The 70,634-nt window shown below is 47.2% G+C and overlaps 4 protein-coding genes across 6 annotated transcripts; 1 reads left to right on the top strand and 3 right to left on the bottom strand.

Moving 5' to 3' along the window:
• Positions 1-34,078: 34,078 nt before the first annotated feature.
• Positions 34,079-36,414, top strand: LOC100383094 (Galactose mutarotase-like superfamily protein). Its single transcript, NM_001175765.1, has 5 exons — positions 34,079-34,352; positions 34,453-34,502; positions 35,193-35,316; positions 35,473-35,580; positions 35,676-36,414. Exons 1-5 carry the CDS (start codon positions 34,172-34,174, stop codon positions 36,296-36,298), a joined length of 1,086 nt encoding a protein of 361 aa, NP_001169236.1. The 5' UTR covers positions 34,079-34,171; the 3' UTR covers positions 36,299-36,414.
• On the bottom strand, positions 36,408-38,414 carry LOC107546770 (Pectinesterase 5). The gene is made up of 2 exons (NM_001322852.1): positions 37,416-38,414; positions 36,408-37,338 (listed from the first exon to the last, which is right to left on the bottom strand). Exons 1-2 carry the CDS (start codon positions 38,407-38,409, stop codon positions 36,644-36,646), a joined length of 1,689 nt encoding a protein of 562 aa, NP_001309781.1. The 5' UTR covers positions 38,410-38,414; the 3' UTR covers positions 36,408-36,643.
• Positions 38,415-39,017: 603 nt separating this feature from the next.
• Positions 39,018-44,705, bottom strand: LOC100273682 (uncharacterized). Of its 3 annotated transcripts, XM_035964636.1 has the most exons (3): positions 43,022-44,699; positions 39,771-42,454; positions 39,018-39,393 (listed from the first exon to the last, which is right to left on the bottom strand). In XM_035964636.1, the coding sequence occupies exon 1, from the start codon at positions 44,626-44,628 to the stop codon at positions 43,138-43,140; it is 1,491 nt and encodes a 496-aa protein (XP_035820529.1). In that variant the 5' UTR covers positions 44,629-44,699; the 3' UTR covers positions 39,018-39,393; positions 39,771-42,454; positions 43,022-43,137.
• A 12,565-nt stretch (positions 44,706-57,270) lies between these two features.
• On the bottom strand, positions 57,271-60,973 carry LOC103646364 (uncharacterized). The gene is made up of 9 exons (XM_035965056.1): positions 60,747-60,973; positions 60,519-60,606; positions 60,424-60,437; positions 60,132-60,343; positions 59,722-59,966; positions 59,425-59,637; positions 59,082-59,174; positions 57,939-58,043; positions 57,271-57,861 (listed from the first exon to the last, which is right to left on the bottom strand). The coding sequence occupies exons 1-9, from the start codon at positions 60,971-60,973 to the stop codon at positions 57,481-57,483; spliced, it is 1,578 nt and encodes a 525-aa protein (XP_035820949.1). The 3' UTR covers positions 57,271-57,480.
• Between the last annotated feature and the right edge of the window lie 9,661 nt (positions 60,974-70,634).

The following is a 70,634-nucleotide window of genomic DNA, read 5'->3' as shown; positions in this document are numbered from 1 at the left end:
ATGGTCCTTGCCATGTCCAAAAGAGTTCGATTCTTCCTCTCCACTACACCATTTTGTTGTGGCGTGTAGGGAGAGGAGAACTCATGCTTGATGCCCTCCTCCTCAAGGACGCCTTCGATTTGAGAGTTCTTGAACTCCGTCCCGTTGTCGCTTCTTATTTTCTTGATCCTTAAGCCAAACTCATTTTGAGCCCGTCTCAAGAATCCTTTTAAGGTCTCTTGGGTTTGAGATTTTTCCTGTAAAAAGAACACCCAAGTGAAGCGAGAATAATCATCCACTATTACAAGACAATACTTACTCCCGCCGATGCTTATGTAAGCAATCGGGCCGAATAGATCCATGTGGAGTAGCTCAAGCGGCCTGTCGGTCGTCATGATGTTCTTGTGTGGATGATGGGTGCCAACTTGCTTCCCGGCTTGGCATGCGCTACAAATCCTGTCTTTCTCAAAATGAACATTTGTTAGTCCTAAAATGTGCTCTCCCTTTAGAAGCTTATGAAGATTCTTCATCCCAACATGGGCTAGTCGGCGGTGCCAGAGCCAACCCATGTTAGTCTTAGCAATCAAGCAAGTGTCGAGTTCAGCTCTATCAAAATCCACCAAGTATAGCTGACCATCTAACACTCCCTTGAATGCTATTGAATCATCACTTCTTCTAAAGACAGTAACACCTACATCAGTAAATAGACAGTTGTAGCCCATTTGGCATAATTGAGATACGGAAAGCAAATTGTAATCTAAAGAATCAACAAGAAAAACATTGGAAATAGAATGGTCAGGAGATATAGCAATTTTACCAAGTCCTTTGACCAAACCTTGATTTCCATCCCCGAATGTGATTGCTCTTTGGGGATCTTGGTTTTTTCATATGAGGAGAACATCCTTTTCTCTCCTGTCATGTGGTTTGTGCACCCGCTGTCGAGTATCCAACTTGAGCCCCCGGATGCATAAACCTACAAAACAAGTTTAGTTCTTGACTTTAGGTACCCAAACGGTTTTGGGTCCTTTGGCATTAGACACAAGAACTTTGGGTACCCAAACACAAGTCTTAGAGCCCTTGTGTTTGCCCCCAACAAACTTGGCAACTACCTTGCCGGATTTGTTAGTAAGCACATAAGATGCATCAAAAGTTTTAAATGAAAGACTATGTTCATTTGATGCATTAGGAGTTTTCTTATTAGGCAACTTAGCACGGGTTGGTTGCCTAGAGCTAGATGTCTCACCCTTATACATGAAAGCATGATTAGGGCCAGAGTGAGACTTCCTAGAGTGAATTCTCCTAATTTTGCTCTCGGGATAACCGGTAGGGTACAAAATGTAACCCTCGTTATCCTGAGGCATGGGAGCCTTGCCCTTAACAAAATTTGACAATCTTTTAGGAGGGGCACTAAGTTTGACATTGTCTCCCCTTTGGTAGCCAATGCCATCCTTAATGCTAGGGCGTCTCCCATTATAAAGCATGCTACGAGCAAATTTAAATTTCTCATTTTCTAAGTTGTGCTCGGCAATTTTAGCATCTAGTTTTGCTATATGATCATTTTGTTGTTTAATTAAAGCCATATGATCATGAATATCATCAATATCAACATTTCTACATCTAGTACAAATAGTGACATGCTCAATGGTAGATGTAGATGGTTTGCAAGAATTAAGTTCAACAATCTTAGCACGAAGTATATCATTTTTATCTCTAAGATTGGCAATTGTAACTTTGCAAACATCAAAATCTTTAGCCTTAGCAATCAAATTTTCATTCTCTAATCTAAGGCTAGCAAGAGAAATGTTTAATTCTTCAATCTTAGCAAGCAAATCATCATTATTATCTCTAGGATTGGGAATTAAAACATTACAAACATGAGAATCAACCTTAGCATTTAAACTAGCATTTTCATTTCTAAGGTTGTCAATCATCTCACGGCAAGTGCTTAGCTCACTAGACAATTTTTCACATTTTTCAACTTGTAGAGCGTAAGCATTTTTAACCTTAACATGTTTCTTATTTTCCTTGATTAGGAAGTCCTCTTGGGAGTCCAAGAGATCATCCTTTTCATGGATGGCACTAATTAGCTCATTTAATTTTTCTTTTTGTTCCATGTTAAGATTGGCAAAAAGGATACGTAAATTATCTTCCTCACCACTAGCATTATCATCACTAGACGATTCATATTTGGTGGAGGAATTGGATTTAACCTTCTTCCTTTTGCCGTCCTTTGCCATGAGGCACTTGTGGCCGACGTTGGGGAAGAGGAGTCCCTTGGTGACGGCGATGTTGGCGGCGTCCTCGTCGTCGGAGGAGTCGCTTGAGCTTTCGTCGGAGTCCCACTCCCGACAAACATGGGCATCACCGCCCTTCTTCTTGTAGTACCTCTTCTTCTCCTTTCGCCTCCCCTTCTTGTCGTCACCTCGGTCACTGTCACTAGATATAGGACATTTAGCAATAAAATGACCGAGCTTACCACACTTGTAGCAAACCTTCTTGGAGCGGGACTTGTAATCCTTCCCCCTCCTTTGCTTGAGGATTTGGCGGAAGCTCTTGATGACGAGCGCCATTTCCTCATTGTCGAGCTTGGAGGCGTCTATTGGTTGTCGACTTGGTGTAGATTCCTCCTTCTTCTCCTCCGTTGCCTTGAATGCAACGGGTTGAGCTTCGGATGTGGTGGCATCATCAAGCTCGTTGATCTTCCTCGAGCCTTCGATCATGCACTCAAAACTCACAAAATTCCCGATAACTTCCTCGGGGGTCATTTTAGTATATCTAGGATTACCACGGATCAATTGAACTTGAGTAGGGTTAAGGAAAATAAGAGATCTTAGAATAACCTTAACCATCTCGTGGTCATCCCACTTTATGCTCCCGAGGTTGCGCACTTGATTCACCAAGGTCTTGAGCCGGTTGTACATGTGTTGTGGCTCCTCCCCTTTGCGAAGCCGGAACCGACCGAGCTCCCCCTCGATCGTTTCCCGCTTGGTGATCTTAGTGAGCTCGTCTCCCTCGTGCGCGGTTTTGAGCACATCCCAAATCTCCTTGGCGCTCTTCAACCCTTGTACTTTGTTATACTCCTCTCTACTTAGAGAGGCGAGGAGTATTGTTGTTGCTTGAGAGTTGAAGTGCTCGATTTGGGCCACCTCATCCTCATCATAGTTCTCATCCCCTACCGAAAGTACCTGTGCACCAAACTCAACAACATCCCATATACCTTTGTGGAGCGAGGTTAGATGAAATCGCATTAAATCGCTCCACCTAGCGTAATCTTCACCATCAAAAGTTGGTGGTTTGCCTAATGGGACGGAAAGTAAAGGTGTATGTTTGGAAATGCGAGGGTAGTGTAGGGGGATCTTACTATACTTCTTGCGCTCTTGGCGCTTAGAAGTGACGGAGGGCGCATCGGAGTCGGAGGTCGATGTTGATGAAGTGTCGGTCTCGTAGTAGACCACTTTCCTCATCCTCTTGTGCTTGTCGCTTTTCCGATGCGGCTTGTGGGAAGAAGATTTTTCCTTCTTCTCTTTGTGGTGAGAAGAGGAAGACTTTTTCTCCTTCCGTTTGGAGGAGTCCTTCTTCTTCTCCTTCCTCTTGGTGCGGGACTCTTCCGATGAAGTGCTCCCGTGGCTTGTAGTGGGCTTTTCGCCGGTCTCCATCTCCTTCTTGGCGTGATCTCCCGACATCACTTCGAGCGGTTAGGCTCTAATGAAGCACCGGGCTCGGATACCAATTGAAAGTCGCCTAGAGGGGGGGTGAATAGGGCGAAACTGAAATTTACAAATATAAACACAACTACAAGCCGGGTTAGCGTTAGAAATATAATCGAGTCCGAGAGAGGGCGTGAAAACAAATCGCAAGCAAATAATGAAGTGAGACACGAGGATTTGTTTTACCGAGGTTCGGTTCTCTCAAACCTACTCCCCGTTGAGGAGGCCACAAAGGCCGGGTCTTTTTCAACCCTTTCCCTCTCTCAAACGGTCCCTCCGACCGAGTGAGCTTTCTCTTCTCAAATCAACCGGGAGCAAAACCTCCCCGCAAGGACCACCACACAATTGGTGTCTCTTGCCTTGGTTACAAGTGAGTATTGAACACAAGAAAGAATGAAAGAGAGAAAGCAATCCAAGCGCAAGAGCTCAAATGAACACGGCAAATCACTCTCACTAGTCACTAGGGCTTTGTGTTGAATTGGAGAGGATTTGATCACTTTGGGTGTGTCTAGAATTGAATGCCTAGCTCTTGTAAGTGGTTGTGAAGTGGAAAACTTGGATGCAATGAATGGTGGGGTGGTTGGGGTATTTATAGCCCCAACCACCAAACTTGACCGTTGGCAGGGTTGTCTGTTCGATGGCGCACCGGACAGTCCGGTGCACACCGGACAGTCCGGTGCCCCCTGCCACGTCATCACTGCTGTTGGATTCTGACCGTTGGAGCTTCTGACATGTGGGCCTGCCTGGGTGTCCGGTGCACACCGGACAGGTACTGTTTGCTGTCCGGTGTGCCAGTATGGGCGCGCCTGACTTCTGCGCGCGCAGAGCGCGCATTAAATGCGCGGCAGAGAGCCGTTGGCGCGGAGGTAGCCGTTGCACTGGAGTCGCACCGGACCGTCCGGTGCACACCGGACAGTCCGGTGATTTTTAGCGGACTAGCCGTTGGCGATTCCCGAAGCTGGCGAGTTCCTGAGGCCGCTCCTCCTTGGCGCACCGGACACTGTCCGGTGTACACCGGACAGTCCGGTGAATTATAGCGCGAGTGCCTCTGGAAATTCCCGAAGGTGGCGAGTTTGAGTCTGAGTCCCCCTGGTGCACCGGACAGTCCGGTGCGCCAGACCAGGGGTGCCTCCGGTTGCCCCTTTGCTCCTTTGTTGAATCCAAAACTTGGTCTTTTTATTGGCTGAGTGTGAACCTTTTACACCTGTATAATCTATACACTTGAGCAAACTAGTTAGTCCAATTATTTGTGTTGGTCAATTCAACCACCAAAATTAATTAGGGACTAGGTGTAAGCCTAATTCCCTTTCAACTACCTTCCTCATCTTCTTTTTATTTTCGCCACTCCGATGCGACTTATGTGAAGGGGATTCCTTCTCCTTCCCCTTGTTGCGGGACTCTCCTGATGGAGCCTTCTCGTGGCTTGTAGCGGGCTTGTCGCCGGTCACCATCTCCTTCATGGCGTGATCTCCCGACATCACTTCGAGCGGTTAGGCTCTAATGAAGCACCGGGCTCTGATACCAATTGAAAGTCGCCTAGAGGGGGATGAATAGGGCGAATCTGAAATTTATAAACTTAAGCACAACTACAAGTCGGGTTAGCGTTAGAAATATGAACAAGTCCGAGAGAGAGGGCGAAAAACAAATCGTGAGCAAATAGGAAGTGACACACGATGATTTGTTTTACCGAGGTTCGGTTCTTTCAAACCTACTCCCCATTGAGGTGGTCACAAAGACCGGGTCTCTTTTAACCCTTTCCCTCTCTCAATCGGTCACTTAGACCGAGTGAGCTTCTCTTCTCAATCAAACGGGACACCAAGTCCCCGCAAGGACCACCACACAATTGGTGTCTCTTGCCTCCGTTACAATTGAGTTGATCACAAGAAAGAATGAGAAAAAGCAATCCAAGCGTAAGAGCTCAAATGAACACAAGTCACTCTCTCACTAGCCACTATTTGATTGGGGATGATCTTTGGGCTTGGGAGAGAATTTGATCTCTTTGGTGTGTCTTGTATTGAATGCTATAGCTCTTGTAAGGTGTAAAAAGTCTGAAAACTTGGATGCAATGAATGGTGGGTGGTTGGGGGTATTTATAGCCCCAACCACCAAACTAGCCGTTTGGTGAAGGCTGCTGTCGCATGGCGCACCGGATAGTCCGGTGCGCCACCGGACACTGTCCGGTGCGCCTGCCACGTCACCCAGCCGTTGGATTCTGACCGTTGGAGCTTCTGTCTTCTGGGCCACCGGACAGTCCGGTGGTGCACCGGACAGGTCCTGTAGACTGTCCGGTGCGCCTTCTAGCGCTTGCTCTGACTTCTGCGCGCGCAGGCGCGCACTGTAGCGCATTTAATGCCTTCGCAGATGACCGTTGGCGCGAAGTAGCCATTGCTCCGCTGGCACACCGGACAGTCCGGTGCCCCCACCGGACACTGTCCGGTGCTACACCGGACAGTCCGGTGAATTATAGCGGAGTGGCTCCTAGAATTCCCTAAGGTGAGCAGTTCGGAGTTGGAGTCCCTGGTGCACCGGACACTGTCTGGTGGTGCACCAGACAGTCCGGTGCGCCAGACCAGGGCACACTTCGGCTGACTTTAGCTCTCTATATTTGAATCCTTTCTTGGTCCTTTTATTGGTTTGTTGTGAACCTTTGGCACCTGTAGAACTCATAATCTAGAGCAAACTAGTTAGTCCAATTATTTGTGTTGGGCAATTCAACCACCAAAATCAATTAGGAAAAGGTGTAAGCCTATTTCCCTTTCAAAAACAGATCTCTAGTCATTTTGTGATTCGCTCCAGTCATCGTGAACCCGATGGAATGGCCAATGGGCAATGGCATGCGAAGTTCGGTGCTGTGCGCCCGTGCCCCCAGCAACCCAGTGAATCCCGATATCATAGTGCTAGTGTGCTACGCGTAGTGAGTGAACCAATACCGTCACGGCGTCACTCATCCGTCCATCGCCGCGACCGCACCGCCACCGCCATCGGACCAGAGTACTAGACCACCACCTCCACCTCCCAGCGCACCACCTACTGCCACACTCCACCGATCGCACCCCCACCCCGACCCGGCCACCCCGTCACCCACCGCCGTTGTCCCCACCATAGCACACCCCGGTCCGTCCCCTCCCCGATGTCCACCCAGTCCATACCACCGCCCTGCCCACACCTCGCCGCACACCGCCTGTCCTCACGCTCGCTGCGCTTCCTCCGCCGCTGCCTACGCGTGTGCTCGCTCGGCCGCCCCGAGATCCGGTGGGACCCGCGTGAGCTCCCGCGCTGCTCGCCCTGCGCCGCCGCGTCCCCGTCCCCACCTCCCGCATCTACGCCTGCCTCTCCTGCACCGCCGTCTTCAGCCCCTCCCACGCTGCCACGCACGCCTCCGCCTCCGCGAGGCCCGACCACCAGATCGCCGTCGACCACGCCGAGCTCTTCTGCGCCGCCTGCGGGGACCAGGTCTACGATCCTGACTTCGACAACGCCGTCTTCCTCGCCCAGTCCTCCTCGCTTCTCCCCTCCACCTCCTCTGCCTCCGCCTCCCCGGCCCTCCGCAAGCGCCGGCGCGTCGATTAGCGCGTGTGGTTGCGGACCTCGAGCATCGCGGACGCGGAATGGGGAGGGGACTGGACGACAGCTGTTGGGGGCGTGGCAGGTTTCTCGGCGTGGCGGTTGCAGCTTTCGCGGGGGAAGATGGGGGCATGCGCGCAGAGGGGGAGGCGGGGGCACAGGAGATGGTATACACTATTGCCTTAATAGTTAGTAGAGATAGATATTCTACACGCACTATAGTAAATAAAAAACGAAACATAAATGGATCAGCAAATCGCCCCCGTGCCCCGAGATGGCCAGATGAGACGGTAACGGTATCCCACACAAATAGTGGTAGACGGCATGAGGCCTTGGACAGCTAGCCTCGCGCACAGTTTGTCCAGTTGCTTTTGACGCCTCAGAAATCCAAATCATCGGTCCCAACAAAGTTGCTTGGGCCCGGAGCACGCCAGCTTTGCGCACCACCACCAGCTCGCCCGCCTCGCGTAACAAGACCCCACTGCCGCTGTCACCACAAACCGCAGTTGTACCTGTACGCTGTATCGTACTGCTACTCCACACAGCAGCACAGCGACGTGTCCCAGTCCTGCCGCCATCGACGAGCGTATCTGATGTGGCTCGGGCTCCAGCCCAAACCAGAGCTGATGGCGGAGCGAGCGAGCCAGGCTTGCCAATGCAGAGCCACCACTCGTGCGCCGACTGCAAGCCCCTCCAAAAATCCACCGTCATCATTACCATCGTCTCCTCTCGCTAGCAATAGCAAGTAGCCAGCCGAGCCAGGCACACGGCTCCGCCGCCCCTTCCGCTCCACCCTCCTCTCTCCTCCCCTCGGCTCTCTCCATCCTAGCTAGGCCCACCCGGCATTCCTGCATCAAATCCCCCACCCGCGCGTGCCGTCGCTACGCCCGCCCCGCGTGCCCGAATTTCACCATAATCCGGCTGGTTTTTCCCCGTGCGTAGCAAGCCGTAATGGCGCTGTCCGCGTCGGCGGCGTCGACTGGCCGTGGGTCGCGGGCGGAGAAGGTGAAGAGGATCTTCGAGTGCTTCGACACCAATGGGGACGGCGGGTTGGACCGCAACGAGATGGCCGCCCTTGTCGTCACCGTCAACCCTTGGGTCAAGTTCAGCGAGGACCAGATCTCCGCCATCATTGACGAGGTGTTCCGCACCTACGTCGAGTTCATCCTCCCCGACGGCAGCAGCCTTCCCCTATCGGGGCTGCTCCGCACCTACAACGACGACGACGGGGACGTCGACCGCGACTTCGTCGCGCTCTCCCTTCCCACCGTCCATTCCGATTCCTCATCCCCGAATATCGCCGCGGGGGACGCCGCCGCCCACTCCTCCCCGCCCTCCGTCTCCGCCGCTGCCTGGACGACAGCTGTTGGGGGCGTGGCGGTTGCAGCTTTCGCGGGGAAGATGGGGGCATGCGTGCAGAGGGGGAGGCAGGGGCACAGGAGACGGTCTACACTATTGCCTTAATAGTTATTAGAGATATAGATATGTAGTGTTTTATCTGCATTTCAGTTAACATGTTCTTTGCCTCATCAGCACGAGCTGAAGTCTTATTATTTAGCAGACCGAACCCGGGCCCGCTGTCATCTCTAACCTCACGTAACCCAGAAATTTTATTTTATAGGAACATCATTTTATTTTTGCTATATTTTTTTATTTATATAAATAATATCCTAAACATCAGAATATACGTTAATTAACAGACACAACACCGAGAAATGAACTGTTGGATTAACATTAGCACTGCTATTTCGATTTTGAACCAAGAAAAAGAAAAGTTGCATGCGAATCTCTCGTAAGCTTCGGTATGTAAAAAAAGAAACATCTGTATCATATTAGTTTGTCGAAGTAAAATCAGTTGCCTTCCACTGATGAATTTACAAAAAATGGAAGAACCTGATAGACCTAAATCTGCCGCAGGTCGGGCGGGTAACTGATATTCGGCGGCATGCCTCGTCGCGCCGCCGCGGCGCTGAAGAGGGCGAGCCGCCGCTAGCATTGGTGGCGACGGACGCCACGGCTGGAACTCGGAGAGGGAGAGCGGGAGGAAGGCGCTGTTGCACGAGTGGTCGCTGTAGGAGGTGATTGTCGGTGTTTTGGGTCCGACCGCACACCCGGGGTTGCCCCTCAAGGTGTTTTTAGGAGTAGGACGGTGTCAACGACTGTAGCAAAATGGTTCGTGCCGATCGCACGAGGAACAATGGACAAGATTTGCAGGTTCGGGCCGCTTAGAAGCGCGTAACACCCTACGTCCTGGTGAGTATATGAGCATGGTTACAAGAGGGCTCTCTGGATTGAAGGCACAGAGAGTTTTCGTGGGTGGCAAAGTGAAGCAGGGTCGATCGTTCTGAAGGGGTGCCCCCTAGGCCTTATATACTCGACCGTGGGGCAGTACACGTGGATATGATAGCTACAAGTAGCTGAAAGATAGTAAACCTCTCGAGTTTATCCCTACGTAACCCTTGCCGACTTATCCTCGCATGGCTCTGTTGCATGGGGGCTTCAGCGCGGGAAAGTCGGGTCTCTGTTGCAATTTACTCGCTCAACGTTGTGGGCCGTCCGGGTTTGCTCCAATCTAGTCTTACGTCTTCTCCGCTTCGTTGATTGTCTTTCCCCAGGCCCACGAAAGAACGACCTTACGATTTATCGGGCCTTTGGGCCTTTCGTGAGGTCTTTTATCTCTTTAGTGGACCCGGGGGATATCTATCCCCCACAAGCCCCCGATCTTTGGGTTGATTTAGAGGTAATCAACTCAAAGATCCAAGGTCCGAAAAATGACTTCCTGCTGTCTTCTCTTGCTCCGATCACTCGTTCGACCGAAGTTTAGTTTTGTGCTTGTGCCTTAGAGGTCGGCATTTTGAATTGTAGGATTCTGGACTTCATTGGGTGCACCGGAGGTGCACCCAATGGGTGTAGCCCCCGACCTTTGAGTAGATTTTAGAAGATAATCTACTCGAAGGTCTTCCCCAAAGATTATCTCCATTCGCGCTCCTGCATCTCGGTTGAGAATTGGTCTTTTCAATCTTGTCCCACGCCTTAGAAGTCGGCGCTATATCGGTTTAGAATGATAATCTATGGGGTGCACCGGAGGTGCACCCAATGGGTGTAGCCCCCGACCTTCAAATGGATTTTTTAAGGATAATCCATTCGAAGGTCTTCCTTTCGTGCCTCTTTGCTGAAAATCATCTCTTTCGTTTGTAGAATTTGGCATGAAGTTATTTGCATTATGCTTTGGAGGTCAGCATTATGTCATCAATATTTTGCTGCAGAGGTCAGCATATATTTTGTCTTTAGCAGCCGAGTTTGCAATCCATCCATATCTTGCTGGGTAGTGCAATTTATTTGCTTCTGCGACTGATTGGACGTTTGATGGACGTTCTCTGTCTAGTCCTCACATCGCTTCTGTCGGTCATATCTTGTACTTTGCTGGCTATATTTGGCTTTCCTCTGATCCTTACTGATGTCTCATTTTTGTCTTGTGGTATTTACCACGTGCCCTGTACGGATGTGACCGTTTTGAAAAATATACTGATAATTCCTGGGCGTCCCCTCCCCAATGGGTGTGGGCAAGGGACGGTTTGGTACGCTAAGTGTTTTAGCCGGCTGCTTCTGAGTAGTAATGTGATGGGACGGCTAGTGTAATCATATCCTTTGCGCTGTTGACTGGAGTCCCAATGGGTGTAGTGCTGCATGAAACGGCGTCTGTCGTCTGACGTGTCTTCGGATGGGTGGGAGTGCTTATTGAATGCTTTGCGACTGTTCAGTGACCGCGGTTGGAAGTGAGCGGTTGCCTTTCCTTTCTATAAATAACGCCCTTGCTCCTCTGGTTTTTTCACATCTCTTCGCTGTTCTTTACTGCGTCCTTCTTCTCCCCTCTGTCTGCTTCCACCATGGGCAAGGGTACCAAGCGCAAGCGTGAGCCCACTCCTCCGTCGGATGATTTCGGTGACTCGGAATACTCGGAGGAGGAGTTCTCCTCCGAGTCCGAGGGATCTCCGGCTCCCGTCTCTCCCCCGGCGTCGTCTGATGATTCAGACGACTCCCAGGGGATTGCCGCAGAGGTCTGGACGTACATCCGGGCCATTGAGCGCTCTGGGCTCGAGGGCTCGGATGAGTCGGAGTTCTCCTCGGAAGAGGGGGACTCGGACGGCGACGAGGGGGAGGATGACGACGACGACGACGACGACGGCGGCGATGGCGACGGCAGTGGCGGCGGCGAGGTGAGCAAGGGCGGCACCAAGGGCGGCAGCAGTGTGGGCAGCACCGGAGGCGGCGGCAGCAAAGGCGGCACCAGGGCGGCGGCGGTGGCAGCAGCAGCAAGGCTAGTGGCTAAACGCCACTGGTCTTTAGATATTAGTATAGTGTAGTTAGAATAAAGTAGCAGTAATGTAGAGTAGTATAGTGTAATTTAGTAGTAGTAGTAATGTAGAGTAGAAGTAGGGAAGCACCAACTCGCGAAGAGTTGGTTTGTAATTTCATTAACTTCCCCTTAATGAAGAACTGTCGTTTACCCCCCTTTTCGATGACTCGGTGTTGCTTTTTCTGAATGTTGAACTGTTTCTTTTGATATAGTAGAAACAACGCCGAGCGATGTGAAGGTTGACATCAGCTTTTTTAGAAGTAACACCAAACAATCGAACACAAGACCAGCGTTTTAGAGGCAACGCCGAATGATAGAAGGTCGGCGTCGGCATTTTAGAAGTAATGCCGAGCGATAGAATACGAGTTTGGCGTTTTAGAGGCAACGCCGAGTGTTTAAAGGTCGACATCGGCATTTTAGAAGTAACGCCGAGCGATTGAACACGTGGTCGGTGTCGGCATTTTAGAAGTAATGCCGAGCGATAGAATACGAGTTTGGCGTTTTAGAGGCAACGCCGAGTGTTTAAAGGTCGACATCGGCATTTTAGAAGTAACGCCGAGCGACAGAATTCGAGGTCGGCGTTTTAGAAGCAACGCCGAGTGATTGAAGGTTGATGCCGGCATTTTAGAAGTAATGCCGAGCGATTGAACACGAGGTCAGCGTTTTAGAGGCAACGCCGAGTGATTGAAGGTTGACGCCGGCATTTTAGAAGTAATGCCGAGCGATTGAACACGAGGTCAGCGTTTTAGAGGCAACGCCGAGTGATTGAAGGTTGACAACGGCATTTTAGAAGTAATGCCGAGCGATTGAACACGAGGTCAGCGTTTTAGAGGCAACGCCGAGTGATTGAAGGTTGACGCCGGCATTTTAGAAGTAATGCCGAGCGATTGAACACGAGGTCAGCGTTTTAGAGGCAATGCCGAGTGATTGAAGGTTGACGCCGGCATTTTTAGAAGTAATGCCGAGCGATTGAACACGAGGTCAGCGTTTTAGAGGCAACACCGAGTGACCACCAGCCTCATGAGTTATTTTGAGGATAATAACCGAGTGATGAAGTGGCACGTCGGTTTTCTTGGAAATAACTGTCGGATGTCCACGTGGCATGCTGGGGTTTCGGAAATAACCGCCGGGTGATGACTGGGCACTTTTTGAATGGGTATCTGGCTCAAGAATATCCCATAAGAGTTGCGCTTTTAGCCGCCTTTGCTTTCCGTGCCCTAGTTCTTGCATTCCCGCATCTGAATCTCCTCTGCCACTCGCCTCCTACCTTGCCCGCCAGTGAGAAGCAAGATGGCGCCCAAGAGAAAAACTGCGAACTCGTCTGCTGCGGTGATCCCCGCAATCGACCCCAACAGTCAGTTGCCTTTCGCAGGTAACCACATGTCCGTTATTTCCGAAACTGATCTTCTCCGTCTTGTCTCCATTGGGGTTCTTCCTCCGCGGGAACTCTGTTCTTGGCGGATTTGCCATGGGACTACTGTCCCAACCGAAGATACCCACGAGTCAGTAGTTTATGCTCCTTTTCTTCTCCGCGGCCTCGGCCTTCCAATCTCTCCTTTTTTCCGTGGCCTTCTTGACTTTTATCATATCAACTTGACCCACTTGAACCCTAATTCCATTCTCCAAATCTCCATTTTCGTTCACCTATGCGAAGCCTACCTCGGTGTGCTGCCGCATTTTGGTTTATGGAAGTATCTGTATCACTGCCGCCCTGGAATGGCTGGGGGGCAACATTAGCTGGTCGGAGGTGCTAGTTTGGAGATGCGCCGTGGGCGGAAGACCGAGTATCTTGAGATTCCCCTCAAAGATAGCATTAAAGGGTGGCGTCTGGAGTGGTTTATAGTTGACAATTATGGAAATTCTCTCCCCTCCCGGTCAGGAAGACAGCCAGACGTTCGCACTCCGAGTTGGACTGAGTCTCCCACAGATCAGGAAGTTGCCGAGGCAGGTGTGTTGCTTACCGAAGTCAGATTACTGAAAGAGAGAGGTTTGACTGCCGAAGCTGTGGTCACTGATTTTGTTTTCAAGAACATTCAGCCACTGAAAGACAGGGCCTATCCAGCATATCTGTATCAAGGGCTGGCCGACTCAACTCGGGTTACCAATAAGAGAATTCCTTCTGTTGACTTGGTAAACCGACATGAAACGATCCTCAGGGGTAAAGTTTCGAATGTTGGTGCTCCAGTGGCATACTCGGCTTGGAACCTACCTCCTCCCAAAGCTTTCATCCTTTTTGTGTCAAATCCGCCTGTGACTGACAGCAATTTGGGTCTTAGAGTGCGACCCTCTGCTGAGGAAGTCAGTACTTTGGTTGCTTCGCTCGGGGCAATTCCTGATGATGAACGGCAGGTTTATTTTGAAGTGCCTCTGAACCCCAGTGATGCTGACATAAATGATATGCTTGATCTATTAGCTGAGGATTCGTCCGATGCTGCTCCTGATGGTACCTTGGCAGTGGTGCCCCTTCCAGAGATTGATACAACTTTGGATGTCCCGAAACCTGTCAGCACTTGTCCAAGGCGCCCTAGCCGAGCCAGTCAGCCCGAGCCTTCTGCTGATGAGCAAAAGAAGAAGAGAAGACGCCTCCGGCGAGTATCCAGCTTTGATGAAGACGCCGGTACCTTAGCTCCTGCTGCTGAAGAAGTGACTGCAACTGGCCTTACTGACACTGAACCCAATGGGTGTGCCCAAACTGCTACTGATCCCAATGGGGGTGCTGCTTGTGTTGTCACTGTGGAGGATGAGGAGGAAGAGGATGAAGTTCCTTTGACTCGGAAAAACAGTCAGCAGCTCATCGCCGGCGGTGAGAGTAGTGGAGTCCCTTCTCCTGCATTGTCTGCCCTTATTGGTCTGCAAGAATTGTCCCTGGCCAACTTTGATCAAACTCTAGAGGATATTATCCCAGAGGACTTGTTGTCAGAGCCTGTGGATGATGATGCGACAGGGGCTTGTGCTGTCGTGCCTGATGCTGGGTTGAGGTCATCCCGTGCCTTGTCGACCTTAGAGCGCGATCTCGAGGGTCAGAATGCTGACTTAGATTGTCCTGGTCCCATGGAAGTGGCTGAAAGCCTGTCAACCTTAGAGGTGGTTACTGCAGAAAGCTTGGGCCCCAAGAATGGTGCTGATATATGCCCAGCCCCCGAGGATGTCGCCGGGAATGACTTAGCTCGGGCGAAGAGTATAAGCCACTGCCCAGCCCCCGAGGGTGTTGCCGGGGATGATCCGGCTCAAGTGGGCAGCGCCGACTGTGACCCAGCCCCCGAGGGTGCCCGAGCAAGATCTCCTTCCTGCACTTCCATGGACGTTCATGCGGGTTCACCTTCACACTCTGGCTGTATGGTTGTAGCCCAAACTCCGAGCCAGGGGGTTGCTTTAGAGGGCAGCGCCCCCGCTGATCTGGGGTTTGGCTCTGTTGAAGGCACTGAGCTGATTCCTATTGGTCCTTTGCAAGCTGCTTCGGATGGTGGTCTTGCACCTGGTTATCAGTTGATTTCTCCTAATTTGGGAATTCCTTCGTTCTTTTCCAACCTCCAGGTACTGTTCTGCACTTTTAGCTTGGTCTTTACGTTGCGTGAACTTTTGTTATTATGTTCATCTGTTCTTCTTATCAGGCTTTGGTGGATGGGATGGCCAACCAGCTGAGATCGCAGGGTGCTTCCATCCCCGAGGCCGCTTCGTCTCTTGAGCATTGGAATCCACTGTCGCTTCATCGTCGTGTATCCGAGTTGGAGGCAACTAACGCTGGTTAGTGCCCTTTTTCTTCTTCTCCTTTGTCTTTGTTCGCGGACCGTTTTACCTTCTGACTTCATTTTGTTTGATTACCTCTTGACAGGAATGACTCGGCAGATTGCGGCTCTTGAGGAAAAACATTCCCGAGATCAAGCTGAAATGGCTCAACGGTGTGCTGACTTCGAGGAGAAGTGTTCTCAGAGCCAGACTGAACTAAATCAGGTCTCTGCTGCTTTGGATGACGCCAACGCTCTGAGTTCTTCTCTCCATGCTCGGCTTGACTCTGAAAAGGTAACTTACGAAACCGTGCCTCGCCTTGTTATGCTCTTATTACTTGCTTGGATTCTGAAGGAGTTGATTTTTGTTTGTAGGAAGAAAAACGTATCCTTGCTGCTTCTCGTGATAATCTAGACAGACTATATCGTGACTCTAGCAACTCGCTGACCATCTTGGAGAGGAGCCACCGCTTCACAATGGAGGAACTGGACAATCAGCGTTGTAGGCTGCAAGAATCTGTGGACGAAGTGACCCACCTTAAGCAATTGATGTCAGCGAAGGATGCCACCGTCAAGGAACTCCGAGCTTCCAAGAAAACCATTGCCCAGGAGTTGGAGGTTGCTCAGCTGGCCGCTAAAGTTGCCGAAGAAACTGCCGCTACTCTCAGAGCCCAGCGCGATAAAGCCATGGACAAGGCTATTCGTGCTGGACGAATCTTGATGAGAAGACCCGGCGTGGTTGTTCCTGAAGACATAAAGGCTGATGTGAATGCTACCCCCGATTCCTCGAATCGCCCTTCTTCGTCGGTCGTTCCTGAGAAAAACATTGAAAAATAGGGAAACATTTTGCGTGCTCTGAGCGCGCAGTTAGCTTGATCAAGCATTCGTTAGAAGACATCAGCTTATCATTCGAATGATATGATTACTCCCTTATTGTATCAGAATTTGTTAGTTCGTAGATTTGTGGTAATGCTGCGTGATGATTATGAAATTTGTTCGTGGGATATGGAAATCATCCCTTGCATTATATAGGTGTGAGTATGCTGCATCGGCTTAAGCTACCACCAACTTTAGCCGATAGCTCCGTTAGTAGGGTATAGTGGTCACCCTGAGTTGAGTAAGCGTGAGCATGTTGCACCGCCTTAAGTCATCGCCGACTTAAGTCGATTGCTCCGTTTGTAGGGCATAGTGGTCACCCCGAGTTAAGTAAGCGTGAGCATGTGAGAGCACCTAGAGGGGGGGTGAATAGGTGATCCTGTAAAAGTTCAAAACTTAAGCCACAAAAACTTGTTAAGGGTTAGCACAAGTATGGCCAAGTGGCTAGAGAGAGCTCAAAACACGATAACCACAAGAAAGCAATCACAGAGTTGACACGGTGGTTATCCCGTGGTTCGGCCAAGTACAAAACTTGCCTACTCCACGTTGTGGCGTCCCAACGGACGAGAGTTGCACTCAACTCCTCTCAAGTGATCCAATGATCAACTTGAATACCACGGTGTTTTTCTTTCCTTTGATCTTTTCCCGTTTGCGAGGAATCTCCACAACTTGGAGTCTCTCGCCCTTACAATTGAGTTCACAAAGAAATATGGAGTAAGGTGGGAATGAGCAACACACACAAGACTCGAAAATCAGAGCAACAACACGCACACAAGTTGCAACAAGAGCTCGCAACGCAACACAAAGAGTTCACAACTCCACAAGAGCTCTATATGCTATCACAATGAAACGAATGCGTGAGATTGGTGTCTTGGTGCTTAGAAGAGTTGTAGGAATGCTTGGTGTGCTCCTCCATGCGCCAAGGGGTCCCTTTTATAGCCCCAAGGCAGCTAGGAGCCGTTGGGAACAAATCTGGAAGGCCATCTTTGCCTTCTGTCTCGTGGCGCACCGGACAGTCCGGTGCACACCGGACACTGTCCGGTGCCCGATTTGTTTCCATAAAAAGCGAAGCCGACCGTTGCCGACCGTTGCAGATCTGGCGCACCGGACAGTCCGGTGCACACCGGACAGTCCGGTGCTTCCTTCCGACCGTTGGCTCGGCCACGTGTCGCGCGCCGATCGCGCGGCCGACCGTTGGCCCGGCCGACCGTTGGCTCACCGGACAGTCCGGTGCACACCGGACAGTCCGGTGAATTTTAGCCGAAGTCGCCGGAGAAAAACCCGAGAGCGGCCTCTTCGGCCGAGGCAGCCTGGCGCACCGGACACTGTCCGGTGCACCACCGGACAGTCCGGTGCCCCAGACCGAAGCAGCCCCTTGGCTGTACACAGCCAAGTCTTCTCTTCTCTTCTTCTATCTGTTTCTAACACTTAGACAAATATATTAGTACATAAAACCAATGTACTAAGGCTTAGAAACATACCTTAACTTGTGATTTGCACTTTGATCATCCTTAGGCATATTTTCACATTTAAGCACTTGTGTTTGCACTCAATCACCAAAATACTTAGAAATGGCCCAAAGGCACATTTCCCTTTCAATCTCCCCCTTTTTGGTGATTTATGCCAACACAACATAAAGCGACTAGAACAAGTGCAAAATCACTTCAAATAAAAACTCAAATTGGTTTTGATTCAATTTTGGCATATATGGATCATCCTTTGCCACCACTTGGTTTGTTTTTGCAAATCAAACTCAAATCTCTATCTCTAAGTCAAACACACATGTTGAAGCATAAAGAGAGTCATTCCAAAAGAGATTGATCAAAGATTTCAAAAACTCCCCCTATTTCCCATACTCAATACTTCTCCCCACAAGAAGCCAACTTTTGACAATAGAGACAATAAGAGACAATAAAAGCTTTTGACAAAACAAAAACTCTATCCTACTATTTTCAAAATCTCTCAAGTGGTAGCTGATCCATTTATCGCTTTGGCCTTTATTTTCTCCCCCTTTGGCATCAAGCACCAAAACGGGATCAATCTTGGCCTTTTAACCCCATTGCCTCACCAAAGTCTTCAATTAAGAGCAAATGGCAATAAGATTTCATGAGATGAACTTGGAATTAGTTACCCTCTCATCGGAGTGCAGTGGAAGTCTTTCATGGTCCAAGTCCACCTTTTCCCTTTCAATCCTCCTTCAAGACTAAGTCAAGCAAACTCAAGCAAATGGTTAGTCTCAAAGGGTCAAGTTGTAACACATCTCCCCCTAAACATGTGCATCACTTTGCAACGGTCTTGTGAGGTCCAGGGAGTGTTGGTACAACTTGAGCACCACAATAAGCAACAAAATGCAGAATGAACCTGATCAAATGCATAAACACATGTATGCTACAATTCAATCCAAGTTCCGCGAATCTAAGACATTTAGCTCACTACGCAGCCTGCAAAAGGTCTTCTCATCTAGAGGCTTAGTGAAGATATCGGCTAGCTGATTCTCGGTGCTAACATGAAACACTTCGATATCTCCCTTTTGCTGGTGGTCTCTCAAAAAGTGATGCCGGATGTCTATGTGCTTTGTGCGGCTGTGCTCAACAGGATTCTCCGCCATGCGGATAGCACTCTCATTGTCACATAGGAGTGGGACTTTGCTCAGATTGTAGCCAAAGTCCCGGAGGGTTTGCCTCATCCAAAGTAGTTGCGTGCAACACTGTCCTGCGGCAACATACTCGGCCTCAGCGGTGGATAGGGCAACGGATGTTTGTTTCTTAGAGTTCCATGACACCAGGGACCTTCCTAAGAATTGGCACGTCCCCGATGTACTCTTCCTATCGACCTTACATCCAGCATAGTCGGAGTCTGAGTATCCAACTAAGTCAAAGGTAGACCCCTTTGGATACCAGAGCCCGAAGCAAGGCGTAGCAACCAAATATCTAAGAATTCGCTTCACCGCCACTAAGTGACACTCCTTAGGATTGGATTGAAATCTAGCACACATGCATACGCTAAGCATAATATCCGGTCTACTAGCACATAAGTAAAGCAAAGAACCTATCATTGACCGGTATGCTTTTTGATCAACGGACTTACCTCCTTTGTTGAGGTCGGTGTGTCCGTCGGTTCCCATCGGCGTCTTTGCGGGCTTGGCGTCCTTCATCCCAAACCGCTTTAGCAGATCTTGCGTGTACTTCGTTTGGGAGATGAAGGTGCCGTCCTTGAGTTGCTTCACTTGGAACCCAAGGAAGTAGTTCAACTCGCCCATCATCGACATCTCGAATTTCTGCGTCATCACCCTGCTAAACTCTTCACAAGACTTTTGGTTAGTAGAACCAAATATTATGTCATCGACATAAATTTGGCACACAAACAAATCACCATCACATGTCTTTGTAAAAAGAGTTGGATCGGCCTTCCCAACCTTGAAAGCATTAGCAAGTAAAAAGTCTCTAAGGCATTCATACCATGCTCTTGGGGCTTGCTTAAGTCCATAGAGCGCCTTAGAGAGCTTACACACATGGTCGGGGTACCGTTCATCCTCGAAGCCAGGGGGTTGCTCCACGTACACCTCCTCCTTGATTGGCCCGTTGAGGAAAGCGCTCTTCACATCCATTTGGTACAACCTGAAAGAATGGTGAGCGGCATATGCTAGCAAGATTCGAATTGACTCTAGCCTAGCCACAGGAGCAAAAGTCTCCTCAAAGTCCAAACCTGCGACTTGGGCATAACCTTTTGCCACAAGTCGAGCCTTGTTCCTCGTCACCACCCCGTGCTCGTCCTGTTTGTTGCGGAACACCCACTTGGTTCCCACAACATTTTGCTTCGGACGAGGCACCAGCGTCCAAACTTCATTGCGCTTGAAGTTGTTGAGCTCCTCTTGCATGGCCAACACCCAGTCCGGATCTAGCAAGGCCTCTTCTACCCTGAAAGGCTCAATAGAAGAGACAAAGGAGTAATGCTCACAAAAATTAACTAATCGAGATCGAGTAGTTACTCCCTTGCTAATGTCACCCAGAATTTGGTCGACGGGATGATCCCTTTGAATCATCGCTCGAACTTGGGTTGGAGGTGCCGGTTGCACTTCTTCCTCCATCACATGATTATCTTGTGCTCCCCCTTGATCGAGCGCCTCCACTTGAGGTACCTGTTCGTCATCTTCGGTTGGGGAATGCACCATAGTTGAGGAAGAAGGTTGATCTCGTTCATCTTGTTCCTGTGGCCGTACTTCTCCAATCGCCATGGTCCGTATAGCGGCCGTCGGAACATCTTCTTCATCTACATCATCACAATCAACAACTTGCTCTCTTGGAGAGCCATTAGTCTCATCAAATACAACGTCGCTAGAGACTTCAACCATACCCGATGATTTGTTGAAGACTCTATACGCCTTTGTATTTGAGTCATAACCTAATAAAAACCCTTCTACAGCTTTGGGAGCAAACTTAGAATTTCTACCCTTCTTCACTAGAATGTAGCATTTACTCCCAAATACACGAAAGTACGATACATTGGGTTTGTTACCGGTTATTAGCTCATACGACGTCTTCTTGAGGAGGCGATGAAGGTAGACCCTGTTGATGGCGTGGCAAGCCGTGTTCACGGCTTCCGTCCAAAAGCACTCGGGGGTCTTGAACTCTCCTAGCATCGTCCTTGCCATGTCGATGAGCGTCCTGTTCTTCCTCTCTACCACACCATTTTGCTGTGGTGTGTAGGGAGCGGAGAACTCGTGCTTGATCCCTTCATCTTCAAGGAACTCCTCCACTTGAAGGTTCTTGAACTCGGACCCGTTGTCGCTCCTTATCTTCTTCACCTTGAGCTCAAACTCATTTTGAGCTCTCCTGAGAAAGCGCTTGAGGGTCCCTTGGGTTTCAGACTTATCCTGCAAAAAGAACACCCAAGTGAAGCGGGAAAAATCATCTACAATAACTAGACCATACTTACTTCCCCCTATGCTTAGATAGGCGACGGGTCCGAAGAGGTCCATATGCAGCAGCTCCAGGGGTCTTGAAGTGGTCATCACATTCTTGCTGTGATGCGCTCCTCCCACCTGTTTCCCTGCTTGACAAGCTGCACAAGGTCTATCTTTTTCGAATTGAACATTGGTTAGACCTATCACGTGTTCTCCCTTTAGAAGCTTGTGAAGGTTCTTCATCCCCACATGTGCTAAGCGGCGATGCCACAGCCAGCCCATGCAAGTCTTAGCCATTAAGCATGCATCTAGACCGGCCTCTTCTTTTGCAAAATCAACTAAATAAAGTTTGCCGTCTAATACACCCTTAAAAGCTAGTGAACCATCACTTCTTCTAAAGACAGACACATCTATATTTGTAAACAGACAGTTATACCCCATATGACATAATTGACTAACAGATAGCAAATTATATCCGAGACTCTCTACTAAAAATACATTAGAGATAGAATGCTCATTAGAAATCGCAATTTTACCTAACCCTTTTACCTTGCCTTGATTCCCATCACCGAATATAATTGAATCTTGGGAATCCTTATTTTTGACGTAGGAGGTGAACATCTTCTTCTCCCCCGTCATATGGTTTGTGCATCCGCTGTCGATAATCCAGCTTGAACCCCCGGATGCATAAACCTGCAAGGCAAATTTAGGCTTGGGTTTTAGGTACCCAACTCATGTTGGGTCCTACAAGGTTAGCACAAATATCCTTAGGGACCCAAATGCAAGTTTTGTCTCCCTTGCATTTTGCCCCTAACTTCCTAGCAACAATTTTCTTATCCTTTCTACAAATAGCAAAGGAAGCATTTAAAGCATAATAAATTGTGGAAGGTTCATTTACTACTTTCCTAGGAGCATGAATAACATTCTTTCTAGGCACATGATGAATAGCATTTCTTTTAGGAACAACATTTCTCCTAGTAACATTTCTATCACCCACATAAGAGGAACTAGGAGCAAACATGGCATGAGAATCATAAACATATGAATCAAAAGCATCATGACTTACATTTCTAGTTTGTCTTCTATCATGATACAAAAATGCATGGTTCCTTTTAGCACTAGTAGCCATAGGGGCCTTCCCTTTCTCCTTGGCGGGAATGGGAGCCTTATGGCTTGTTAAGTTCTTGGCTTCTCTCTTGAAGCCAAGCCCATCCTTAATTGAGGGATGTCTTCCTATTGTGTAGGCATCCCTTGCAAATTTTAACTTATCAAATTCACTTTTGCTAGTCTTAAGTTGGACATTAAGACTAGCCACTTCATTATTTAGCTTTGCAATAGAGGCTATGTGTTCACTACAAGCATCAATATCAAATTCTTTACATCTATTGCAAATAGCAACATTTTCTACACAAGTTGTTGAGTTATTTGCTACTTCTAATTTAGCATTCAAATCATTGTTGACACCTTTCAAAGTAGAAATGGTTTCATGACAAGTAGATAGTTCAAAAGAAAGCATTTCATTTCTTTTAACTTCTAAAGCATAGGATTTTTGTGCCTCAACAAATTTATCATGCTCTTCATACAATAAATCCTCTTGCTTTTCTAAAAGTATATTCTTTTCATTCAAGGCATCAATTAATTCATTAATTTTGTCTATCTTAGATCTATCTAAGCCCTTGAACAAACATGAATAATCTACCTCATCCTCATCACTAGATTCGTCCTCACTTGAAGAAGCATAGGTAGAGTTGCGAGTACATACCTTCTTCTCCCTTGCCATAAGGCATGTGTGACGCTCGTTGGGGAAGAGGGTTGATTTGTTGAAGGCGGTGGCGGCGAGTCCTTCATTGTCGGAGTCGGACGAGGAGCAATCCGAGTCCCACTCCTTGCCTAGATGCGCCTCACCCTTTGCCTTCTTATAATGCTTCTTCTTTTCCCTCTTGTTTCCCTTTTCCTGGTCACTTTCATTATCAGGACAGTTAGCAATAAAATGACCAAGCTTACCGCATTTGAAGCATGATCGCTTCCCCTTGGTCTTAGTCTTGCTCGGCTGTCCATTGCGACCTTTTAGCACCGTCTTGAATCGCTTAATGATGAGAGCCATTTCTTCATCATTAAGCCCGGCCGCCTCAATTTGCGCCACCTTGCTTGGTAGTGCCTCCTTGCTCCTTGATGCCTTGAGAGCAATGGGTTGAGGCTCGTGGATTGGACCGTTCAACGCGTCATCGACGTACCTTGCCTCCTTGATCATCATCCGCCCGCTTACAAATTTTCCAAGAATTTCTTCGGGCGACATTTTGGTGTACCTGGGATTCTCACGAATATTATTCACCAAATGAGGATCAAGAACAGTAAAGGACCTTAGCATTAGGCGGACGACGTCGTGGTCCGTCCATCGCGTGCTTCCATAGCTCCTTATCTTGTTGACAAGGGTCTTGAGCCGGTTGTATGTTTGAGTTGGCTCCTCGCCCCTTATCATCGCGAACCGTCCAAGCTCGCCCTCCACCAACTCCATTTTGGTGAGCAAGGTAGCGTCATTTCCCTCATGAGAGATCTTGAGGGTATCCCAGATTTGCTTGGCGTTATCCAAGCCACTCACTTTATTATATTCATCCCTGCACAATGAGGCTAGAAGAACAGTAGTAGCTTGTGCATTCTTATGGATTTGCTCATTAATGAATATAGGACTATCCGAACTATTAAAGTGCATTCCACTATCTACAATCTCCCATATGCTAGGATGGAGAGAGAATAGGTGACTACGCATTTTGTGGCTCCAAAATCCGTAGTCCTCCCCATCAAAGTGTGGGGGCTTGCCGAGTGGAATGGAAAGCAAATGTGAATTTGAACTTTGCGGAATACGAGAGTAGTCAAAAGAAAAGTTAGAATTAACCGGTTTCCTTTGTTTGTCGTGGTCGTCGTCCTTTTGGGAAGAAGAGGACTCATCGCTGTCGTAGTAGACGATCTCCTTGATGCGTCTTGTCTTCTTCTTCTTCCCATCTCTTCGCTTGTGGCCCGAGCCCGAGTCATTGGACTTGTCATCCCTTGGCTCGTTGACGAAGGACTCCTTCTCCTTGTCGTTGATCACAATTCCCTTCCCCTTAGGATCCATCTCTTCGGGCGGTTAGTCCCTTTCTTGAAGAGAACGGCTTTGATACCAATTGAGAGCACCTAGAGGGGGGGTGAATAGGTGATCCTGTAAAAGTTCAAAACTTAAGCCACAAAAACTTGTTAAGGGTTAGCACAAGTATGGCCAAGTGGCTAGAGAGAGCTCAAAACACGATAACCACAAGAAAGCAATCACAGAGTTGACACGGTGGTTATCCCGTGGTTCGGCCAAGTACAAAACTTGCCTACTCCACGTTGTGGCGTCCCAACGGACGAGAGTTGCACTCAACTCCTCTCAAGTGATCCAATGATCAACTTGAATACCACGGTGTTTTTCTTTCCTTTGATCTTTTCCCGTTTGCGAGGAATCTCCACAACTTGGAGTCTCTCGCCCTTACAATTGAGTTCACAAAGAAATACGGAGTAAGGTGGGAATGAGCAACACACACAAGACTCGAAAATCAGAGCAACAATACGCACACAAGTTGCAACAAGAGCTCGCAACGCAACACAAAGAGTTCACAACTCCACAAGAGCTCTATATGCTATCACAATGAAACGAATGCGTGAGATTGGTGTCTTGGTGCTTAGAAGAGTTGTAGGAATGCTTGGTGTGCTCCTCCATGCGCCAAGGGGTCCCTTTTATAGCCCCAAGGCAGCTAGGAGCCGTTGGGAACAAATCTGGAAGGCCATCTTTGCCTTCTGTCTCGTGGCGCACCGGACAGTCCGGTGCACACCGGACACTGTCCGGTGCCCGATTTGTTTCCATAAAAAGCGAAGCCGACCGTTGCCGACCGTTGCAGATCTGGCGCACCGGACAGTCCGGTGCACACCGGACAGTCCGGTGCTTCCTTCCGACCGTTGGCTCGGCCACGTGTCGCGCGCCGATCGCGCGGCCGACCGTTGGCCCGGCCGACCGTTGGCTCACCGGACAGTCCGGTGCACACCGGACAGTCCGGTGAATTTTAGCCGAAGTCGCCGGAGAAAAACCCGAGAGCGGCCTCTTCGGCCGAGGCAGCCTGGCGCACCGGACACTGTCCGGTGCACCACCGGACACTGTCCGGTGCACCACCGGACAGTCCGGTGCCCCAGACCGAAGCAGCCCCTTGGCTGTACACAGCCAAGTCTTCTCTTCTCTTCTTCTATCTGTTTCTAACACTTAGACAAATATATTAGTACATAAAACCAATGTACTAAGGCTTAGAAACATACCTTAACTTGTGATTTGCACTTTGATCATCCTTAGGCATATTTTCACATTTAAGCACTTGTGTTTGCACTCAATCACCAAAATACTTAGAAATGGCCCAAAGGCACATTTCCCTTTCAGCATGTTGCACCGCCTTAAGTCGTTGCCGACTTAAGTCGATTGCTCCGTTTGTAGGGCATAGTGGTCACCCCGAGTTAAGTAAGCGTGAGCATGTTGCACCGCCTTAAGTCGTTGCCGACTTAAGTCGATTGCTCCGTTTGTAGGGCATAGTGGTCACCCCGAGTTAAGTAAGCGTGAGCATGTCGCACCGCCTTAAGTCGTTGCCGACTTAAGTTGATTGCTCCGTTTGTAGGGCATAGTGGTCACCCCGAGTTAAGTAAGCGTGAGCATGTTGCACCGCCTTAAGTCGTTGCCGACTTAAGTCGATTGCTCCGTTTGTAGGGCATAGTGGTCACCCCGAGTTAAGTAAGCGTGAGCATGTTGCACCGCCTTAAGTCGTTGCCGACTTAAGTCGATTGCTCCGTTTGTAGGGCATAGTGGTCACCCCGAGTTAAGTAAGTGTGAGCATGTCGCACCGCCTTAAGCCGTTGCCGACTTAAGTTGATTGCTCCGTTTGTAGGGCATAGTGGTCACCCCGAGTTAAGTAAGCGTGAGCATGTTGCACCGCCTTAAGTCGTTGCCGACTTAAGTCGATTGCTCCGTTTGTAGGGCATAGTGGTCACCCCGAGTTAAGTAAGCGTGAGCATGTCGCACCGCCTTAAGTCGTTGCCGACTTAAGTTGATTGCTCTGTTTGTAGGGCATAGTGGTCACCCCGAGTTAAGTAAGAATGCAAGTCAATCGTAAACGAACCGAGTATCTTTGAAATCTATCTTTATTGATGACATATTTCCACTTTACAGAGTACATGGTCGCCCCGGCTGTTTTGAAATACAGCTAGGGGTAAAACTTTCTGAGGTGCTCTATGTTCCAGGAGTTCCCAACTTCTGTGCCATCCATCTGGGTGAGGCGATACGATCCGGGCCGAGTGACCTCTGCTACCATGAAGGGTCCTTCCCATAAGGGTGATAGCTTGTGCCGTCCCTCCCCCGTTAGAATTCGGCGGAGGACGAGGTCTCCTACTGAAAAGAACCGTTGCCGCACAGCCTTATCGTGATAGCGCCTTAGAGTCTGCTGGTACCGTGCTGATTGGATTACTGCATTCAGTCGTTCTTCCTCAAGTACATCAATATCCTCCAGCCTGGTGGCCTCAGCTTCCGCTATGCTTTCGAAGATCAATCTTGGCGCCCCAAACTTGAGGTCAGCAGGTAGCACTGCCTCCGACCCATAGACCATGAAGAAAGGAGTGTTTCCATGCAGGGCTCGGCTAGGTTGGGTTCTCAGGCTCCAAACGACATAAGGTAGTTCTCTTATCCATTTTCCTGCGAATTTTTCATTCTTATCGAAGACCCTTTTCCTGAGTGCCTCCAATATCATTCCGTTGGCTCGCTCAACCTGCCCGTTGGCTCTTGGATGTGCTACCGATGCGTACTTGATCTGAATGCTCTTTTGCTCGCAGAAGTCAAAGAATTCTGAACTGGTGAAATTAGATCCCAAGTCAGTGATGATACTGTTTGGTATCCCGAATCTGAATATTATGCTTTGTATGAATTCTACGGCTTTAGCAGAGGTTAAAGAAGCAATGGGCTGGAACTCTATCCATTTAGTGAATTTGTCAATCGCCACCAATACATGAGTATATCCCCCTTGAGCTTTCTTGAAAGGTCCAATCATATCCAGTCCCTAGCATGCGAAAGGCCAGGTTACTGGTATGGTCTGTAGTTGCTGTGCGGGCAAGTGCTGTTGCTTCGACAGGTATTGGCAAGCTTCACACCTCTGAACTAACTTGGCTGCATCGTTCTTTGCTGTTGGCCAATAGAATCCTGACCTGAAGACCTTCCCGACTAGTGTCCTGGAGGCTGCATGTATTCCACATTGCCCAGCATGGACTTCCTCCAGAAGTTGCTTCCCGGTGGACGGGAGAATGCACTTCATGAGAACACCTGACGCACCTCTTCTGTATAATATCTCCCCAATGAGTGTGTAGTGAGCCGACTGTCTGGCAATGCGTTCTGCCGAGTTCTTGTCGTTCGGTTCTTCTTCGTTCTTTATATACTTAATAATCGGCTGTCTCCAGTCATCAGAATCTGACTCGAGTTGATTTATGATGTTGCACTCTTCTGTTTGATCCATTGAGATACTCGGCTGAAGAATTCCTTGCACGAAGACCCCGGGCGGGACCTGAGTCCGACCGGATCCGAGTTTGGACAGTACATCGGCCGCCGTGTTCCGATCTCTTTCTATATGATGAAATTCCAGACTCTCGAATTTATCTTCCAGCTTTCGGACGACAGCGCAGTATTTTCCCATTGAATCACTTGAACAATCCCATTCTTTGTTTATCTGGCTGATGACTACCAGAGAATCTCCATATACCATCAATCTTTTGACGCCCAGTGATATGGCGATGTTTAATCCGTGTATCAAGGCTTCATACTCGGCTGCGTTGTTAGAGGCCGGGAATAGCAGCTAGAGAGCATACTTGAGGTGTTCGCCTCCCGGTGCAGTGAAGAGAATCCCTGCTCCTGCTCCCTGCAGCTTCAGCGAGCCATCAAAATACATTCGCCATACTTCTATCGTTTCTGGATTGTCTGGAACTTGCTGTTCTGTCCACTCTGATACAAAATCGACCAGTGCTTGAGTTTTGATGGCAGTGCGAGGTCGGAACTCGATATCATGGGATCCCAACTCGCAAGCCCACTTGGCTATTCGGCCAATGGCTTCCTTGTTGTGAAGAATGTCCCCTATTGGAAAACCAGTAACTACTATGACTTTGTGATCGTCAAAGTAGTGACGCAGCTTGCGGGCAGTTAGAAGTACTGCATATAATAGCTTCTGAACCTGAGGATACTTTTTCTTTGATGGGCCTAGAACCTCACTGATGAAGTAAACAGGATGTTGTACCGGATAGGCATGCCCTTCTTCCACTCGCTCGACTACCAACGCAGTGCTTACCACGTGAGTCGTGCAAGAGATATATAGCAGTAAATCTTCAGCCGGTTGAGTCGGCGTAGCTCGCCGGGGCGGTTTTAGTACTGGTGGTGTTGTCAGGAATTTATTCAGTGCGTCTAGAGCTTCTTGTGCTTCTGAAGTCCATTGAAACTTATCCACCTTCTTGAGTAGTTTGTAAAATGGCAGACCTTTTTCTCCCAGCCTGGATATAAATCTGCTCAGGGCTGCCATACATCCAGTGAGTCGCTGAACCTTCTTTTGCGACCGAGGAGCTTCCATCTTCATGATAGCTTCAATCTTATCTGGATTAGCCTCAATTCCCCGGTGGCTGACAATAAATCCGAGCAACTTTCCTGCTGGTACCCCGAAAACACATTTTTCAGGATTGAGCTTCCATCTATATCTTCTCAGGCTGTTGAAAACCAGCTGTAAGTCTTCGATGAAGTTTTCCGGATTCTCCGTTTTGATCACCACGTCATCTACGTAAGCCTCCACACGCTTGCCCCAGTGATCGGCTAAGCATGTTTGAATGGCTCTCTGATAAGTCGCTCCAGCGTTTTTGAGGCCGAACGGCATGGAGGTATAACAGAAAGCACCAAACGGGGTGATGAATGCCGTTTTTTTCCTCGTCTTCTTTTGCCAAACTAATCTGATGATACCCGGAATAGCAATCTAAGAAAGACAGCACAGAACACCCAGCGGTGGAATCCACCACCTGATCTATCCTCGGGAGCCCGAAGGGATCCTTCGGACAGTGTTTGTTGAGATCAGTATAGTCGAAGCACATGCGCCAATCCACTTTATTCTTTTTGAGTACAAGAACAGGGTTGGCTAACCACTCGGGGTGTAATACTTCTCTAATAAATCCAGCCGCGACCAAGCGAGCTAACTCGGCACGAATGGCCTCTCTCTTGTCGGGCGTGAAACGACGCAGCTTTTGCCGGATCGGCCTCGCCTGATGATAGACTTTCAATTTGTGCTCGGCCAACTCCCTCGGGACTCCCGGCATATCCGCAGGTTGCCATGCGAATACGTCTCGGTTATCTTGCAGGAACTGGACGAGCGCGCTTTCCTATTTGTCATTCAAACTGGAGCTGATGATGGCCGTCTTGCGCTCATCAGCAAACCCCAGGTTGATCCGCTTGGTTTCTTCAGTCGGCCGCATAGAGGTCGCGGCCTGAGCTTCGTTTGCCGGTACGGCGAGGTCTTCCTCAGGCTTAGAGTTCGCCGGTGTAGAAGGAACCGTTGACGGCTTGGTGGTGAGGGCTGCTTGGATGGCCACTCGGAAACATTCTGCGGCGCCTTGGAAGTCGGCGCGCACAGTTATGATTCCTTGCGGTCCTGGCATCTTCAGTATCATATATGTATAGTGCGGGATGGCCATGAATTTGGCCAGCCCCGGCCTCCCGATGATGGCGTTGTACCCGCAGTCGAAGCTCGCCACCTCGAACCTCAGGAACTCGGTTCTGTAGTTATCCGGAGTCTCGAAGGTGACCGGCATGTAGATGTGGCCCAGCGGGTATTCCCCTTCCGTCGGCACGATGCCGAAGAAAGGAGTGTCTGACTCGTGGAGCTCTTTGAGGTGAATTCCCAAGCCTTGGAGCGTACGGGGGAAGGTGACGTTGATGCTACTCCCCCCGTCCACTAGCACTTTCTTTACCCGGCTTTCTCGGATCACCGGATCGACGAGAAGCGGGTATTTGCCTGGATGGTCGAAGTTGAGCCATTGATCCTCCCGAGCGAAAGTAATCGGGTGCTCCGACCACCGGTATGGGGCGGGAGGACCGGTGGTTGCCACCAGTATCTGGCGGTCGTTGAGCTTTTGTTGTCTTTTGTTCTCCTGCGACCCGTGTCCGCCGAAGATGACGTTGACCTCCCTGTCAACGCGTGGGAAAGCTCCTCCTCCCCCTCCTCCTGCCGATGGGGCTGCCGTGGTTCATCTGGTCCTCCCCTCGGCGGAGGAGGCGGTAGAGGTTGGAAGGGTCGGCCGTGCCCGACGGAGTGCTTGAAGTCCCGGCAGTTTCGAAGAGTGTGGCGCATGTCCTTGTGGTACGGGCACTGGGCGTCGAGGATGTCGTCCAGCGTGCGCTCGCCTCCACGAGGTCCTCCTCGGGCGCGAGAGGCGGGTGGTCCAGCGGCGTGTACTTCTTCTCGAGGCCTCTTCTCCCAGCGTTTGTCGGATGGCTGGTTCGCATCACGTCGTGGTGCTACCGGTGCAGGCTTTGCTCCTCCAATGAGATCCTGGGCCCGCTCGTCGGCGGTGATGTAGAGGTCGGCTTCCCGGAACAGCTCCTCGGAGGTAGTCGGCGCCTTTTGTAGTATGGCTCGGACGAAAGCTGAGTCATTAGATCCTCTGTAGAAGTCCTCGATCACGGCCGCCTCCGTGACCTCGGGGATGCGGTTTCTCATGGTCTGGAACCTTTTAAGGTATGACCGGAGAGTCTCATCCCCCCGGCGCTTGATGGATTTGAGGTCCCATGGTTGCGCTGGCTTGTCGGAGAGAGACTGGAAGTTGGCGGTGAAACGTCGACTGAAGTCTTCCCAGTTGTCGATGCAGTGTCGGGGTAGATGTCGTAGCCACTGCAGCGCGTCTTGCCCAAGGACGATGGGCAGATACGCGGTCATGACGTCTTCGGATGCTCTGGCAGCCCGAGCAGCGATGGTGTAGACGGCTAACCAACCCCCTGGATCCTGCTTAGGTTCATATTTGTCGACATTGGATACCTTGAAGTTGGGAGGCCATTGGATGGCCCTAAGGCGCGGAGTAAGAGCGGATACTCCGCACGTGTCCTCCTGTCGTCGGGGATGACGTCTGTCCTGGGGAGGGGAGTGGTGGTAGTGGTTCCTCGATCGTCCCCGGGTGGTACCGCCAGTTGAAGCTGTTGCCGACTCAGTTCGGGTGGCCTGGCTTTGAGTCGGGAAGCCATGATCTCGGTCATACTCCTCCCGACGGCGAATTTCGTTCTCGTGCCGCCGTTCGCGCGAAGCATTGATAGAGCTTCGCGCGTCTCGGCGACTGTTGATGGCGTGTCGCAAATCGTTCGGCGGGTGAGCGAGCGGTAGAAGATGGTTGGCCGCCTGAGTGAACAGGCGTCGGTATCCCTCGGCGTCGGGAGTTCGAGGAAGTCCGTCTGCTATCCGCTAGAACGCCTCCGACTTCGCTTGGCGTGTTCATAGCTCGAGTGAAGTCGGGGTTCAGGTTGCGCCCGAAGAGCGGGTTCTCCCGGCGTTGCCTCGCATCCTGCTCGGCTTGCTCCTGAGTCCGTCGGCGATCACGTCGTCGGGAGTTCCTTCGTTCCCTGAAGACGCGTTCTTCCGGAGTTTCTCCTATCTCCGAGACATCGTCTCGTGAGACAGGCTGCTCCGGATCCCGTTCTCCGGCTGCGTGATGTCGTCGAACGTTCCTGCGTCGGTTCCTCCGTCGGCGGGATTCTCGTTGAGGTGGTTCTTCTCCAGGCACGGTCGGTTCGTCGTCAGAGATGGCGGGTGACTCCACTCTTCCGATGAAGAGGACGTCGGGGTAGAACGGTGCTGCTGTCGTGACGACTTTCTTTCCGTTCTCCTTTGAGGCCAGAGGAACGGAAAGAACGTCTTGCTTTTCCCTGGTCTCCTTCTTCCTCGCGATCCGTGTCCATTCCTTCGTCGGGGAAGTAGACAGCGGAGTCTTCCGGGTCAGCGAGCTTCCAGCTCCAGCCTTCCCGGAGATAATCTTTTTCCGAAGAGCCGGAGGTAGCGTCTTTCCAGCATTTTCGGAGTTTGTTGGAGGAGACTTCTTTTCCGGCAGATCCGCGAGGCGGTGTAGAATTCCCTCTTCATCCGCTACAGATGAGATTGTCCCGAAGCAGAATACAGATCCGGGACGCACGGTGATCTTGCTGTGGAAGGTGACGACCATTGAGCTAGCTTGGATCGTCGACACACCCCCTACCTGGCGCGCCAGCTGTCGGTGTTTTGGGTCCGACCGCACACCCGGGGTTGCCCCTCAAGGTGTTTTTAGGAGTAGGACGGTGTCAACGACTGTAGCAAAATGGTTCGTGCCGATCGCACGAGGAACAATGGACAAGATTTGCAGGTTCGGGCCGCTTAGAAGCGCGTAACACCCTACGTCCTGGTGAGTATATGAGCGTGGTTACAAGAGGGCTCTCTGGATTGAAGGCACAGAGAGTTTTCGTGGGTGGCAAAGTGAAGCAGGGTCGATCGTTCTGAAGGGGTGCCCCCTAGGCCTTATATACTCGACCGTGGGGCAGTACACGTGGATATGATAGCTACAAGTAGCTGAAAGATAGTAAACCTCTCGAGTTTATCCCTACGTAACCCTTGCCGACTTATCCTCGCATGGCTCTGTTGCATGGGGGCTTCAGCGCGGGAAAGTCGGGTCTCTGTTGCAATTTACTCGCTCAACGTTGTGGGCCGTCCGGGTTTGCTCCAATCTAGTCTTACGTCTTCTCCGCTTCGTTGATTGTCTTTCCCCAGGCCCACGAAAGAACGACCTTACGATTTATCGGGCCTTTGGGCCTTTCGTGAGGTCTTTTATCTCTTTAGTGGATCCGGTGGATATCTATCCCCCACAGTGACCGCGTACAATGGCGGGTCGTTATGGTCCTTCTGCTGCACCTGCTTCGTGGCCGGGCAGCTCATGTTGTCCTTGTACGTGCATCTGTAGTAATACCTGCGGCAAGGAGGGGCAAGAAGCAGCCGTGTGTGAGTGGAATGAACACCTGCTGGCCGCCGGTTTGGATGTGGACAATTGGAAGAAACAAACAGCGAAGTGGAGGGAGGTTGGCTAATAGAGTCGTGTTCTTTGTCGGCGAAGATAGATTTCTCATAAACACGTGCGCAGACGTAGAATCACTTTTTTTGCAGCGTCGGGCGGGGTTCACGGTGGGTCGCGGCGGGGTTCGCGGCGTTTGCGGAGCGACGGCGTCGGGTAGGACGCATGGACCGGATTGTGCAGGGAGGTGGCTCTCGCGACGTGGGAGGACGGAGACGAGAGCGGTCTACATTAGCATCTTAATAGATAGTATAGATTGAGTCTCTCGATATGTTTCGCTAAAGTAAAAAAAAAATACAAGAAATAGACTATTCGCAAAACCTCATTTTTTCGTGACTTTTTATATATATTGTCTTTTACTTGTATTTATGATCTAAGGCCAGGCTCTATCTCAGAATTGTATCATGCAGATTGTATTTTGAAAACGAGTAGCTTTGAAAAAGTCCACGATTGACTGTTAATTTTAAGAGATAGTGCACGCTAGCTAGCGCAAGACAACCTGAACGAAAAATACGCCGGGCGGACTGGTCGATTAGCAGCAGTACAGTACAGGCTACAGCACCCGGGCCAGCACACACGCTTGCTGGGTCAGCCACTCAGCCCACGCCTTTGACCAAGACCTTGTTGCACAGAAGTATATAATAAGACAGAAAATAAAAGTAGAAATAAGAAGAAAAAAGATTCAAATGCCGATGCCGTCCAGATCATTCAAGCACAGCTTTACCTGTGACCGTGAGGTTCCTGCCGTCCGGATTTTTCTGAAATAAAATTGGATGGAGGAAAATATATCTAGAGCCGAGTGCCCCGACGATCGACCGACCGACGTACACCCCCTTTCTCTTCGCTCTTCGCCCTTCCTTCCTACCTGTGCTGCCTTCCTGGCAACCTGTCTCAGCAATTAAGCTAATTCCTTGGCCCGGCAATGGCTAGGGTTGAGCTCCTCGCGCTGCTGTGCCTCGCGGGCACCCTGGGCGCGCAGGCCACCGCCGGCCCCCGCCCCGATGCGAGGGTCGGCGTGTACGAGCTCAAGCTGGGGGATTTCTCCGTCAAGGTCACCAACTGGGGCGCCCGATTAATGTCCGTCGTCCTTCCCGACTGCAAAGGTCCGTGCAGTCCTCTCCCTTCCTGCTAGCTGCTGTCGCCTCTGCAACTGCCCTCGCTCGCCGCACAGGCTAAATTAAGTTCGTGCTCGTGGGTTTGCAGGGAACTTGGCTGATATCGTCCTGGGCAGAGATACCGTCGCTGAATACTTTGTAAGTTCGGCAGATCACCGTCTCTTGTTTCTTTTTTCTAGCCAATCGATCCATGATCTTTCTCCTGCATAGATCGATAGCACGTGTGTTGCATTTAGTTTGCGTCTTTTCTTCTTCATTTTTCACTCTGCACTAGTTCTGTTCGTCAGCGAATTCCACCTCTCTAATTAACAAACTTCGCAGTCGTCGGTCGCTCTCCAAACATAGCGACTTCATTTTTTTCTTCTTCTTTACTATTCTCCCTCATTTACTCTCTCTCGTTCAGCTTTAGAATCCCAAGCACCACGGTCAAGACTTTGAAAACCAAGCATGAGCTAGAGCTAGAATATTAGGCCACCAACCGAACTTTTGTAGAAAAGAAAATTAAGGGGAACTGGAAGGAAATGATTATTATCACATTGTGATCTGTGCTGTACAGGATGGCACTCCATCGCTATCTTCCCCTAATTTAAAACTGACAAAGATCACTCGAGATCATGCTCTCTCTCTCTCTCTCTCTCTCTCTCTCTCTCTCTCTCTCTCTCTCTCTCTCTCTCTCTCTCTCTCTCTCTCTCTCTTCTCGAGGGGGAAAAAAAATAAGCGAGACCGTGCAAGTGTCGATACGCATCATGTGAATGGAGCCTATGGCTATGGCACGCTGCTGAATTTTTCAACACACAACAGCGGCTTAAAGTTGTTCTTCCCACGCAGAACGACACTTCTTACTTTGGACCGATAACCGGCCGCGTGGCTCAGCGGATATCGAGGGGCCGGTTCGTCCTCGACGGGAAAGTCTACCACCTGCAACGAAACGACGGCAGGAACACGATTCACGGTACGGTTCGTGCCTACACCCAGAGCCAGAGGATTGCTCTGCTCCAACCGTCCGTGATGGATCAGTCCTCGAGTAATCGAGTTCCACTTCCACCGCTGTTCATGACATGGGAGCGAGATCGTTCACTCATTCACCTGCATCTGTTCGTGCATCCAGGTGGTGGCACAGCGTTCAGCAAAAGCGTCTGGACGGTGAAGGAGTATGTCGGCGGCGGCGACTCCCCATACGTCACCCTGTACTACCACAGCTTCGACGGAGAGCAAGGTACGCCCAAATTAACCAAAAGGCTTTAATTAACAGCTCTTGTGAGCTCGATCGAGTAGCGTCCGTCAACGGGAATCTTTATTTATGGTGAGCAGGTTTCCCCGGGAACCTCGACGCGTACGTGACGTACCGGGTGTCGGGCCCGTACACGCTGGGCGTGCACATGAGCGCGACGGCGCTGGACAGGGCGACGCCGGTGAACCTGCTGCTGCACGCGTACTGGAACCTGGGCGGGCAGGGCAGCGGGGACGTCCTGGGCCACGAGCTCCGGCTGCACGCGTCGCGGTACGCCGTGCTGGACGAGGAGCTCCTGCCTTCGTCGGGGCGCGTCGCGCCCGTCGCCGGCACGCCGCTGGACTTCCGGACGCCCACGCCCATCGGCGCGCGCATCCGCCAGGTCACGGGCGGGAAGGTCGTCGGGTACGACGCCAACTACGTCGTCGACGGGGAAGGGATGCGGCCCGTGGCGCAGGTCCGGGACGGCGCGTCCGGCAGGGCGGTGGAGCTGTGGGCGAACCAGGCCACCGTGCAGCTCTACACCGGGAACTGGCTCAACCACACCCAGGGGAAGGGCGGCGGGGTGTACGACCAGTACGCCGGGTTCACGCTGGAGACCATGGGGTACGTGGACGCAGTGAACCACCCCGAGTTCCCGTCTCAGACCCTGTTGCCCGGACAGGAGTACAAGCACGACATGGTCTTCAAGTTCTCGTTCTAGCAGGTGCATGGTTTGGTTTGATGTACAACGTTCGTTATTGGTGTTTGAGACGTACCTAGGCGAATACTGAGGGTTTGATCAGCTGCCCTGCAACAACAGAGTCAGTGGATTTTTTTAAAACACACAAACTATGCATTAATCAATGACGCAACAGATCACTGTCCAAAATATTTTTCGTTTCCTGAAAATTTTCACCAAGAGAAACAACCAAAGGAATCAAAAAGAAAAGAAAAAAAGGGTAAAGGTACAAACGTTAGCCCTCCTGTCCTGCGACACCTCAGGTACAAACATGTATGTACCACCTCCCTAGCGTGTGCTGTATATACCATGCCATGCATGCGGTCTTTAGAACTTGAACCCGAGGATGTGCGGCGTGCCGGTGAACTTGAGCCACAACCCGCCGTCGATGAACGGCCCGGCGGTGAACTGCTCGGCGTCCTTCCGGCCGATGACGTGGAACCCAGGCCAGGTGACCCTCTTGCTGGTGCCGGCGCCGGGGCCGCGGTTGTTGTACTCGGCGTAGTAGAGCGTCTTGATGCCGAAGTCGCCGTTCCAGGGCATGTAGCCCTCGGGCTTGATGAAGTCGGCGATGGTGCTCTCCATGATGACGAGGCGCGAGAACTCCTTCCAGGGTCGGCCCAGGTACGAGGGGATCTTGAAGCGGTCGGGGAAGAGCTTCTGGTCGGGCACCAGGCGGCAGTTCTGGATGACGAGCCCCGACTTCATGTTGGGGTCCGTGCGGCCGTGCGCGGTCACCGAGTTCTGCTGGTTGTCCATGGGCCGCCGCGTGACGATGAGGCAGTTCTGGAACACCGCCGCCGAGTTGCCGAAGATGAAGTCAATGGTGCCGGAGATGACGCAGTTGCGGAAGAACTGGCGCCGGGCGTGCACGTACAGCGTGTCCTGGAACGCGTCGAACCGGCAGTTGTAGAACGCCGCGAGGTCTCCCTGAACGCGGAGCGCCACCGCCTGGTGCCTCTCCGCGCCGGCCGTGTTGTGGAAGCCCATGTTCTTGCAGATGAACCCGGACGCCTCGACGGCTGCCAATCCATATCCATAAAGTTCCTGGCACGTCTATGTACATATAAAATGGTGGTGAAGAAGAAGGCTCGCTCACAGAATGTGGCGGTCTTCATGGTGGTGATGCCGTCAGCGAAGCTCTTGCGGCCGGTCACGCGGCTTTGCTTGGGCCCGTCGCCGTACATGAAGACGTTGACCTTGTCCTTGGGGACCATGACGATCTCGTCGTAGAGGCCGGCCTTCACGTAGATGACGTACCTCCCCTGCTGGCCCTTGGGCATGGCGTCCACAGCCTGCTGGATGGTCTTGAACTGGCCGCTGCCGTCCTTGGCCACCACCGCGTTCGGCTTAGGCTGGTTGCCCGCCGCCAGGAGCTTTCTCTCCGGCGACCTCATCCACACTGGCCAGCCTTTTTCGTCCTGCTCCGACAGGAGCCGGCGACGCGAGTCCTTCTTGAACATGCCGAGGTCCAGCTTCTTCAGGATCCCGCCGAGGCTGTTGGTGATGGCGAGCGCGTTGCTGCTGAGCTCGGTGGCGTTGCGCAGCACGGTGTGCATGTCGGCCTTGAGCTTCTCGTCGACGAAGCCGTCGATGCAGGTGTCCATGAACGTCATGACGCCCGTGAGCCATGTCTCGAGGTCGTCGGACCGGCTGATAAGCACCTTGATGTCGCCGCCGGCCATCTCGAGCATGCCCCTGAGGTCGTCAACGGCGTCCTCGAGGAGCTTCTTGCAGTCCTCTCGCGCGCTCTCGGTCATGGAGTCGCTGGCCTTAGCCTCGCCGATCGTCTTGGACTGCTCGACCGCTGTTTTCACCGACTCCAGCGCCACCTTGGCAACGCTGTGGAACACCTCCTTGGGGTTCTCGGTGCCATTGGTGGCCTGGGAGAGCGTCTTCTCACACGACTCCTTGTACAACGTGGGCGCGCACAGGGACTCGACCGACTTGCCGGACGTGGCAATGGAGGCTTCCCCCGGGACGGTGAAGTCGTCGCCGGCCTTCTTGCCGGAGTGGGTGACGGTGGCGACAACGCCGACGACCACCGCGACGACGACGATCGCCCACAGGCCACCTAGGAGAGCATTTGCCATCTTGGGCCACAAGCTTGTTGTTGAATCGGACGGGGAGCAAATTTATAGCGACCATGACGATCAAATGGCTGCGTACGGACGTGGATGCATGGTTTCAATGTTGTGTGGCGGCCCGTGTTCGTTGGGAGTCGCTATATTTTGACGTGCAGAAGAGCATCGTCTATTTGAGAGGTAAAGGACGTGGTCAATAGGTTTTCCGTTCTGGATATTTGGGTAGCTCTTTTACGTTTCAGTGTCTTGTAGCACCTTTTCTAAAATGGGCTGTGCTAATTCTGGAGGACAAACGGTATTGTGATGAGCCTAGATTGGACGGAGAGTCAGAGATCTTCATTAAGTATATATTTTTTTTTCCTTTGGGCTTAGCTTTTTTTTTGTCTTTGCTCAAGTTGCTTAGTATATATGATCTTCCCCAAATATGAAGTTGCTTATTATTGTTGGTACTCGTCACTATTTGTTCGCATGTTACCATAGCCATTGGCTTAGATGGTAATAATGAATTGCTACCTCATTCGAGTGGTAAGTCAGATTAAGGGTGTGTTTGGTTGAATGGAAGAGAATGTAACTATTTCATTCTTATTTTTTGGATGTTTGGCTTCAAACAAAAGAGGAACGGAACGGCTCTTGGAGTCTCCATATTGAAATATTAAAATTTACCATAGTTGAAATACTCCCGCTCTACCAAAACGACCGTATGCGAGCACTCCTCTAGACATGAGCACTCGGACACCCATCGGTCTACCTCTGGCTATGCAGTGTTTCTTGTGGCCAACCTCATCTCTTAGTCCTCCAAGTGAGTGTCAGCATGTGGTCTCACGCTCCAGTGTGCTGAGGGTGAGTACCTAGTTGTCGACAATGGGGTGGCTAAGGCAAGCTGGATGCACCAACTCAGCTCCTCCAGGAGCTTCACAGTCCCCTCACCAGTAGCACACTTGTCTACCACGACAACGTCAGCGTCATCTAACTCTCTGTCAACCCCGCCCAGCACTGCTGATCAATAGAAGACAATTGATCATGAAAATCAATAGAAATTGCAACTTAGCATGGAATTGATCATGGAATTTAATCTATAACCCAGCAATTGATCATGAAAATCAATAGAAGAAAATACAATGGTTCTTAAACAAGCACATGTTTATCTTTACCAGTAGGTTCACAGGTTACCGAACTGTAACTAAGATTATGTTGAAGAGGCTAGGTAGTCGTACATGTCTTTCAGCCACGAATTTCCTACCAGTTCTCAGATACTTTTAATTGAAATTTTCCTACTCAAGTTGACATACTTGCAACTTAGCAAATCTCACCTAAATGCACAGACACACAGTACCACCCTGACAAAAGGCCAAGAGCACACCAAAACTCACCAGAATGATCAATTTAAATTATTGTTGCAATACATAGCCACCAAGAATACTTGACAACCTGCAAAAGAGACACAACATCCTTGAATGAGCAGAAATTGCAAAAGAAATGTCAAAGTAAAAATAAAAATCAGCAAAGCAAGGTTACAAGGCAACCGCAGCAGGTTAGCTAGATTCAGGGAAAGGTTTAGCCCATCTCATCCAGTTTCTGCACCTGTACTCAAGCACAGACAAAGGGTGACTACCATTCACCGATACATACACATGTTATATATGCAATGGAATGATAAGAGGGGGTTCACTGTACTAAACTACTAATTTGTGGTTCATGTACACATCGAACCCAGCATATAAAAAGATTATTATGTCAAATAACCTGGCAGAAAAAAAGATGCCACTAAACCAAATGCAAACATGGAACTATATGTACATTTAGTAATACTCCCTCTGTCTCAAAATAAAATTCGTTTTAGCAAATTAGTGGGTTCATGCAACACTTAATGTATATGTTTGGTATATGTCTAGATTCCATTTGAATATAGACATAAAAATTAAGAGCTAAAACAACTACTATTTGGAAAGTTTCCCTATGTACCATTGAATTTTATACTCATTCCTTGTGTGCTATTGAGTGACATATATGGAATTTTTTGTGTGTGTATGATATATGGGGCCAGTGGCACACAAGGAACGAGTATAATTTCCTATGGCACACAAGGAATTGCCCCCTACTATTTTGGGACGGAGGGAGTACTAAAAAAACTCAACATCATTGTGGTTCAAAAACTGAACATAATCTGATCAATCATTTATATAATTTATTGATAACATAAGGAAAGAGAATAAAGTGACAACTTTATATGGTCAAACACTGATGATCAGTGAAGTTCTGAAATGTGATACTGGCATGCAACTTTCCACTGAGTTATGAGATCAAAAAAGAAATGCCACCTGAACTCCTTATATATGAACATTAGCAATTTAGCATGTCAACAGTACATGTATGGTTTACCCGATTTGAAATTAAAAAATTGAACAACGCCACTATAGTATACTAACACGAGATAAGTTTCACCACACTTTGACATGAACCAGTATTAAATCAAAACCTAAGCAAAATGTTTTGCATTTATTCATGATCAATGTTTTGACGATATGCATACTTTGTACTTGCAATAGGAAATTAGTGTCATGACATGTCAAAGCACTTAACAATCACCTGTATAAATAAATTATAAATTATGTCAATCAGCAAGCACCGAAGCAGTAAGCAATCTTCTGTGCACCAATAACAAACCAACCATTAGCCTCTTCCCAAAACTGATTAACCATATGTTTGATCTGGGACATAGTGGGATGGGATAGTTTTGACCCTGATTTTTAAGATGGGATGATCCAGTTTCATGTCTGCGTTAGGGAGATGGGCCCATCTATACATGTACATGTGGGCCGGCCTGGCCCGGCACGGCACAGGCCCACAAAAGCACGGCCCACAAAGGCACGGCCCACAAAAGCACATATCTAATTATGGGCCGTGCCGTGCCAGCACGTGTGCCCAGTCATCGGCCCACGGCACGGCCCACAATTAGTTATGTGTGCCAGGCCGGCCCAAATAGCCCAAAATACCTTAATGTGCCAGACCGGCTCATATACATACAACAGTAATATATCAACAAAAAGTATAAAATATATATGACCAAAATAAAACTAAGATGTTTTGTGGATGCACATTATAAACCTTTGGTCAGAAAGAAAAAAAATAGTACAACTAGCTCACAAATAATATTCAGTTCTCTGTTTAGTGTTTAATTGAGTACTATACATCCATACAGAATACATATACAATGATCATCATCACTATTCACTATCCATATCTAGGTATTGGTTCTCGATGGCTTATTGAAGCTCTAGATTTTCCAAGTTATGCTAGTCATGTGGGCTTTGACGGATCTTAGTTAAATACTGAGTCTATATTTAGTGGGCCTCGGTAGGCCTTAGTTAAATGGGTCGTGCCAGGCCGGCCCGTGGGCTTGAATTGAGGCCCCGGCACGGCCCACAATATGGGCCGTGCCGGCCCAGGCCCACAATTAGGTTGGGCCGTGCCAGATATGGGCCGTGCCAGAAATTGTGTGCTTTGGGCCGGCCTATTAGGCACAGCACAAATGTACACCTATAGGCCCATCCTTGTTCCGTATTTGGTTCAGGTACATCAAAAGGTGGGACAATGCATCTAGCATGTGAGGTCCACATGTCAGCCTCCTCTTTTCTTCTTCCTTGCACCAAGAGCTTGTTGAAGCCACACACCGCTTCTTCTCACTCACCGGAGCTCGCCCTATGACCCTTGCTGACGCCCACCCTCCTCTTCCTTTGCACTCACAGGCACACACCCTCCTCTTCGTTCCTCCTCACCGTCGCCCCTCACTAGCGCCGCTCCCCACCGACACAGCAGCTCAGCCAGAGCTCACCAACCCACTCACAGTTCAAGCAGATGGAGCTCGCCCGCCTGCGTCTCAACTTGCACCTTGTTCCCTTGACACTGGGCCACTCATTGTAACCGGAGGTCATCTCACGCTTGTGCGTGCCAGTGCCAAAGCTGGAGCTCACATTGCCTATGCGTGTCTATGCTGAACCCAAAGCTCGTTTGAACATCTGTGCTTGGAGCATGCACTCTTGCTCATCCTCCACACCTGCATGCACGCACGAGAAGAAGGCGAATGAGTCAGTCCGCTCGAATCAAAGGGATAGGCTCACTCCATATCTTAGGGATATTCCACTATGGGGGGATGAGAGGATGACCCCGTTCCCTCTGACTCCCAACCAAACAGCACCTGATATGATATTGATGGCGGTAAAAGATCCTCTAAGGGCTAGTTTCGAAACCCAAATCCCTTTGGGACCCCCCTCTTTTCCCAGGGTGAGAAATCCCTGTAGATAATATTTGAATAAGGGCTAGTTTGGGAACCCCATTTTTCCAAGGGATTTCCATTTTTTCAAGGGAAATTAGTTCATTTTCTCCTGTAAAAATATAAAATCCCTTAGAAAAATAGGGTTCCCAAACTAGCCTTAAGATATTTAATTATACATGAGAGGTTTTTCCTCCCTGGGTTTGCCTTCCCTTGCTTCCAAACTAGCCCTAAAGGATTGATACTATAACATGATATGAGAAAACAGCTGTCATTCTCAAAGCCAATAGATAGCACACAAAAAGTTCTCATGAACAAAATTAATAGAGCAAAAAAAAAGGTGTGTTCAACCTCTCCAATATAACAATCTGTATGCTCATAGACAGCTCATTTGAGTTTTGAAGACACAACACCGTTACTTTTCTCCTCAATGGCTAAAATAAGTTATAAAGAACAAATAAGAGTAGTCAAGATATCCTCACAACCATCTTGTTCTTCTTTCCAGCAGACAACAAGAGCACCTTCCCATCAACTATATCACCTTCCTCAACCAGCTTATCCTCACTATCAATCCTCACGTTATTCAAGTACAGACCACCTTGCTTAATAAGCCGCTTAACTGCTGACTTACTAGTGAGCAAACCTGTGGAAACAGCCAAATCAATAAGTGGAGACTTGAACACTTGATCATAAGCTAAAGAGCATGAAGGCACATCATCTGCTATCCCCTCAATTGTTTGTGCATCCAATTGTGTCTGAGCACCAGGTCTCAAGGCCTCGGTTGCCTTCAATGCCTCCTCCAATCCCTCCTCGCCATGAACAAATCGCGTCACCTCTTCTGCAAGCCTCTTCTGAACAGTGTTTGGCACATAGCCAGGCTTCTTCATCGAGTCTTCTAGCTCCAGAATCTCATCCAAGCTCAGGAACGTCAGGATCTTCATAAACCTGATGACATCGATGTCTGGCACCGCAAAGAAGTACTGATAGAACTTGTAAGGAGAAAGCATCTTCGAAGAGAGCCAGATTGCCCCATCCTCCGTCTTTCCAAATTTGGTACCGTCGCTCTTCAGCAGAAGTGGGAATGTGAGTCCATGCGCCCCTTCAACCTGCAAGATTTTTCTGATCAACTCAGTTCCCGCTGTGATGTTCCCCCACTGATCGCTGCCCCCGATCTGCACATTGACACCCATATTCTTGAACATGTAAAGGAAGTCGTAGCCCTGCAGCAGCTGGTAGGTAAACTCGGTGTAGCTCATCCCGTCTTCCGACGCAAGACGCTTCTTGACGCTCTCCTTGGCGATCATTGTACCCACGCGTGCAAAACGGCCCACCTCTCTCAGGAAATCCAGCAGCGTGATGTCCTTCCACCAGTCGTAGTTGTCGAGGATCAAAAAAGAACCCATTGTCTGTGACGAATTCGCTGAATTGTCCAAAGACAACTCTTTTTGACCGGAGTGGGAACGGTGGGCAGGCTCCGGGACGCGGCCGAGAATCTGGGCGACGAGGGACTTAATGGCGTCGGAGTTGCCCTCGACGGCAGCTATGCCGAGCTCCGGGCGCTCGGAACTCTTTCCCGAGGGATCGCCAACGCGGCCAGTGGCGCCACCGATGAGCGCGACGGCGGTGTGGCCGCATCGGCGGAACCAGGAGAGCGCGACCAGGCCGAGGAGGTTACCGAGATGCAGGCTCTCGGCGGTAGGGTCGAAGCCGCAGTAAACCTTGAGCTCCCCTGGACGCGCTGCGGCGAGCGCCTCCGAGGTGATGGCCTCGACGAGTCCTCGCTTCATGAGCACGTCCACGACGCCGGGCGACGCGGCGGTGGCGGCGGGAGCGGAAGCAGTAGCGTTGGTGGAGAGACGGCGGCGAAGCGGATGGGTGTGTGGGAGGAGGAGGCAACGGTGCGGGCGCAGGAAGGCCCGCGAGGCGGCGGCGGCGGCGGCCATGGCGGTGGCGGCCATCGTGGGAAGGAGGAAGAGGAAGTATTCTCGGCCGTGCGCTGGTGATAGAGACAAATCCCTTGACGGCTCGCACAAAAACACAGGGAAAAATATAGCTTTAGGCCTTCTTTACAACAAAGAAAAAGTAATGGAATTGTAAAATATTAATACCCCATAAAAGTTTTCCTATGTGTTCCTTTGGAACAAAAAAATGAATTGCTACAAATTGTATAAAATTTCTTTGAAATTAAGTATTGTTGTGACATTTTAGAGAATTTTTAACATAAGGTCTAACTTCATATAGATTTTCCTATGGAATTAAAGGTGACATGCAACTCTCTTCCTATATTTTTCACATCCCTATATTTTACTAATCCTCCATTCCAAAGGAGCCTTAGAGTTCTATGTGACACTTGTAATTTTATAGTAATTTTTTAAGAGATTGGATCTCATATTAAAAATTCTCATAAATTTCACTGTAATAGTCTATTCCATAGGAATTTTATAGGATTTGTATGAATTTAATCCATTGTACCAAAGGACAACATAGGATTTTTTAAAGGATTTCAATCCTTCAAAACCCCTTCACGTTTCTTTGTTCCAAAGGAGACCTGAGCCTAAAAGATGCAAATTCATCGTCAGCCACCCGAAAAACGAGAAATTTGCGGCTATAGCAACCACAATGTTAGACTTCGCCGAAATAGTACTAAATCTTTTGGTTTCACCAATATAAAACCCAAACAGATGTCTTTATCTCTCGTGTAGTATTGGGACGCAACCGATCACCATTAAACAGATAGATCTGCGACGTGCATCCATTAAGCCAACAACTTTGTTGTTCTTGTTAGCAAATGTCGCGAGGCCCATCAAGCGACCCATGAGATTTTTGTGTGTTTGTGAAGACCCGGGGGATATCCATTCCCCACAAACCCCCGAGAGTCAAGCCAACTTTTGAGAGTAATTGGCTCGAGACTCAAAGAAAAAATCATCTTGTTTGACTTTTTTAAGCTTTTGAGTGCAACTTTGTTTCGTCTTTGTATCCACTAGGTGAGGTGCACCCAATGGGTGTAGCCCCTAAGCTTTGAGTTGATTTGAGTATCAATCAGTTCAAAGGTCTTCTTGGTCTTGCTTCTGAGTGTGGCTTTGATCTGTTGTTATATCAGGTGCACCCAATGGGTGTAGCCCTAGTGCTTTAAATTGATTTGAGTATCAATCAACTCAAAGGTCTTCACAGTCTTGCTTTTGAAAGGTTTTGGTTTGTCGTGATTCATCAGGCTGAAATTTGGTCGACTAAAATATGACCGATCGAAGTCATGCTGACTGAAACCTAACCGACTGGAACCCAGCCGATGGAGGCCCGACTGGATTATGCTCGGCCAGGGTTTTAATGAAATAGCTAATAGAGGTCCGGTTGACTCCAGCTTGACCGATCTTAAGTTTGTCGTTTTGTAGCCTTTTATGGATATCTCACGGATTAGGTTGTTTTAGAAAAATCATAGAAAATCTCGCCCGTACACCCAATGGGTGGTGTGTAAGTTGTCTTATCTCAAAGTAGTAACCTGATGTGGCAGTGCGTAATAATGCGCCTAAGCGGTTGGTTTTATTCCTGTTCGATGTCGTGTTACGCCAAGGGGTGTCAGTGGCGTGAAATTTCTTGGAAATTTACATGGCTCTTGAAGGCTTTACGACCTTTCGTTGTACAGACGGGAGCCGAAGGGTCGTCCCCTAGCTTCTTTAAATAGACCGTTCACCTGCAACTATCTTCTTCACTCGCTCTAGTCTCATTTCCTATTTCCACTTCCCCTACTCTAAAATCCCTAATGGCGCGAGGCAAGAGCGGCAAGGGCAAGCGTGACAAGAAGAACCAGGGCGGCAAGAGGAAGCACCCTCCGAATCCTCCGTCGGAGGACTTAGATGACTTGGAGTACTCGAAGTAGACCTGTTCAAACGTCGGTTCGGATTCGGGTCAGGTAAAGGTCGGGTCATGGGTCATTTAGCACGGCCCGTACCCAACCCATGCCTAGTGTCGGGTCGGGTTGGCCCGTTTAAAGCTCTCTTATGGGTTTTGGTGGTTTGGATGACAACCCAATTAAAGGACTAACAGGTGTGCTAAGTGTTGAACATGTGCTTGATGCAAAGCTTATAGGGTTCAACACAAGTGAACAAGTGTGATGGTCCAAAGACTGGAATATCTATAGATAATGGACATCACAAGTAAGATGGACATTGCTTAAGTGAGACTCGGTGTGCGTAACTCGGAGACAACTGATCAAGCCAAGGATGGAGGCAAGAAGAGCTTTGAGGTACCGAGTGCACGGGAGAAGGTCAAAGAGGCTGAGGAACCCAAAGCTAGGGGTAAAGAAGAAGACTTGCAAAGTCAAGGTTGATCGAGTTAGAAAAGATATGGTGCATCGAGGATCATGACTTAAGAACGTGACTTATAACTAATGAGGTAATATTATGGTTATGTGGTGTAAGTCACAAGGTTCAAGATGAAGCTCAAGAATTGAACAAGATCACTAGAAGGAAGAGCAGTGTCAAAGCCAGAACCTGGAAGCAACTTGAAAGAGCTAAGTTCACTTTGATCTTTAGTTTGGGTTGTTCCTATGTTTGGATATATTCTATGTGACCTTTGCAGGGTGTTGGAGCTTAGATATGTCAATCTAGATCAAGTCAAGTTGACTTGATGGTTTAGAGTCCAACATCGAGTTCAAACAGGCCAAAATGGGTAAAACGATGAAAAAAGTTAAGTATGTAAGGTTTGAGTGTTCAACTATGTTGCATACACCTCTTAATAGAAGTTTGGTGCTTTGGTTTTCTCTCTAATTCTTTCTGTAGAGAAAGTGTCATTCCGAGCTCTGCTTGAGGAGAAACTGAAAGGGAATTAGGCTTACACCTATTTCCTAATTGATTTTGGTGGTTGAATTGCCCAACACAAATAATTGGACTAACTAGTTTGCTCTAGTCTATAAGTTCTACAGGTGCCAAAGGTTCAAAATAAGCCAATAAAAAGACCAAGAAAAGGGTTCAAACAATAGAGCAAAAGACAACCCGGAAGACACCCTGGTCTGGCGCACCGGACTGTCCGGTGCGCCACCGGACAGTGTCCGGTGCACCAGGGCGGTCGAAGCCAAACTCTTCACCTTCGGGAATTTCCAAGGGCACTCCGCTATAATTCACCGGACTGTCCGGTGTGACAGGGGAGCAACGGCTACTTCAGCGCCAACAGTCACCTGCAGAGGCATTTAATGCGCGCCAGAGCGCGCAGAAGGCAGGCACGCGCGAGACGGTGCACCGGACAGTCTACAGTACCTGTCCGGTGCACCACCAGACAGCCAGGCGACCCCACCAGCCAGAGCTCCAATGGTCGAACCCTAACGGCCGGGTGACGTGGCTGGCGCACCGGACACTGTCCGGTGGCGCACCGGACTGTCCGGTGCGCCATGCGACAGCAGCCTCCACCAAACAGCTAGTTTGGTGGTTGGGGCTATAAATACCCCAACCACCCCACATTCAAGTCATCCAAGTTTTCCACCTTCCAACTACTTACAAGAGCTCTAGCATTCAATTCTAGACACACCCAAGTGATCAAATCCTTTCCCAACTCCACACAAAGCATTAGTGATTAGTGAGAGAGATTTATTGTGTTCTTTTGAGCTCTTGCGCTTGAATTGCTTCTATCTTTCACTCTTTCTTGCGAACAACTCAATTGTAACCAAGGCAAGAGACACCAATTGTGTGGTGGTCCTTGCGGGGAAGTTTGTTCCCGTTTGATTGAGAAGAAGAACCTCACTCGGTCCGAGGGACCGTTTGAGAGAGGGAAAGGGTTGAAAGAGACCCGGTCTTTGTGACCACCTCAACGGGGAGTAGGTTTGCGAGAACCGAACCTCGGTAAAACAAATATGCGTGTCACACTCTTTATTCGCTTGCGATTTGTTTTGCACCCTCTCTCTCGGACTCAATTATATTACTAACGCTAACCCGACTTGTAGTTGTGATTAAGTTTGTAAATTTCAGATTCGCCCTATTCACCCCCCCTCTAGGCGATTTTCATTTGGTATCAGAGCCCGGTGCTTCATTAGAGCCTAACCGCTCGAAGTGATGTCGGGAGATCACACCAAGAATGAGATGGTGACCGGCGAGAAGCCCGCTACAAGCCACGGGAAGGCTCCATCGGGAGAGTCCTACAACAAAGGAAAGGGGAAGGAAAAGGAATCCCCTTCACACAAGTTGCGTCGGAGCGGTGACAAGAAAAAGAAGATGAGGAAGGTGGTCTACTACGAGACTGACACCTCATCGCCATCCACCTCCGGCTTCGACACGCCGTCCGTAACTTCTAAGCGCCATAAGCGCAAGAAGTTTAGTAAGATCCCCCTACGCTACCCTCGCATTCCTAAACATACGCCTTTACTTTCCGTCCCATTAGGCAAACCACCAACGTTTGATGGTGAAGATTATGCTAGGTGGAGTGATTTGATGCGATTTCATCTAACCTCACTCCACAAAAGTATATGGGATGTTGTTGAGTTTGGCATACAGGTACCACCTGTATGGGATGAAGATTATGATGAGGACGAAGTGGCCCAAATCCAACACTTCAACTCCCAAGCCTCAACTATACTCCTCGCCTCCCTAAGTCGAGAGGAGTATAACAAGGTGCAAGGGTTGAAAGGTGCCAAGGAAATTTGGGACACGCTAAAGACCGCGCACGAAGGAGACGAGGTGACCAAAATCACCAAGCGGGAAACGATCGAGGGGGAGCTCGGTCGCTTCTGACTTCGCCAAGGGGAGGAGCCACAAGACATGTACAACCGGCTCAAAACCTTGGTGAACCAAGTGCGCAACCTCGGGAGATGGAAATGGGATGACCATGAAATGGTCAAGGTTATTCTTAGATCCCTCGTTTTTCTTAACCCTACGCAAGTTCAATTAATTCGAGGGAATCCTAGATATACACTAATGTCTCCCGAGGAAGTAATTGGGAATTTTGTGAGCTTTGAATTGATGATCAAAGGCTCAAAGAAGATCAACGAGCTTGATGGCCCCTCCACGTTCGAAGCACAACCGATCGCATTTAAGGCGACGGAGGAGAAGAAGGAGGAGTCTACATCGAGTAGAACACCCATCGACGCCTCCAAGCTCGACAATGAGGAAATGGCACTCATCATCAAGAGCTTCCGCCAAATCCTCAAACAAAGGAGGGGAAAGATTACAAACCCCGCTCCAAGAAAGTTTGCTACAAGTGTGGTAAGCCCGGTCATTTTATTGCAAAATGTCCTATTTCTAGTGACAGTGACAGGGGCGACGACAAGAAGGGGAGAAGAAAGGAGAAGAAGAAGTACTACAAGAAGAAGGGCGGCGATGCCCATGTATGTCGCGAGTGGGACTCCGACGAAAGCTCTAGTGACTCCTCCTCCGACGAGGACGCCGCCAACATCGCCGTCACCAAGGGCCTTCTCTTCCCCAACGTCGGCCACAAGTGCCTCATGGCAAAGGACGGCAAAAGAAAGAAGGTAAAATCAAGATCCTCCACTAAATATGAAACCTCTAGTGATGAGGATAATGCTAGCAATGAGGAGGATAACTTACGCATTCTTTTTGCCAACCTAAACATGCAACAAAAAGAAAAGTTAAATGAATTGATTAGTGCTATTCATGATAAGGATGATCTCTTGGACACCCAAGAGGACTTCCTTATTAAAGAAAATAAGAAGCATGTTAAGGTTAAAAATGCTTACGCTCTAGAAGTAGAAAAGTGTGAAAACTATCTAGTGAGCTAAGCACTTGCCATGAAACTATTGACAACCTTAGAAATGAGAATGCTAGTTTAATTGCTAAGGTTGATTCCAATGCTTGTGATGTTTCCATTCCCAATCTTAGAAATGATAATGTTGATTTGCTTGCTAAGATTGATGAATTGAACATCTCTCTTGCTAGCCTTAGAGATGAAAATGAAAAATTGCTTGCTAAGGCTAAAGAACTAGATGTTTGCATTGCTTCCATTTCCGACCTTAGAAGTAAAAATGATATATTGCATGCTAATGTTATTTAATTAAAATCTTGCAAACCCTCTACGTCTACCGTTGAGCATACTTCAATTTGTACTAGATGCAGAGATATTAATGTTGATGCTATCCATGATCACCTTGTGGCGGAACTGCCCGAATTATTCCGACTTAAGTGCCTAAGTCCCGCCTTAGAGGCTAGACCACACTTAAATGGGAATAACCCGTCAATCCCTCGGATCTAGTCCGACGAGGCCACTGACAGGATCAAGTACCACAATCTCACTCGATGGCGAGTCACAGAGCAAATACAATAAAGCATAAAAACATACATTAAGGAGTATTAAATTATTACATCATCATCGGAGTTTTTGCAAAAGTAGTCATCATTGTTCGAAGTGCAGCGGAATAAAACTAACGATAATTAGATGGAGGGATGGGGAAGCCTGTCCCATCACTCCTCCTGCTCCTCCTCAGCCGAGGCGGGGTCCCACTCGACAGTCCAACCTGGTGGCAAGATGGACGACCAAGTCACTTCAGCAACCATGTCCTCCAAAGAACCTGTAAAATTATGCCACAAGCAAGGCTGAGTATACTAATACTCAACTAGACTTACCCGGTGTGAGGAGTCTACTCCTCTACCTCTAGACATGCAGCTGTTTGGCTGTGGGGTTTGGTTGCCAAAAGCACTAGCTGAGTTTCTAGATCAAGTTTTAACTTTGTCAATTTAAGTGTGACTCTCTTAAGGCTAAATATGTACTATCTACTCATACATAGTAGCAACCCTTTTTTTTAGCAATCAACATCTTGTATCAACTCATCATATTTCCACTTGTTACTCAATGTAGCAGCATGGATCAAGCAGTCTCATTAGCTGCGAGAAGCAGACGATTCGAATCGAGTTTTTATCCTTGCAAGGTAAACCTAAAGACACGACATGTAGGGGCACTCCGTCCCCACACACATCAACCGTCCCCATCGATTCCCTGGCAACAGAAAGGGGCTCACCACCTTGGCGTACAATGCCTCACTGACCCCGACTGTCGTCGTGCAGTGACCGCACTTGTACCCACCATAACCGGAATGGGAGACCACGTCTCAGGTCGCGTGAGGAGGGCAATCTGCGGGCAGGTTCACTCAGGTACTAGGCTTACCGATTTACCATATTTCTCGGTATGTGTTTAGTACGTTCAAACGCTTGACACACGGTACCACACCTTAATCCTTATTCCAATTTTTATCCCGTGGACAACCAATCCCCATGGATTGTTATCCACAAACCAGCATCATTATGATAAGAAAGTGGATACAACCAATTTCCTGACCTCGCGCGAGTGCTAGAAAAATCACTCGACTTCTACCGAGATCCTAATTAATAAAGCAGCTACTCGACCTAGCATACTAGTATTCATCTCAACAGGATTCCTGAGATCATGCAACTAGGGTTTCAACCAACTCCTACACCTAAGTGCACAATCAATCCTACAATCATTAAGTGTAGTAAAATAGCATAAATTACAGGTTATGCATAAACCGGGGCTTGCCTTCCAAAGCAGTGGCAGGCAGATCCTCTGGTGCAGGCTCTGGTGCTGGGTCCGGGGCAACCTCCTGAGCAGCTCCTTGCTCCGGCACGAGGACGTATTCTCCGTTAGCGAGGTTACAATCTATCGAAATGCAATGAATATGTATGTCATGATTGTGCAGGATTTAATAACATTATGCTAACGGAAGAAAAACTAAGTTAGTTGGTAACTTAGGGTTTCTTGGTTATACGTGGCTTTTAGTAGTTTATGCTTACCATTCTAGGTTTAAGTTTTGGTAAGGATAAGCATAGTGGATTTGTATTTTTTTTCCCTTACATATTTCAGTGGGCAATTTAAAAAGAGTTTTGCTAGTTGGGCTAGGTGACACAAGTTTCTATTATCAATTTCTCCTTTTTCATTTTCTAATTATGAATTCTAGTGGGGGTTTGAACTACAACAGTGGTTTAACTTTTTCCAAAAATTCTGTAAAAATTACAGTGGGTTGCCATTGGTCACTATAGCCTGTTCTAGGAATTTGGGGTTCAAAATAAAAAGGCTATGCTTTAGACAAAAATAACAAAAGTTATGTAAATGGGCCACTTTGTACTACAACTCTTAACTAGGGGTGGGTTCTGTCCTAAGGGTTATTTTTGTTGGCATTTGACAGTAATAATAAGCTTCTGTGCCAAAAATCACAGAAAGCTAAGGGATGGTTATTTAGTTGTGATTTTCCAAAGTTTAATGCCAAAAAGGCACCTTCTATTGCCTTATTATTTGAAAAATGTCAAACAGCAGATTTCATATTTTTCCTATGTTCTTTATAACAAAACATTAATTATCACAAGGGTTGGGGTGTTTTCACCTTGAGGTTATTTTTCTAGGGTTTTTCTAAGTTTTCCTTATTTTCTTAAAATAAAAGGTATCCAATTTATTTTATACTAAACCAGGGTATAATAAATTTTTCTAGTAAACTACACTGAATAAGTATACTAACAAAAATATGGGAGCTCCCTGATTCTTTATTTAATTTACCTTTCCTATTTTCTTTAACTTTAAGCACAATGTAAAATAAATGGCAAACTCTACCTTAATGGGGTGGACAGAGGGGTTTATCATTTTTAATTAGGTCAGTGGGTGGTCATGTACTTCTCCAAATTTTCTTAACCTCAGTTAAATAGTGCAACTATTTTTCTTCCTATCATTTAGCTTTTGGCCAAATCAATATTTAAATCAGAACCGTGAAGTTTTCTGTAACATTTAGGGGTTTTATATTTTTCTTAAGTAGTATATATTATTTAAGATCTGGCAAAATTGGTTTGACTCAATTTGGACGAATAAAACAGAAGATATGAATTATTCAAGTTATGTTTAAATTTTAAATCAGATTTAATAAAAGGTTTCCTGGAAAACCACTTTGCACCGAAGTCCTCGGGTTCTTTCCAAACTAACTCTCTCAGTTATACCCCCGCGCTACTATTCCTCTGAGTCTCTGACATTGCGCAAAACCCCCTAGCCTTCTCTTCTTCTCCCCCGCGGTCCCTCCCTAGGTTTAAACAGTACCCGCAAGAAAGAAAAGGGCGGCGCGACTTACCGGCGGTGAGAGAGGTCCGGCGAGGGGCGGGGTTGGCTCCGGGAGGTCCTGGCGGTCACAACGGTGTACGACTCGACGACGGGGGTGGCCGGAATCGTCCGGTCCACGTGCGCAGGCGGGTGCTCTCGTCGGCGGCGGGTGCTCCGGCCAAACCACGGCGACCTAGTTCAATCCAATGGCACAGTGAGTTTCACGGGGTGACGTAGAGGCTGTGTGCACAAGGAATCGAAGAATGGAGCAGAGGATTACCCGGTCTACGCTCGCCGGCGGTCGGGTGGAGTCCGGCGACCGTGGACTGGCCTCTCCGGCGAAGCAAACTCCGATTCCTCGCTCGGGGAGCTTCACCGAGGTGTGCACAGTCTTCTCCGAGGGCTGGACGGGGTTGGGAAGGGTCTTGTTGGCCGGTCTAGGGTGGCGGGGTTTCGGGCGGCCGCGGGCACGCCGTGCACGGGCAAACGCCGGTGGGTTTGGGCTCCGGTGAGGTCGAGCGCGTGCGGAGGGGTACGGTCAAGGTCCCTGGGTGCTTTATAGGCGCGGGCATGGGCCATGGCGCCGGCTGGACTTTGGCGCGACGCGGGGCACGCGGGGCGCGCATCGGGCGTGCTCTGGCGAGCCCAGAGCGCGTCGAACACGTGGACGTTGCTTTCTACCCTTGTTCTTGCGCCTGCTGAGCAGCCAAACGTGCGAATCTTGCCCTATGGCTTGTGTAAGATTTCTTCCCTGCACCTAGGGCTACCTAGTTCATGTAAGTTCCAAGGGAAGATTGGATCTGGTTTAGAAGATATGGTGGCGCCAAGTCTTGTCTGTCTGCACTGTTCAACCCGAGAAAAAACAGGTGCCAACCCGTGTCAAACGGTCTTGGCTTGGGTTCAAACTCTTCTAGGGGGTTCCTTAGGTAATTTGGCTCCTTTTTGTTATTTAGACCCTGGGGTTTTGGTGTCATTAGCTGGGTGAACACCCCTGATCTCTAGATTAGGGCTGATTTTGGGACTTAAAGGGAATGGGGGTGATTCCATAGTGTTCTCCACTTGGGGCTGATTTAGGGGTCTTTTAGGGGTCTTTTTGTAAAGTTCCTTTGCTGTCTTTTGTAAACATTTTGGTACTCTTAAACTTCGGTTAAGGGTTTAAATCATGGAATGTGCATTTGCCTAATCTTTCTCTCAACTAAAGGCTTCAAGAGAGGGGGCCCAAGGTTCAATCCTACCTTGCCCAAGGTGATATTACCTAAAAGCTTGGGTAGTGCTTTGGTCCTTGGAATTTCTTAACTCACTCAAGCTTCCAAGGTCTTAAGTGCTCCCTCTCCTTCAAGTTTTACCCACATGTGATAATAGGTAGATGTGCCATTAGGAAGCCAACACCTTGGTAACACCTGGGGTGTTACACACCTAGCTTTAATTAAGAAACAAAATGATCACATAGCTCAACTTAATGCTAAAATAAATGAGCATGACTTAGAAAATGAAAAGTTTAAATTTGCTAGAAGCATGCTCTATAGTGGGAGACGCCCAGGGATCAAGGATGGCATTGGCTTCCAAAACAGGGACAATGTCAAACTTAATGCCCCTCCTAAAAGATTGACAAACTTTGTTAAGGGCAAGGCTCCCATGCCTCAGGATAACGAGGGTTACATTTTATACCCTGCCGGTTATCTTGAGGACAAAATTAGGAGAATTCACTCTAGGAAGTCTCACTCTGGCCCTAATCATGCTTTTATGTATAAGGGTGAGACATCTAGTTCTAGGCAACCAAACCGTGCTAAGTTGCCTAAGAAGAAAACTCCTAGTGCATCAAATGACCATAGCATTTCATTTAAAACTTTTGATGCTTCATATGTGCTAACCAACAAATCAGGCAAGGTAGTTGCCAAGTATGTTGGGGGCAAGCACAAGGGGTCAAAAACTTGTGTTTGGGTACCCAAAGTTCTTGTGTCTAATGCCAAAGGACCCAAAACCATTTGGGTACCTAAAGTCAAGAACTAAACTTGTTTTGTAGGTTTATGCATCCGGGGGCTCAAGTTGGATCATCGATAGCGGGTGCACAAACCACATGATAGGGGAGAAGAAAATGTTCTCCTCCTACGAGAAAAACCAAGATCCCTAACGAGCTATCACATTCGAGGATGGAAACCAAGGTTTGGTCAAAGGTTTGGGTAAAATTGCTATATCACCTGACCATTCCATTTCCAATGTTTTTCTTGTAGATTCTTTAGATTACAATTTGCTTTCTGTATCTCAATTATGTCAAATGGGCTACAACTGTCTTTTTACTGATGTAGGTGTCAATGTCTTTAGAAGAAGTGATGATTCAATAGCATTTAAGGGAGTGTTAGAGGGTCAGCTATACTTGGTAGATTTTGATAGAGCTGAACTCGACACCTGCTTAATTGCTAAGACTAACATGGGTTGGCTCTGGCACCGCCGACTAGCCCATGTTGGGATGAAGAATCTTCATAAGCTTCTAAAGGGAGAGCACATTTTAGGATTAACAAATGTTCATTTTGAGAAAGACATGATTTGTAGCGCATGCCAAGCAGGGAAGCAAGTTGGTATTCATCATCCACACAAGAACATCATGACGACTGACAGGCCACTGGAACTCCTACACATGGACCTATTCGGCCCGATAGCTTATATAAGCATCGGCGGGAGTAAGTACTGTCTAGTTATAGTGGATGATTATTCTCGCTTCACTTGGGTGTTCTTTTTACAGGAAAAATATCATACCCAAGAGACATTAAAGGGATTCTTGAGACGGGCTCAAAATGAGTTCGGCTTAAGGATCAAGAAAATTAGAAGCGACAACGGGACGGAGTTCAAGAACTCTCAAATTGAAGGCTTCCTTGAGGAGGAGGGAATCAAGCATGAGTTCTCTTCTCCCTACACACCACAACAAAATGGTGTAGTGGAGAGGAAGAATAGAACTCTATTGGACATGACAAGAACCATGCTTGATGAGTACACACTACAACACATGTTACCTTCTATGACATTTGTATTACGTCACAAACAGTGGTTTTTTTGTCATAGTTTGCTCAGTTGTGACGTCTTTATGACAAAACTGCTATCGTCACAGAAGCTCCATGTTAAAGCAACCTTTGTGACAAATGGTTTAAAAACGTCATAAATTTAGTGACGACCTTAAAGTTCGTCATTAAATCTATGACACTCCAATTTGTCATAAATGTGGAGCAAAAACGTCACTAATTGTACCATGAGACCGGTTGCCACATGTCTGATGATATGGCTAAATGACGTGGCAAGTGACGTGGCACATTTTTATGACGAATATATTCGTCATAAATGAGCTTACGTGGGTGCTGATGTGGCAACAACTTTGTGACAATATGTTTTGTCATAAGATGAATGAGGTGGCAGATGACATGGCAGCTGACATGTCAAATAAACTATGACGAATATTTTGTCATAAAAACAGTGACAGAGCACCTGATGTGGCAATCACATTCTGACATTTTGATTCGTCACTAATGCTTGATGCCCAAAACCATCCAACACATAATGCACATATTTTTTACAAACATCCAAAGTAACAATATCCACATATATTTCAAGCATAATGCATCCAACACATAAGCTTTTAACATTAAACATGATTCATAATCCTCTATAACAAGTGAACAATAGAACAAGTTGTAGTTCCTATTAATTTCTACAGCAAGCATAAGGATAAAATGAGGTCTAAAGTTTTGTGAGATCGATCTTCAGGATGGTTGACACCAACACCCTAGCAAGCATACTTAAGGAGGAGTCATCTGGCCACGATTGATGCTTAATATTTGTCGAAGGAGACTGTTATTTTCTGATAAGGACTTCTTCAAATCTGCAATCTCAGTCGATTGATTAGCAATGGTTGCCTCAGATGCTTGTGACTGGGCCTTTAAGGTTTCCATTTCTTCTCGAAATCCATTTTTTTCTTGCCTCTCAGTGTCCAATTGAGTCTGAAGCTCTTGCATCCTTGTCGAGATAGTCCTTGTATTGCTTCTCTTGGAGGCAGGTAAAAGGCCAGCATTGTGAAGAAATTTACTTGAACCCGGTAGCACATTGGAAACAACTTCTGTCGAAGACAGCACATGCTGTCCATCTTCAACTGGTGTTGCCACCATTGCTTCCATATCACCCTAACATAAATATTGAAACTTAATATATTAGAATTCATGTTGGAGACTGGTAACAAAGAGAGAAAACATGTACTTACTATAGCTTTCTGAACGGCCTCACTAAATCCTTTCTTCTTGCTGCAATGCATCTCCTTGAAAAGATCAATTGCACTAGGTTCCATATCTTTATATTTTTCTTGCCTCTAAAATGATGTCAAATAAATTTGGTGAGCATGGTTGATCAAAACAGAAGCTACAGGTTGAGATTTAGATTATTGAATTGTAACAACATGTAGACATATTAAGAACTGAACTGGGTATGTAGTTTTTATAGGTTCTAACTATTGTGCATCATTTTAGCTTTAAATTCTGCTTGCTTGTGCTTTTTTCACCAACTGTGGCTGCTACTACATAATCTAGCTGCTCAGCAGTACCTGATGCAGCAATAGCTGCACAACTGGCCCAATATAAAAAAATTAGATATGCAGCCAAAACAATTAGAGTGAATAGCTTCCAAGCAACTGGTTACAGCAGATGTAGCTCAGCTGCTTAGCAGTACCTAAATCAGCAATTACTGTGTAGCAAGCTCAATATAAAAAAATTAGATGCGGCCAAAATAGTTTCAATAAAAAGCTTCCAAGCAACTAGTTGCAGCAGATGTAGCTGCTGCTACAAGCATCTGAAGGCTTGTAGGAGCACTGTAATCACTACAGGTTAGTCAGAGGTTCACTGCAGTTACATCTTTTGAAATCGAACTCTCCCCAACCTCAACGTTCTTTTATGTACATGACCTTCAGCTATCTGACTAGGAGTTCAAAGATGGGAACCTGAGACTGCATATTTCTAGCTATTGTGGTACAACTCTACATGTTTTATTCTAGAATTTGGTGATGATTTAATGTGTATCGAGTCATTTATGCGGTTAACATGACTATATAATCAACTGAATAAGCAATTAACTCAGTCAAAGCACAAGATCTGCTAGCAAAAACAATTATATTTGAAGGCATCATATGTATTTTAAAGACCGTACTCTAGTTAGGAATTGTAAATACACAAAATGGTTGTTGAAAATAAAAAACAACCAAGAAGAAGTAGTGCATACGTTAAAAAAGCAATGATGTAGTCTAAATATTAGAGATATTAAGGTGACCGTGTTGGTAGGTAGTAGCAGTACCCATTCATACATTAACCAAGAATTTGACAAGCAACGAGTTCATCCACACATAACAATTTCTTACCACTACATAGGATTTTGCAATGTAGGATTGAGATCCTATGCACTGTGGAAATTGCACCTTCTCACGATTAAGTTTGTTCTTGACACAATTGTTCTGCGTGTAAAATGAAACTGTAAGGTAGAGAAATATATATAATTAATTATATTGTGAAACTATTTATGATGATTGCACAATCTCATCCATTTTCTTAACCGAACTATAATTCATCATTGAGTCTTTCACTCCTAGCTAAGTTTATGTATGCGACTTTAGGAAGCACAATACTATCAACACATACATCACTTGGAAAAGGATGAAAAAGTTAATTATGTTGAGGGATGAAATGGAGCTTGATCACAAATACCTTGTGGTTTGGGGTAGACCACATTTGTACCAAATCTTTCCATTGGTCATCAGTCATACATGGAACAGGCGATGTAGTCCTCACTTGATTTGCAGGAACCCCGGTGAAGTACTTCCTTTTTAGCCTATACCTCATCTGGCGCTGCCCTCCTTTTATCATATCAACACATGCATCTTTGACTGCCTTACTGTCCACATCCATGGTGAATTGACCCTAGTAAAAAGTGGTGACTTTAGAATACTTGATTGAAAAGGACAATATACTGTAATTGAACAAGTGATGCAAATATTGACTTACAGCAAGCTTGCCAATATAGTCTGTAATTTTACCCTCGTTCTCTTGCTTCTTGTACTCCTTCCAGTGTGGAAATATTGGAATATGTTGCCTGAGTATGATCCCACCCTCTGATGCAAACTTTGCGGCCTGAATAGGGGGTTCTGGCCTTCGCTTTCCATCATAAATTTGGATTGGAATCTTAGTGCCTAACCCTCTGCTCAAGGATTCAAGTTGTTTGCCCATACTTCTTTGCCTTGGTACCAATTCTAGTTATTGGAGTGAGTAAAAAGCAATTTAGTGCCAAATCTAAAAAATAATTGGACATATACTTACAACTTGAATTACTTATGCAGGTTCACTAGCCTAGGATAAACTAATAAATTTATTGAATAACAATCGAATTGAAATTACATATATAAATAATCACTTGCCTTCATCTGCAATGTGGTCGCTGATGTCAGCTTGTATGGGAGAATTAGCTTGTGCAGCAGCAGTCATGCCTTGGGTGTAATTTTGTTCAGCGGCTGCACTTGAAGTAAATTGTGTTGCAGAAGTAATGTTTTGGGTGGATTCTTGGTTTGTGGTAGCTGTTGAACTAGGATGTGTAGTGTAGTGTGGAAGCGTACACCACCAACAATACATGCTGAAAATATTCTTATACGCAGATCTGGTTGACATGACAAAGCGTATAAGTCATCACTTACATCTTCGCCATTCACAAACCGTAGAGTTGCAATCTGTACACATAATTCCCCAAGATAGTTAAAACATCTTGAACCACTAAAAATGGTTAAAGACAATATGCAACAACAACTCACATGGTTCTTAAACCAGATAGCAAATTGTTTCTCAATGGTTTTTTCAATATCTTGATTTCCTTCGTTCTCTAGCTCCTTTCTGTATAACCTGCAAAGCATTTTTGAATAGACAATTAGCTCATAAAATTAGTAGGTTTTGTAGACACCAGAAGTGAAATTGTAGAAATTGTAGATAGGAAGACGTACTCTATATATTGTTCAACCTCCGGACAATTGTTTAACACATACCAAACCATCTTGTCATATATATTTTCTTGGTATGTAACCGTATGAGCTCTGAGTAAATCGACTCCATGTTGGAAAACAGATAAATCACCCTTGCTCATATCAACACGCTCTCTGTTCCTGCCCTCCCGATTATGCCGTGTGTCGAGATCATCAAAATACCGCGAACAAGCAATCAAGCATTCATCAACAACATATGCTTCAGCAATTGAGCCTTCAGGTCGTGCCATGTTCCTCACAGAATGCTTCAAAGTATATAACCGTCTTTCGACTGGGTACATCCAACCATATTGCACTGGTCCTCTCAGGATAGCTTCATCAGCTAAATGGACAGTTAAGTGGACCATGACATCAAAAAATGCAGGAGGAAATATTTTTTCAAGCTTGCATAGAACAATTGGGATTTTAGATTTCATTCTATGCAAAACACTTAACTTTAATGTCCTAGCACATAATTGCTGAAAGAAGTTACCTAGATCAGCAATTGCTATGTACATGTCATTATCCATGATTCCTCGTAGAGCGACAGGTAAAAAATCCGTTGCAATATTATATGGCAATCATGAGTTTTTAACCCTTGGAGGTTGCATCCATCAGTAGTAATGCATGTTGCTAGGTTCTAAGCATATCCATCTGGAAACTTTACACTTCTTATAAAGTCATAGAAAGCAAGCTTCTGTTTTTATCCATTGTGTATGGAGCAGGAGGAGCGTTATATGAATCTCCATCACGCTTCAAGTGCAAAGATTTTCTTATACCCATGTCTTCCATATAAAGCCTAGCATTAACACTACCCTTTGATTTCCCGGGAATACCTAATAATGTACCAAGAATTGACTCACATATATTTTTTTCGATGTGCATCACATCAAGGTTATGCCGCAGTTTCAAACCTACCCAGTAAGGCAAATCCCACAAACATGACCTTTTCTTCCAACATTGGCCATCATTTGCATCCCGCTTTCTCTTCTTGTTTTGAGGATGCTTTCCTGGTCTAACATCCTTGACCCTGTCCAATTGCTGCTTCAACTCAGCTTCACTAAATGCCTCTGGCTTGTCACGAGTTTCAACTTTCCCATCAAAGTCTTTCTTCTTTCTCCATGGATGGTCCTTTCCAAGGAATCGTCGATGCTCTATATAGCAGATCTTATTTCGTATTCTTCTAGAGCAGGGATTTTTGTCGCAATGCAAACATGCATAATACCCTCTGGTGACTCTACCTGACAACGTGCTCAGAGCTGGATAATCATGGATGCACCATAGCACTGCAGCATGTAGAATGAACTCTTTACCAACTCTTGCATCAATAGTATTGACGCCTAACCAGAGATCTAGCAACTCGTCAATTAGTGGCTCTAAAAAGACATCAAAATCCTTTCCAGGGCATTCTTTGCCTGGGATGAGTATACACATCATGAAGTTTGATTGCTCGACACATACCCATGGAGGAAAGTTGTAAGGGATAACAAAAACAGGCCACATACTATAAGAGGAGCTCATTTTCCCAAATGGATTGAAACCATCTGTTGCAAGACCAAGCCTGATATTCCTTGGATCTTCTGCAAACCAATTGTGTTGCTTATCAAAGTCCTTCCATGCCTTACCATCCGCTGGATGGTTAAGCTCATTTTCCTCAACTTTCCTCTTCAACTTGTGCCATTGTGCATCCTCAGATATTTTTTTTGAGGAAAACATTCTTTTCAACCTAGGAATCAACGGAAAATGTCGCAGTACCTTCCGAGGACTCTTACTTTTACCTTCACCATCTTTCCATCTAGATTCTCCACACACTGGGCATTCATCTTTTTCTGCATAATCCTTCTGAAACAAAACACAATTATTTGGACACACATGGATTGACTCATAACCAAGTCCCAATACACGAATAAGTTCCTTTGCTTCATTATAAGATGCAGGAAGGCAACATTGTGGGAACGACAATGATAACAACTTCAAAATTCCAGTGAACGCCACATTGCTTATCCGATAAAATGACTTGATATGAAGTAACCTAACCACAAAAGAAAATTTTGTGAATGGTGAACCTGGGTGAATCGTCTGCTTCATCTCGTCTAAAACAACTGCAAACATAGACTTTTGTGCACCTTCTTCAGATGTGAACAACTCATGCACCATTTCCAGTAATCTATCATCAAGGTTATCTTGTTCAAACTCATTCATACAAGCATCCTCATTGAAGCTATGTTGTTCATCTATATGGTCAACATTTTCATTTAATCTGGCATTCAATAGTGGCTCCCAATGATGTATCCATGTTGTGTATGTGCTCGCCATCCCATTAATATATAAGTGATTCTCTACTTGTGATTTATTTTTATAAAGTTGATTCAAGCACTTTCGACATGGACATAGGATCTCCTCAGTTTCAGTAAATCGCTCTTCTATAAACTTCATGAACTCATCCACCCCGGCTAGATATCGCTTGCTGAAAAGCCTAGTATTGATCCAAGACCTGTCCATCTGCCATACATTTAAATGATACAACATTTATTAGATTATCTCACTCTCAATAACTCAACTATTACTCATTAACACTGTTTGCAAAAATAAACAATTATGAATATATTTAACTATACAAATACTAATTATCAACAAACCCTATGACATACCATAGCCACCAAGGCATCCTCAGACTCTAAAACAGCGTTAGTGCAACGCAACAGAGCAATGAGGTATCATGTATATGTTTTACTTAAATGGAGGATAACAAATTTGGAAGGACAAAAGTATCCAAAATACATCTTGAAGCAGGAATTACCATGAGTTTGTTGAATTAATCTTGGCGCACATGATCAGAAATCTAATTTAAGTCCCAGCGATTACTATTATGTAGCATCATGGACAAAAAACAATGAATTGACAAGTGATTACTTTTCTATGACATTGAATGAAATCAAGACATAAAATAAATAATATTATCACTAGCCATTGATGCCAATCACCTATTGCAACCGCCGATGTCAAGGTCGAGCCGCTGTTGCAGGAATGCAAGGGATGAGAGGGGAGGGACGAGCAACACCTTCTGTTAACACCAAGGGGCTGCGCTGAGATGTAGGAGACCTCCCAGTCGTAGTAGATGTACAGGTCTCCCGCCGACGTCGGCACCGGCGCCGCAGCCAACAGAAGCAGCCGGGGCTTTGGCTCTAATCGGACCTGCAGAGGTTGAGTTCGAGTCCGTCACTTTTATTTTATTTTGCAGTTCAAATGTATATGTATATAAAGAGATGCTATTTTATTCGTAGCCACTCAAATGGTCTAGTGGAAGAGATGAATGAAGGGAACTATCAGATCTCAGGTTCTATCCAGAAGTTTGCATTAGTTTTTTTTACAAATTAAAAGTGCAAAAAAGCAAGTATTTCTTTTTTTATCAAATGCAACAGTAACTAGCAAGTGTTTCTTCCTTTTTCCTACTAATTTTAACCAGAAAGTAGCGAGCCATAAAAAATAATGCCATGTAAACTAAATATTAGCCGGTCTAAAATTACCTTTTAAACCAACTCATGCCATGTAATCAATGGGGCTAGTGATAAATATACTTCTTTCTAACGCCTTTTTGTTCAAATTTATTCGTATACATGTATACAAACTACATTCAAAAAGTTAATTATTGAAAAAAATTAATCGAAAATGAATTATATTTTAGAATGTGGGGAGGACTATTTTTCATATTAAATAATTTATAAAACTATGACAAAATACCAAATGTCGCCTAATATTGTCAGGGTCCCCGAGCTCAAAGTAAAAAAGGGAGTTATGATGATCAAAAATGAATTATATTTTAGAATGTGGGGAGAACTATTTTTCATATTAAATAATTTATAAAACTATGACAAAATACCAAAGTCGCCTAATATTGTCAGGGTCCCAGAGCTCTCAGTAAAAAAGGGAGTTATGATGATTTACTCATATGACCAACGTATATTGTCATAACATATCGTCACAAAGTTGCATCCATTTCAAACAATGACGATTTTAATGGATTTTAATGACGCAAGAATTTTTTTTGTCACTAGATCAGATCATCTCATAGAAAACGTCATAAACACAACTAATTTATGACAAATTTGCTTAGTGTCATTGTATATTCGTCATAGAAGGCATAAAAAGTTGTAGTGACAAGACGTCGGATCGGTTTTGGGCCGAGGCGGTCAACACCGCCTGCTACGCCATCAACCGGTTGTATCTACACCGAATCCTCAAGAAGACATCATACGAACTCCTAACCGGTAAAAAGCCAAATATTTCATATTTTAGAGTCTTTGGTAGCAAATGCTTTATTCTTGTTAAAAGAGGTAGAAAACCTAAATTTGCTCCTAAGACTGTAGAAGGCTTTTTACTAGGATATGATTCAAACACAAGGGCATATAGAGTCTTTAACAAGTCCTCTAGACAAGTTGAAGTTTCTTGTGACGTTGTGTTTGATGAGACTAACGGCTCTCAAGTAGAGCAAGTTGATCTTGATGAGATAGGTGATGAAGAGGCTCCGTGCATCGCTCTAAGGAACATGTCCATTGGGGATGTGTGTCCTAAGGAATCCGAAGAGCCTCCAAATGCACAAGATCAACCATCCTCCTCCACGCAAGCATCTCCACCAACTCAAAATGAGGATGAGGCTCAAGTTGATGAAGAAGAAGATCAAAATGATGAGCCACCTCAAGATAACGACAATGATCAAGGGGGAGATACAAATGATCAAGACAAGGAGGATGAAGAACCAAAACCGCCACACCCAAGAGTCCACCAAGCAATACAACGAGATCACCCCGTCAACACCATCCTCGGCGACATTCATAAGGGGGTAACCACTAGATCTCGTGTTGCACATTTTTGTGAGCATTACTCTTTTGTTTCCTCTATTGAGCCACACAGGGTAGAGGAAGCACTACAAGATTCGGATTGGGTGGTGGCGATGCAGGAGGAGCTCAACAACTTCACTAGGAATGAGGTATGACATTTGGTTCCACATCCTAACCAAAATGTTGTAGGAACCAAATGGGTTTTTCGCAACAAGCAAGACGAGCATGGTGTGGTGACAAGGAACAAAGCCCGACTTGTGGCCAAAGGATACTCCCAAGTCGAAGGTTTGGATTTCGGTGAAACCTATGCACCAGTAGCTAGGCTTGAGTCAATTCGCATATTACTTGCCTATGCTACTTACCATGGCTTTAAGCTTTACCAAATGGACGTGAAAAGTGCCTTCCTCAACGGACCAATCAAGGAAGAGGTCTATGTTGAGCAACCTCCCGGCTTTGAAGATAGTGAGTATCCTAATCATGTGTATAAACTCTCTAAGGCGCTTTATGGGCTCAAGCAAGCCCCAAGAGCATGGTATGAATGCCTTAGAGATTTTCTTATCACTAATGGCTTCAAAGTCAGAAAAGCCGATCCTACTTTATTTACTAAAACTCTTGAGAACGATTTGTTTGTATGCCAAATTTATGTTGATGATATCATATTTGGGTCTACTAACGAATCTACATGTGAGGAATTTAGTAGGATCATGACAAAGAAATTCGAGATGTCGATGATGGGGGAGTTGAAGTATTTCTTGGGATTTCAAGTGAAGCAACTCCAAGAGGGCACCTTGATTAGCCAAACGAAGTATATTCAAGACATTCTAAACAAGTTTGGGATGAAGGATGCCAAGCCCATCAAGACACCCATAGGAACCAATGGGCATCTCGACCTCTACACGAAAGGTAAATCCGTCGATCAAAAGGTATACCGGTCGATGATAGGCTCTTTACTCTATCTATGTGCATCTCGACCGGACATTATGCTTTCCGTATGCATGTGTGCAAGATTCCAAGCCGACCCTAAGGAAGCTCACCTTACGGCCGTAAAACGAATCTTGAGATATTTAGTTCATACTCCTAAGTTTGGGCTTTGGTATCCTAGGGGATCCACTTTTGATTTGATTGGTTATTCGGATGCCGATTGGGCGGGGTGTAAAATTCATAGAAAGAGCACATCGGGGACTTGCCAGTTCTTGGGAAGATCCTTGGTGTCTTGGGCTTCAAAGAAGCAAAATTCCGTAGCTCTTTCTACCGCCGAAGCCGAGTACATTGCCGCAGGTCATTGTTGCGCGCAACTACTTTGGATGAGGCAAACCCTTAGGGACTACGGTTACAAATTAACCAAAGTTTCTCTTCTATGTTATAATGAGAGTGCAATCCGCATGGCGGATAATCCTGTTGAACATAGCCGCACTAAACACATAGCCATTCGATTTCATTTTCTAAGGGATCACCAAGAAAAGGGAGATATCGAGATTGCATATATTAACACTAAAGATCAATTAGCCAATATCTTTACCAAGCCACTTGATGAACAAACCTTTAACAAACTTAGGCATGAGCTAAATATTCTTGATTCTAGGAATTTCTTTTGATGTCTTGCATACATAACTCATAAATATACTTTTTGATCATCTCTCTTTCATGTGCTATGACTAATGTGTTTTCAAGTAAATTTCAAACCAAGTCATAGGTGTATTGAAAGGGAATTGGAGTCTTCGGCGAAGACAAAGGCTTCCACTCCACTCATAACTCATCCTTCGCCGTCGCTCTGAGCAACTCTTCGTCTTTGGTATAATCTTCACTCACATGCTATTTACCAAAGGGGGAGAAAGTAGTTCAAAAGGGCTCTAATGATTCCGTTTTTGGCGATTTATGCCAAAGGGGGAGAAAGCATGAGCCCAAAGCAAAAGGACCACACCACCACCAATTTCAAAAGTTTAGTCCTTCAATTTGGTTTTAAAGAAGTATTTTCAAATTGGTATACCCTCTTCAAAATTAACATCAAAACCCTCTTGAACACTAAGAGGAGGAATTTATTGAGGGGGAATTTTGTTTAAGTCAAAGGAAAAGCATTTGAAACAAGGGGAGAAAATTTCAAACCTTGAAAATGCTTCCCAAAATCTTATTCATTTACCTTTGACTATTTGCAAAAAGGGCTTTGAAAAGAATTTACAAAAGAATTTGCAAAAACAAAACATGTGGTGCAAGCGTGGTCCAAAATGTTAAAAATAAAGAAACAATCCATGCATATCTTATGAGAATTTATATTGGCTCAATTCTAAGTAACCTTTGCACTCACTTTATGCAAACTAGTTCAATTATGCACTTCTATACTTGCTTTGGCTTGTGTTGGCATCAATCACCAAAAAGGGGGAGATTGAAAGGGAATTAGGCTTACACCTATTTCCTAATTGATTTTGGTGGTTGAATTGCCCAACACAAATAATTGGACTAACTAGTTTGCTCTAGTCTATAAGTTCTACAGGTGCCAAAGGTTCAAAATAAGCCAATAAAAAGACCAAGAAAAGGGTTCAAACAATAGAGCAAAAGACAACCCGGAAGGCACCCTGGTCTGGCGCACCGGACTGTCCGGTGCGCCACCGGACAGTGTCCGGTGCACCTGGGCGGTCGAAGCCAAACTCTTCACCTTCGGGAATTTCCAAGGGCACTCCGCTATAATTCACCGGACTGTCCGGTGTGACAGGGGAGCAACGACTACTTCAGCGCCAACGGTCACCTGCAGAGGCATTTAATGCGCGCCAGTGCGCGCAGAAGGCAGGCACGCGCGAGACGGCGCACCGGACAGTCTACAGTACCTGTCCGGTGCACCACCGGACAGCCAGGCGACCCCACCAGCCAGAGCTCCAACGGTCGAACTCTAACAGCCGGGTGACGTGGCTGGCGCACCGGACTGTCCGGTGCGCCATGCGACAGCAGCCTCCACCAAACGACTAGTTTGGTGGTTAGGGCTATAAATACCCCAACCACCCCACATTCAAGTCATCCAAGTTTTCCACCTTCCAACTACTTACAAGAGCTCTAGCATTCAATTCTAGACACACCCAAGTGATCAAATCCTCTCCCAACTCCACACAAAGCATTAGTGATTAGTGAGAGAGATTTGTTGTGTTCTTTTGAGCTCTTGCGCTTGGATTGCTTCTTTCTTTCACTCTTTCTTGCGAACAACTCAATTGTAACCAAGGCAAGAGACACCAATTGTGTGGTGGTCCTTGCGGGGAAGTTTGTTCCCGTTTGATTGAGAAGAAGAAGATCACTCGGTCTGAGGGACCGTTTGAGAGAGGGAAAGGGTTGAAAGAGACCCGGTCTATGTGACCACCTCAACGGGGAGTAGGTTTGCGAGAACCGAACCTCGGTAAAACAAATCCATGTGTCACACTCTTTATTCGCTTGCGATTTGTTTTGCACCCTCTCTCTCGGACTCAATTATATTACTAACGCTAACCCGGCTTGTAGTTGTGATTAAGTTTGTAAATTTCAGATTCGCCCTATTCACACCCCCCCTCTAGGCAATTTTTAGAAACAGAAAAGTTGGGAGAAGAACAGGAATGAGGTAAATTTCTAGGACTAAGTCAACTGGATTATACTCTAAATGTGTTTGTTTAAATCTTAGGAAAATCCTCCCAAAAGTTGAAGTCAAATGGAGAAAGAATGGAGAAAAAAGCACTTAGTGTGCTGTTGGCTGGTGTACAGGACAATGAATAGTAACTGTCCGGTGCACAGGACAGTGAATAATAACATGTCCGGTGCACAACACAGTGAATAGTAAGCTGCCCGATGCACAAGATAGTGAATAGTAGCTTGTTCAGTGCACATGCCAGTGAATAGTAACATGTTCGGTGCACACAGTACAATGAATAGTAACATGTTCGGTGCCGCAACGGCTAGCCCTTTTAGAGAAGAAAACTGCCAATCAGATCTATTACCATGCATTGTCCGGTGGTGCACCCGCAGACAGGGAAGGCTGAGAGCTTCCAAATGAAGCTCCAACGGCTCCTAGACCCCTTGGGACTATAAAAGGGACCCCTAGGTGCCTCCAACAAGCGTACAAGTGCAACCAACATGCCCATACATCATTTGGATCAACTCTTTCTCTCCCTCTCTTGTGTATCTCTCTAGTTTGTGTAAATGCGAAGTTATAAGCCTTTAGAGAGAGGGGAAGTGCTGCTAAGAGCCAGAGCAAAATCTTGAGCGCATTGTTACTCTACCGGAGTGCTGTCAAGAAGATTGTAAGCAGCCACAAAATCGTTGTAACTGATATCAACATAGTGGAAGGCTCTATCTGTCGCACTGACAGATCTAAGCAAACGGAGGAAGTAGTTGAAATAGACTCCAAGCCAAGGTGTGGCTAACTCCAATGAGGACTAGGCAAGCTTTCCAGGCTTGGTCAAACCTCGGGATAAATCCCTATGTCTGTGTGCTCCGCTCTGTGGTGTGTGTTGTTTCTCTGTCTTATTTGCTTTTTATACTTGCACTTCAATACTTATATTTGGTACAAGCTGTCTTTAAAATGCATGGTATTTTAAGACAAGAATTTCAATTTCGCTGTAATCTACTCGAAGGGTCTTTCATTCCACTGCGATCCAGTCTTCGAGTAGAGTAAGAATTTCTAGTTTTTAAGTGTTAATTTTTATTCGCCTATTAACCCCCCTCTAGGCGACATCTCGATCATGTCCCTGGACAAAGGGAACTTTTACTCGGGCCTCTCAGTTTGATGTGTCGGGTTAAGGTTTTTTGGGTTGGGTCGGGTTTTTTGGCTTTGGGTCCGGTTTTTTGGGTTGGGTCGGATCTTGTGTCAAAAATCATGGCCCGTACCCGGCCCGTGAATTATTGTGGGTCAAAAATTACGTCACGTACCCACCTATTACATTGACTGGGTCGAGTCGGGTTTTTTCAAGCGGGTTGGTCAGGTTGGGTGGCCCATGATCATGTCTAACTCGGAGGAGCACTTTTCTTCTGAGAGTGAAGAGTCTCCGCCGCTGGTGCCCCCCTCATCGTCATCCGAAGGTTCGGATGACTCGATGGGGCCCTCTACAGCGGAGAGGGTATATAT

This window comes from Zea mays, chromosome 2, assembly GCF_902167145.1.
Source record: "Zea mays cultivar B73 chromosome 2, Zm-B73-REFERENCE-NAM-5.0, whole genome shotgun sequence".
Classification (NCBI taxonomy): domain Eukaryota; kingdom Viridiplantae; phylum Streptophyta; class Magnoliopsida; order Poales; family Poaceae; genus Zea; species Zea mays.
This window is presented reverse-complemented; position numbering and strand designations above follow the sequence as displayed.

What these genes read in the sequence shown, in the direction of transcription:
- LOC107546770 (NM_001322852.1), bottom strand. Translation starts at nt 38,409, where the DNA reads ATGGCAAATGCTCTCCTAGGTGGCCTGTGGGCGATCGTCGTCGTCGCG. An exon ending in CATGAAGACCGCCACATTCT is followed by an intron (nt 37,339 to 37,415) that starts GTGAGCGAGCCT and finishes ATGGATTGGCAG; the next exon opens with CCGTCGAGGCGTCCGGGTTC.
- LOC103646364 (XM_035965056.1), bottom strand. Translation starts at nt 60,973, where the DNA reads ATGGCACGACCTGAAGGCTCAATTGCTGAAGCATATGTTGTTGATGAA. An exon ending in CGACCACATTGCAGATGAAG is followed by an intron (nt 59,967 to 60,131) that starts GCAAGTGATTAT and finishes TCCAATAACTAG; the next exon opens with AATTGGTACCAAGGCAAAGA. An exon ending in GGTCTACCCCAAACCACAAG is followed by an intron (nt 59,175 to 59,424) that starts GTATTTGTGATC and finishes TTTTACACGCAG; the next exon opens with AACAATTGTGTCAAGAACAA.
- LOC100273682 (XM_035964636.1), bottom strand. Translation starts at nt 44,628, where the DNA reads ATGGCCGCCACCGCCATGGCCGCCGCCGCCGCCGCCTCGCGGGCCTTC.
- LOC100383094 (NM_001175765.1), top strand. Translation starts at nt 34,172, where the DNA reads ATGGCTAGGGTTGAGCTCCTCGCGCTGCTGTGCCTCGCGGGCACCCTG. An exon ending in ATACCGTCGCTGAATACTTT is followed by an intron (nt 34,503 to 35,192) that starts GTAAGTTCGGCA and finishes CTTCCCACGCAG; the next exon opens with AACGACACTTCTTACTTTGG. An exon ending in CGGCAGGAACACGATTCACG is followed by an intron (nt 35,317 to 35,472) that starts GTACGGTTCGTG and finishes TCGTGCATCCAG; the next exon opens with GTGGTGGCACAGCGTTCAGC.